General features: G+C 40.5%; 3 protein-coding genes across 4 annotated transcripts; all 3 read left to right on the top strand.

The window, feature by feature from the left end:
- Positions 1–771: 771 nt before the first annotated feature.
- LOC308079777 (uncharacterized protein) lies at positions 772–2,917 on the top strand. 2 transcript variants are annotated; one of them, XM_080421371.1, is made up of 3 exons: positions 772–1,512; positions 1,602–1,732; positions 1,980–2,917. In XM_080421371.1, the coding sequence occupies exons 1-2, from the start codon at positions 1,059–1,061 to the stop codon at positions 1,610–1,612; spliced, it is 465 nt and encodes a 154-aa protein (XP_080277497.1). In that variant the 5' UTR covers positions 772–1,058; the 3' UTR covers positions 1,613–1,732; positions 1,980–2,917. The 2 variants fall into 2 exon arrangements, with proteins under 2 accessions (XP_080277497.1, XP_080277496.1); XM_080421370.1 differs by having other exon boundaries at positions 772–1,732.
- Positions 2,918–7,647: 4,730 nt separating this feature from the next.
- cdpf1 (cysteine rich DPF motif domain containing 1) lies at positions 7,648–18,150 on the top strand. Its single transcript, XM_080421678.1, has 3 exons — positions 7,648–7,812; positions 10,739–10,850; positions 15,578–18,150. Exons 1-3 carry the CDS (start codon positions 7,700–7,702, stop codon positions 15,683–15,685), a joined length of 333 nt encoding a protein of 110 aa, XP_080277804.1. The 5' UTR covers positions 7,648–7,699; the 3' UTR covers positions 15,686–18,150.
- Positions 18,151–21,032: 2,882 nt separating this feature from the next.
- LOC308080020 (uncharacterized protein) lies at positions 21,033–27,385 on the top strand. Its single transcript, XM_080421712.1, has 3 exons — positions 21,033–22,100; positions 22,959–23,122; positions 24,520–27,385. Exons 1-2 carry the CDS (start codon positions 21,548–21,550, stop codon positions 23,114–23,116), a joined length of 711 nt encoding a protein of 236 aa, XP_080277838.1. The 5' UTR covers positions 21,033–21,547; the 3' UTR covers positions 23,117–23,122; positions 24,520–27,385.
- The last annotated feature ends 33,563 nt before the right edge of the window (positions 27,386–60,948 follow it).

The raw sequence follows: 60,948 nt of genomic DNA, 5'->3' as shown, positions 1-60,948 counted from the left end.
CACGCACGCGCGCGCGCAGTCCCTCCTCGCCGCTAGGGGCAGCAGAGTAGCACCCTGCACCCTCTCACCAGTGTTGCCATGTCCGCTTATTATAAGCGACGATGTGCTTCTTTTTCTGTAAAGTTGCTTGTAAATATTGGTAGTCGTGGGTTGCGTTTTTTTAAGCTTGTTTCCAAAGTGTACTTTGCTTTTTGGGGCTTGTTTCTAAAGTGTAGTTGCTTATTTCTAAAAAGTAGTTGCTTATTTGGGCTTGTTTGTAAAGTGTACTGTCTGTAGTTGCTTATTTGGGCTTGTTTCTAAAGTGTAGCTGCTTATTTGGTCTCGTTTCTAAAGTGTAGTTGTTGGGCTTGTTTCTAAAGTGTAGTTGCTTATTTGGGCTTGTTTCTAAAGTGTAGTTGCTATGGGCTTGTTTCTAAGGTGTAGTTGCTTGTTTGGGCTCCTAATGTAATTTAAACCAGTGGTTTTCCAGGACCCCCAATTTAATTTGTCTGCTGACCCACCATCTGAAAATATTTTATACCAGGGACCCCCATACAATATTTGTTATTATTATTTTTTTAATCCAATTTTTTTTTGAAAATATCAGATCTACAAGCTCACAATTTTATTTTCAAAAAGCCAATGTGAAGTGCTCATGTATGGCCCAGTTGCTTCTTTTGGACTTGTTTTCCTAGACCTGGCTGCTTATTTCTCTCGCAGAATCTGGCAACGCTGGACGCCGGACGCAGACAGACGCTCCACCGTTGAGTCATTCATAAAAGCTGACGCGCCTCAGACGTTGTGTTAAACTCTATTCAGGACCTAAGAGAAGCAGTTCGGTCACACGCGCTCCACCGTCGTCTTAAATAAGTCCCGTTTTAAAGAAAAAACTAGTAGGAAAACATATATACCCTACACCTATTCTTTTTGCGGGTCTTTTTTGTTTGTCAACTTGTTTATTTGAGAACATTTGTTCGAGTTTTCTTAACTTAAATTCGCTTTGAAGCGCAGCGTGAGTCATCCATTTTTTTCCTATTGGTTCTTAGCAGTAACCACTAACCAGCCAGGAACTATTGACTATGTGTTTTGACATGATCATGGAAAAGAACAACGTGAAACTGAACAGTAGCAGAAGAACGAAGTGCGTGTCCGCCGGTTTGAGGATGAGATCGAAGGACGAGGACTCGTCGACGGAGGCCTCGACCAAGGGGCCGCTGCGTCGCCGGGGCCTGCGAGCCACCGTGCGCAAAGCCCTCCGCTCCTCTAAAGCCACCGTCCGCAAACAACAACACCAGAAGAGACTGCAGCTCATGTGCCTGGTCGAGGTGGTCGATGCCGGACAGAAAACGACGGAGAAGAACGGCCACGACAACGTCGCTTTTACGCGTGTAGCGCACGGCAGCAGTCCGCCGCGAGTGCCGTCGTCCGCCATGACGATGGCGCCCGCCAACACCACGCAGTATCTGATGGCCGACGTGGACGACGACCAGTTCGACTTCCAGTCCACTACCACGTCTACGGTGTCCCCTCCAGGTCTTTATGGCGAAGACCTGTCCCCCAGCAGTGTGTATGTGTCGCTGGACAACATGGTTGATTATGAAACATGTCTTGCCTTTCAACAGAGAAGCTTTGAGGCCGAGCTGTGTGCGTACAGCTGCTGCTGAAACCCGACCCAGCTAGGCCTGAACCGGTCTCTACGTGGACTAGAGAAACTAGTCTGACCTCCCCCAAACTGGTCTGAAAGAAAGACGAGGTGTGAATATATAACTTGTAAATACTGTTTGATTCAGTGTGAGTAGAACTTGTAAATAGTTTGATTCAGTGTGAATAACTGGTAAATACTGCTTGGGTTATTTTTGAAATTACCGTGTGTTCTTTTTGAGGTTTATTTTTAAATAACATGCGCTATGTTAATGTAAACTATTATATTGTGTATCCCTGGTCGCAAATGGTAAAGCTCATGTCGCATGATTCATGGTTGGGCTTTCTTTGTCTCACAGCAAGCGACGCACCGGCCGCTCCGTCCCACAAGGCGGCGCTGCTCCTGCTCGCAGCCTCGGCCTGCCCAGAGCAAAAGGAGCCACAAAACGCACCGCACCTCTCTCGTCCTGGCGGCCACTTTGTGTACTCCAGGTAAAACAAAAACCCGTTTGGCCAGCGGGCAGATGGGGGCAGGTATCGGTTGGTTGTGTTTTACTACGTTGTGTAGTAGCCTAGGTGTCAGTTCTGTCCCTGTTGCCACAGTCACTGTTGTCTGAGCCCTTTTCCAGGTTCGACTCTCTAAACAAGGACCTCTCCTCCCCCGCGGCCTGGCTGTGGCTGTTCAGGTGCAAAAGGCGGAGAGAGACCATGAGGTCAGTCTTCACTCAGCGTGCTGGTGGAACAAAATGGGTGACTGGTATTCAATTCAAAGGAGCTTTTATTGGCATGAGAAAACATACGTTTACATTGCCTAAGCAATTTAAGGAAAAAAGGGTGGGATGTATGTACAGATGGAGGGGGTACCGCATTGTTAAACAATGTTTAGTGTATTCTTGCACTAGAAAACAATTTCACCCACTCCTCTTTACACCCGTAAAACTTGAAAATGTGAACTCATTCAGTCAGTTGTCTCTCATTGTAAAATGGTGCATAAATATAGTGCCTTTCTCCAAAGCGCTTTACAATGTACACCAAGGACACATCCAAGGACACATGGCTTGACAGGCAGCCAGAAGGACCAGGGAATCAAACCAAGAACCTCCCCTTTCCCCCCCGAGACGACCACTCTACCTCTCGAGCCCCGCTTCGAATGACTCGGTACAATTTTATTTGATTTATGATAAAATCAAACTGCATGCGAGACGTGATATTGTTCCATGAACTGACGTGAGTTATAAGATGATAAAATACTTGTGACGGGTAAGCATTTGTTGAATAAAAAGCTCTTTGTTGAATGGAAAAATTGTGTAATGTGTTTATTATAATCCAGATCATTTGGATACAGCACAAGGGAAATTCAAGGACTTCTCTGAGATGCTAAATTACACGAATTGATTAAAGGTAGGGTAAGTGATTTGCGTTGGTTAAAATAATTGTTAAATAGCTCTATATTCTGATAGTACTCATTGCTATAGAGTGTTTGTTCAGTATTAGGAGTCTCCTTGTCTCTCCAGCTCTTTATAAAACAGAAAATGCATTTTCGTTTCAGTTTCATTTCCAATTTTATCCAACCAGGACAGAACTCAATCAGGATACAGATTAAACAAGTGAAATTGGAAGTGATGACACTAAGAAATGAGCATGCAAAATTGGAACTGGAACACTATACAAATTAAGCTTAAAAATGGGTACTTTCTCCTGATTGGCTGAGATTTTGACACTTACCGAAAAATGTATTTTCTGTTTATTAAAGAGCTGGAGACTCAGGGAGACATCTGTTACTGAAAAAACACTCTATAGCGATGATTACTATCAGAATATAGTATTTTAACCTTTTTAACAAAATACTTTTTGTTTTAACCAAAAAATATCACTTACCCTACCTTTAACTTATTATGGGTTCCTGTTTAAACAGACAGAAATTGAATGAGTTCTTGCAGAGCTTTGCTGTCAAGTGGAAACCTCATGTCCAAAACGGTCACGTTTCAGGATTCAAAAGTAGCAGATCTACCAGCTCGAAACGCGTCGCTTCGTGCAGCGTTTCGGGCTTGCGCATCTGCTACTTTTAATGCCTTTGTGTGACGCTGTATGATAAAGTAGGGCATTCATTTACGAAACAGTTAGAATATGGAGATGGGAGGTTTCTTCCAGACAGCAACGAGATACTGCATGACATAAAATCTAGTGGCTGAACATTTTGCAATGTACAAAAGAAACTGTATCCAGAATTAAGACCAGAATGAGAGGGTATAACTGGCAGCTACCATTTCATCTAGATATGCAAGTAAGGTTTTCAGTGCAGGCTTGAAAGCATAAACTGACTTTGCTAATGTGTCAAGATGAATTATGTTGTCGGGCAGAAACCTCATATCCATATATTAACTTTGTTTTGACCTAAATTGATGGCCTACTTCAGCATACTCGCAAAAGTAGCAGATCCTCAAGTTTTGAGCTTGTAGATCTGCCACTATTTTTGAATCCTGAAATTTAACAGTTTTGGACATGAGGATTCCACCTGACAGACACTTTGTTATTGACCAAAAGCAGTACAATGTTTTTGGGGCTTATTCCACAGATTGTGCTTCGTACATATAAAGAATAAAATGACAATAATATAAACAGTTCATCAACCTGATGGCAGGACCATGGTCACTTATTTTTCATTGGAACAGCAAAATATTTAACATCTGAGGTAAGGCAGGAATTTCAGTAAACTGAAATAGGCTTGTAGGGCAATATTATGGAAGATTTACAAGCTCAGCTGGAAAGAAGGGGAGACCACCCCTGTTAGTGAACAAACATAAGGCTATACTATACTGTTGGCCTCGGATCACAAATATAGATATATTTTATAGAGTCTGACTTTTGCTTTGTATCTAAGCAAAACTAGATGAAATGCCTAATATCTATGATAGTCTTGATCCAAGGCTACTAGGCTATAGTGTTCAGTGATTACTAACAATCTAGAAATCTATAACTGTTTAAAACAAACGTTTTGCTTTAACCAGAAAATATCACTTTCACTTTGAAACATGATGAGAAGCAATAATTATGATTAGGGTGTTGAAATGTGATTTGCGTCTCATGTTAATTCATAAATGTGCATTGTCTTATCATTTTTGATTAGTAAATGTCAAGCGAGATGTTCCTCACAGTGAAAAATATCCCACTTGACATTTAAACTAAATTTGTATCATTATAGCTCACAGACACAACTGACCAGCAGCTTTTTGCAGCACAGTGTTGAAACCATAGACTGTAAAATATAGGTTGAAACCTTCAGTTTAAGTGGTGTAACGTTTGAAGCAGCCACTGGATGGCAGTAGTGACCAGCAGATGCATGCCCAAAGTGGGGGCACCAGGTTGAAAGTGGTTTAAGGGAACAATTTAGTTATGTTTGTGCTCTTAAGGTTCATCCGAGAGCACTGAGGTAAACACCTCGAGGGAAAACCAAGTGGATGATGTCCTGGGCCTCCACATCACCCTCATCTGCTGCTGAAAGAACACAACATGTTGAGCTCTATATCGATCACATTTTCCATCATGAAGGTAAGTCATAGCTTAATGGGCCATATGTGACTGACTGACTGACTGTCTGTTAGATCAGTTGTTCTCAAACTTTTTCATGTGAAGGACCCCCAAAATGATATGTATTTGGCTGCGGACCCCCATCCCAAAAATATTTTGTGCCAGGGATTCTTCAAAAATAGCAGATCTACAAGCTCATAGCACAGCACTCGGTGCCACGCTATGAGAAACACCAATTGGAATATCTTGTTTGGCCTCAAATATGTTATCTATCTGGTTTAAGTGCTTAAAGTGCCTCACTATAACCTTTTTTAATAAATAAAATGTAATTTTGTCCAATCTTTATGGTAGAGTATGTTAATACAATATATACCGTATATATATATATAATTGGGTTGGTTGTATTTTGTCTCTCTGCTCTTCTATTGAGACATTTAGATCGTGTCAAAGGTCATGTCTTACCTAGACACAGGATCTGACACGAATGAATTGTTCAATTCATTCAATTGAATGAAATGAATGAATTGAATCTTGACCTGATGGTCAAGATTCAATTCATTCCCCGAGAAACCAGGCCGGCTCTATTAAATTGCTCAATGGTAAAAATGTCAACACTTAAAGGGATATTTCACTTTCAAACCTCCTAATACGCGAGGGGGCCGTGTTTTTTCGATAACTTTTTTCATTTATTTTTAATATTTTTTTTGGAAAATGAAAAAAATTAAATACAATAAAAAAATTAAATTAAATAAATGAAAAAAGTTATCGAAAAAACACGGCCCCCTCACGTATTAGGAGGGCAGGTTGAGTCAGCAGAAACAAGGACGGGTGTTTTTGATGAATCTAACAGGTTAAAATGGAGTTTGAAGTTATAATGGGTTTGTATAGGAAGGGGGCGTGTCTGATAAAATGATTATCAAATATCTAAATAAAATCAAGCAACTTAAAAACGGTCTGGGGGGCTCACAAAAGCCTGAGTAGACGATAAAATGACCCAACGTTTTTTTGAAAGTGAAATATCCCTTTAAAGGAGTAGTTCACCCAAAACATTACTTATTTTGTTTCAATTACATTTATTGGCTTAGGAATGTTTTTGTTGCATTCCTAAGCCAATAATTTGATGACTGGGTCATCGGTCAATAGGAGACTCAGTAGGAGTCTCCGCCGGTCATCATCACACACATAAAGACTGGAAATAAACATAAAGACACACATATTTCTGCCAGGTTGTCTAGCCAGGGCTCATGGTACTGTAGCATTTAACATACAGTGCAACTTGGAGCGCATTTGTGGCACTGCCTATATGGCCAGTAGTGGCAGTGATTTTGGAGGTGTGCTATGTTGAAGCTCCTCAACATGCGATTCCAATTTTTTGGTTGACTGGATGTTGCATTCATAAGGCCTTATGGGACGCTTTTCAAATTCACCTGTTCTCCCCCTATATATCGGTGACGAAAAACATCTGCAGCACCTCAGGAACCAAATGGACCCATAAGGGACCAGTGGTTGTTTGGAGTTTAGATTTCAAATATGATTACGCACTATTAAAGAGATATATCTATCTATTTTGTTTGAAGTATATAGACCTTTGGTTTGGTTCTCAAACATTTTAATTTCAGTTCCATTTGTACACTCTCAGAGTTACAGACCTTTTTAAGTGTCCATTTGGAACTCCCTCAAAGAACCCAGAGGGTCCCTGTACCCCACTTTGCGAACTACTAATATAGACCTAAAGATACATTTTTGATTTATACAAAACTGAGAAAAAGTACTGGAAATTGAAAATACTCCAGTAAAGTAAGAAATACCTCAACATTTTGCTTAAGTGCAGTACTGGAGGAAATGTACTCAGTTACCTTAAATGTAGTTACTGGAGTTTGGCTTTTTTTTCTTCTTTTTTTTTCTTTTTACCTCACTCCATACCAGTAGGTGGCGGCAGAGCTCCGTGAATACGTCACCAAGGGAAGCAGGAAAAGTCTCAATCCCATAGTCTGGAAAGCTGACCACATTGTGATTGGCTATTTGGTTGTGAACGTTGTCTGGGATCATTGTTGCCATGCCTGCTTACTATAAGCGACGTTGGTCTTCTGTAAAGTTGCTTGTAAATATGAGTAGTTGCGGGTTGCGTTTTTTTGGTCTAGTTTCTAAAGTGTATTTGGGCTTGTTTCCTATTGTTGTTTAAACCAGTGGTTCTAAAACATTTTCAAGTCAAGGACCTCAAAATTAATATGTATTTGTCTGCAGACCCGCATCTGAGAATATTTTATACCAGGGACCCCCATACAAGATTTGTGTTGTTAAAATGTTTCAAAAAAATTATATATGTTGAAAATAGCAGATCTATTTTCAAATAGCCAATATATAATGTTTAACATGGGGAGAAGGGCTCGCTTTTTTTGGGCTTCATAGACCTGGTTGTCTTGTTTCTCTCGCGAAACCTGGCAACACTGGTCGTCCCTCCGTCCGGACCATGGGTTGAACACTATGACAACAGGTGGCTAGGCTAACAGGCTAACTGTCTCCCTGTAGTGTTTAAAGTACATGGTTTACAATGCTTCGCAGTGAGCCCCCTGCTCCAGAGCAGACCTTCGTGTGTCAGCTGTGTCAGTTAGCCTCTCCGTTCACTCACTACGGACAGAAACCTCCCAACACCAGAGCTATAGTGTAAGTGTTTCAACTAACAGAGAGGAATGACTGCTAGGTGTTGCTAAATGCTAGCACTGAAACATGACTGTCATATCATGATATGACAGTCATGGCACTACTTGTTCCTGGTTTTGGACATTTCTCCATTTACAACCCGTACATCTACATAAACATTCAGATTTCAAATATAAAGTGCTGACCCCACTGCCACGGATGTAACAAGTTAAAACGCCTGGGTCTAAGTACCCGTATCTTCCATATTATTCAATAAAAAAGCATTTTAATCCGATCGGCGGCCGTTTTCTCATAAAATTATAATGTATCAGAGTGCAATACCCCTCCCAACCGATAGGGTCGCGTAGTTGAAAGCAAGGATTTTTTTTAGAAAAATGGCCACTGATCGGATTAAATTTATTTGTATTGAACAAAACAGAATATATGGGTACTTAGACCAGGGCGTTTTAACGTGTTACATCCGTGGGGTCAGTACTTTATATTTGAAATGTGAACGTTTATGTAGATGTACGGGTTGTAAATGGAGAAAATAACAAAACCAGGAGCAAGTAGCGCCATGACACTTGTGACAGACGAGCGTCATGTGAACCATGGCTATGTGTGCTAAATTCTAACATTACATGGATGTTTATATCAGTGGTTGTCAAACCTGTCCATTTCAAGGACCCCTATAACTCTGTAGTGGTGTAAAGTAATTAAGAACATTTACTCAAGTACTGTACTTGAGTGCAATTTTGAGGTATTTTTCACTTCACTGGAGTTTTTCCAGTTTTCAGTACTTTTACTCCACTACATCTCAGAGGCAATTATTATACTTTTACTCCACTACGATTATATGAAAACTTGAGTTACTAGTTACTTTGTAGATTTTGATTATTATTACAAAACATATATTAACCACTTAAGCCCTATATACATTTTTGGCCGATCACAGAGCTTGTAGATCTACATTCAGAGCTATTTTCAATAGATCTTTATACATTTGAAAACTTGTGAAATGGGACATTGTCATTCTGCTTAAAGAGTACTTTCTACTTTTGGTACTTTAAGTACATTTAGATACCAATACTTTTGTACTTTTACTCAAGTTCATTTTTCTGACTTTTACTTGTAAGAGAGTATTTCTATATTGCAGTATTGATACTTTTACTTAAAGGCATATTTCACTTTCAAAAAAACTTTGTGTCATTTTATCGTCTACTCAGGCTTTTGTGAGCCCCCCAGACAGTTTTTAAGTTGCTTGATTCAGTATTTAGATATTTGATATTCATTTTTGTCAGACACGCCCCCTTCCCATACAAACCCATTATAACTTCAAACTCCATTTTTAACATGTTAGATTTATCAAAAACACCCGTCCTTGGTTCTGGTGACTCACCCTGCCCTCCTATTACGTGAGGGGGCCGTGTTTTTTCGATAACTTTTTTCATTTATTTTTAATATATTTTTTGGGAAATGAAAAAAATTAAATACAATGAAAAAATTAAATAAAATAAATGAAAAAAGTTATCAAAAAAACACGGCCCCCTCGCGTATTAGGAGGGCAGGGTGAGTCACCAGAACCAAGACGGGTGTTTTTGATGAATCTAACATGTTAAAAATGGAGTTTGAAGTTATAATGGGTTTGTATAGGAAGGGGGCGTGTCTGATAAAATGAATATCAAATATCTAAATAATGAATCAAGCAACTTTAAAAGCTGTCTGGGGGGCTCACAAAAGCCTGAGTAGATGATAAAATGACACAAAGTTTTTTTGAAAGTGAAATATCCCTTTAACTAAAAAACGTGTGTACGTTTTCCACCACTGCCACTCTCAGAGTTACAGACCTGGCTGTAAGGGTACATTTGGACCCCACTTTGAGGACCACTGGCTTTTTATAGACACTCAAAGTCATGTGGAGTTTATTTGAAGAAGAAAAACACATGTTAATGGAGGCTGTAACAGAGTTAAATGGTCCTGCATGTAACAAATGGAGCAAAAATACATTTGGTACAAATATGATTCAAAGTTCTTATTGTTACATCTAGTAGTAGACAGTGGTGGAAAAAGTACTAAAATGTTTTACTTAAGTAAAAGTAGCAATACTGCTACTGTTACAAGTAAAAGTCCGGAATTCCAAATTTACTTGAGTAAAAGTACAAAGGTATTGGTATCAAAATGTACCAAAAGTAAAAGTACTAAAATGTTTTGAAAATAGCAGATCTACAAGCTCACAACGCGATGCGACGTGTTGTGAGCTTGTAGATCTGCTATAAATTCCCCAAAAGTGTACTTAAGTACACTACTTAGTTACTTTACACCACTGCATCTAGAACACAAGATTATTTTGTGTGCTTTGCTTAGCTATAACAACGACAACAAAGACATAATAATGAAGAATAGCAGCAATATAGTATTTATGGTATGATACGAATAGAAATGGCAAGTAGCCTACAGCCTGTATGTACATTAGCTGTATCACCATTTGAGGTGCTGGAAGAGGCTGTGTGTGCATGTTCCTACTTCTAAATATTATCCATGTGTGTATGTGAACTGTGCAGCGTATATGAATATCTATTTACTTAAATTGTATTCTATTTATGTATGTGCATTTACTTAATAATCATGTTCGTGTGTGCACTGCACATTATACAGCCTCTTACCAGAGGCCTTGTGGCTGCATCTTTTACAGACCGAGCATTGTGTGTGTGTGTGTGCGTGCGTGGTTGCGTGTACGGTGTTCACGAATTGTCTAACCCTGTTATATTTGATTTCCTGTAGTTGTAATGTAATTTGTGGACTGTGTGTGTGTGTGTGTGTGTGTGTGTGTGTGTGTTAGGTGCTCATGAATTGTCTAACCCCGTTTGATTTGATTGCCTGCAGTTAATATAATTTTTGGACTCAAATAAAACACTCACTGTGTGTGTGTGTGTGTGTGTATGTCCACCAGGCTGCTGGAAGAGTGTTTTGTAACCAAGGATCCTTTCAGTCCAGACAAGGAGAAGTTTCTGGTTCTGGGCTCGAGCTGCAGTTTATGCAACATCCCTGTTTGTGTTGGAGCGGTGAGGTGGATTTGTTTTTTATACCGTCACGTCACCCATTAAGACCGGGAACGCATCTGTCTTTTTAGATTTTAACCATTATTTTATACTTTGGCTATTTAAAAATAGCAGATCTACAAGTTCTTTTTAGAGAAAATTGTAAAATTGATGTAAGCAATGTTTCTGTTCAAATGTTTGTCTGTGTCGGACCCCAGGAAGACTAGCTTTTGTCATGGCAAAAGCTAATGGGGATCCTAATAAAACAAAACAAAACAAAACAAGCTCATAGCGCGGTGAGCTTGTAGATCTGATATTTTTTGAACAATCTTGGAAATTTGTGCAAATCTTTTCATTTTTGCATTTTTTTACTCAAATCTTTTCTTCTGGGGGTCCCTGGAACTAAACATTTGAGATGGGGGTCCGCACCCAAATACATATATATAAATACACAAGTGTTTCAAAAAACTGTTAGGATTTAGAAGACATTTATAGAATCCCCCAGAAGCAAAGATTTGAGTTACAAATGTTTGCTTTAAATATATACAGTATATTTATTTAAAGATTTGCACATCATTTTAAGATTTTTCAAAAATAGCAGATCTACAAGCTCATAGCTCTCTGAACTTGTATATCTGCTATTTTTTGAATAGCCAAAGAAATCTAAAAATGACATTATTTCCTGGTTAAAACATGGTTTCATGACTTTCATGCCATGGACTGTATTTAGTACAGTGCCCCCCCCTCAACCCCCCTCAACCCCCTCAAGGACCAGGGGTCCTTGAGGGGGTTCCAGGGGGTCCCCAACTAAACAAGTTGATATAGCATAAAAATCAATTGAACCACTTCAACGATATATACATTGGTTATTTGAAAAAAGCAGATCTACAAGCTCACGACGCATCACCATGTGACGTGCCGTGAGCTTGTAGATCTGCTGTTTAAAAAAACAAAATCTTGGGGGGGGGGGGGGGAAGAAATTGAACGTTTTGAGTATTTTTATAACATTTTAACAACACAAATCTATTTAGCTATTTAAAAATAGCAGATCTACAAGCTCATAGTGCGGTGAGCTTGTAGATCTGATATTTTTTGACAAATCTTGAAAAGTTGTGCAAATAAATTAATTTTTGCATTTTTTTACTCAAATCTTTTCTTCTGGGGGTCCCTGGCACAAAATATCTTCAGATGGGGGGGGGTCCACAGCCAAATACATATACATTTGGGGGTCCTTGATGTAAGCAAAAGTTTGAGAAGCACTGTAGTAGAAGAATGAAACGCAGTGGTGTAAAGTAATTAAGTAAATTTTCTCAAGTACTGTACTTGAGTACAGTTTTGAGGTATTTTTTACTTTACTCGAGTATTCCCAATTTTCAGTACTTTAACTTTTACTCCACTACATCTCAAAGGCAAATATTGTACTTTTACTCCACTACAATTATTTGAAAACTTTAGTTACTTTGTAGATTTCGATTATTATTACAAAACATAAATTACCCACTTCAGTCCTATATACATTTCGGCCATTTGAAAATAGCTGATCTACAAGCTCATTATGAGCTCATTGTGAGCTTGTAGATCTGGTATTTGTATACATTTTATACATTTGAAAACTTGTGAAATGGGACATTCTGCATAATGAGTACTTCCGGAGTTTTACTTCTAACATACAGTAGTATTTCTACATTGCAGTATTGATACTTTTACTTTAAGAATGTGAGTACTTTTTCCACCATTGATGAAACACCCATCATGATGGTTAGTTGTAGTTGGTCACACAGTAGGATTCTGGATGGTAGGAAGTATGTTGTCATTCTACTCCTGGGGCTGATGACATCATTCTAGATTAGATAAGGTGTGTGTGTGTGTGTGTGGGGGTGGGTGTGTGTGTGACTGAGTGCGTGACTGCTTGCATGTGTCTATTCTAAGGTGCTGAGTCAACATCTTTTTTCCAAGAAATGCACAGTCTCCTGTATTGAGACATTGTAAAGGAGTATGACTGTGATCATTTTATTCTTACCTTGAATCTGAAGTTGCACACACACCCTTCTTCTAATTATTTTTCTTTAGCTCAAGTTTAAGTTTTACACTTAATACATACAGTATACTTACATTTTCCACTCTATCCAAGTTAGACCTTAGAGCAGTGCATCTCAAACCTTTTCATGCCAGGGACCCCCAAATTGATATATATTTGGCCGAGGACCCCCATCTGAAAATATGTTGTGCCAGGGACTCTCAGAAGCAAAGATTTGTGTTAAAATGTTCACTTTATAAATAGATAAAATAAATATCTTCAAAGATTTGCACGAATCTTCAAGATAAAAAAAAAAATAGCAGATCTACAAGCTCATAGCTCGGTGCCTTGCTATGAGCTTGTATATCTGCTATTTTTGAATAGCCAAAATATAAAAGGTTAAAATTAATGTGATGCTATATTCACACATTTTGCTGGGTACCCCCTGGAACCCCCTCAAGGACCCCTGGGGGTTCCCGGACCCCACTTTGAGAACCAATGCCTTAGAGGAGGGCTGGGTGACATGACTTCATATCAATTTCACGATTAATTTTAACTAATGCCTCGGTTACAATGAATGAACGATTATTAAAGGACTAAAAGAAAAAAGAAAACGCTGCGACTCGCGATGTGATGCATTGTGAGCTTGTAGATCGGGAATTTTCTATATTTTGCACACCATCACTGTACAACAAAGTATTATAATAATACAAGGTTAAGTGGTTAATTAAACAAATTGATTTAATTGATAAAAAAAACTATTAAAATGTTTTTTCTTGTCGATTGGTTGATATATAAGAGAACATTTTTAAAATGGAAAGAAATTATAAAAACTGGTTCTTGATTATTCAATTAATCTACATGAAAAGCCTTTTTTTATTACCTCTAGAGTTCGACACCGCGGGTTGAAGGGCTCGCTTCTTTTGGGCTTGTTTTCATAAACCTGGTTGCTTGTTTCTCGCACACACTTGTTTCTCTGGCAACACTGATCCCAAACGTCGGTGTAGAAGACCGCACGGACAAACCGCGAAAGTACGTAAGGCACAGTAACAAACACACACGCACAGGACGTATACACACGTGCACAACGTTGAAAGAAGGAAAAAGCAGCTATGATTACCTTATTGTGCGTGAGCGAAAGGGCAGTGATGTCCGGTTGAGGTGGAGACGGAGCCATTTCAATGGCCGGCGTTCGTTTTCGCTCGGCTCTAGTCGGCTGCACTCGGCTCGGTCCCTGATTGGCCAACGTGTGCTAAAGGACCCGTATGAGAGTAGACGGTGGACGACCGACCGACCGTACACCTACGACCGACCGTTGCGCATGTGCGGGACTCTCAATTGTATATTAGGATTCTGTTTAATTTTTTTTTTTTTTTTTTTTTGGTGACACTCGGGTGGCGCAGTGGTAAAGTCCATGCCCACCACCACAGAGGTTGTGGGTTCGAATCCACCGTAGTGCATCCGGCTTTGTCGAGCGTCTATATGAACACAATTGGCCCGTGTTGGGGGGAGGGAAGCCGGGCGGGGAGGGTGATATTTGTCATTGCACGTACTCCAACGGGCTGGGGCGGCATCTGTCAGCGGGGAGTGTTGGGCGGGAGGAGTAGGACGAAGGCTCTTCGTCCTTCCGGTGGGGGCTCCTCACTGGCACTGAGTCAGTAGGATACGACAGCAGTGACAACACATCAATGTGTGTGGGGAGAAATTAATTGGCATAACGACTAAATTGGGGAGAAAAAGGGGCAAACATTTATTTGTTACTCTAAATTTTGAGAATTTAGAGAGGAAAAAAAGTGTTTTTTTTTGTTTTTACTTTTTGAAAATGTTTTGAAACAATAATTTGAAAAATAAAAAACAGTGTTAAATAAACCCAGTGTTTGGGAACCATAGAGTCTGTAACTACACCTCTCAATAGCAGAGAAATGTAAAATATATTTTAAAACTCTAAACTACACTGTCCCAACACCAAAGACTGCCATATGTAAATTATTTCAGGGTTTGACCATTACGTAATGCTTTTTCCCAAAGTAGGTTTACACGTTTTTTCTTTTCATTTTGTTGGCCTTAAATATTGCTGCTGTTCCTCTATCTATGCAGAGCTGCAATTTTTGTTTATGATGGTTGTTTACGTCATTGGAAAGCCTTTTCTGGCCATGTTGAGATTATATATTGGGACAAATGTGTGCAACTGTAAAGACGAAACGGAAGCGGGGACATCCACTTTACCCACGGATCATTTTCAGAGCTTCCGTTGCTCCAGACTGTATGATGGAAGCGTTTGAAAAAGTTGGAGGTAACAGTCTGGCTCGTGAGACTAAATAAACGGAGGCTTTTACAGTGTAGACTGGGGTCTCAGAGATGAAAGAATGGGGGTCCGGGGCCAAATGCATATCAAACTAAGGGTTCCGGACATTTCCTTTTGAGAAACATTGTTCTAGAACAGTGGTTCTCAAACCTTTTCATGTCAAAGTCGAGTCGATGTATTTGGCCGCGGACCCCCATCTCAAAATATTTTGTTCCAGGGACCCCCCAGAAGCAAAGATTTGAGTTACAAATGTTCCCATTGAAAAAATATATATTCAAAGATTTGCACAAATTTTCACGATTTTTCAAAAATAGCAGATCTACAAGCTCATAGCGCGGCACTCGGGCACCCCCCTCAAGGACCCCACTTTGAGAACCAATGTTCTAGAACCCATGAGCTCTCTGACACTTGTTTTTTGTCTCCTCACAGGACTGCAGTCTCTTCTACACTAAGAGGTTCTGCTTGCCGTGCGTCAACAAGCACCTACAGCAGTTTCCTCAGCAGATCCAGACCGAGCTGGCCAAGAGGAAGCAGTAGCTCCAAGACTGCCGTCTCCTGACATGACCTGACCTTAAAGGAACTCTTTAGCTTTTAGCTGACATTGTCACCCAGACTGATCTTACAATGAGTCAGCAGGTAGGGGGGGGGGGGTTCAGCGTTCTTGCTCAAGGACACAGTGACACGACACTATCGCAAGGAATCAGACCTTTTGCACAGGACATGGTTATGTTTCCTGTCTGGGATGCGGTATTCATAAAACAGTGCTTCCATTTCACATTGCTTTGGTATCACTTAACCACAGTCCTAGCGCCCTATTCTGGGCACCAGTGTTGATTTCGTCGACTAAAACTATGACGAATTTTTTTTTGTCGACTTCCTTTTTTCACTGACAAAAATGAAATAAAAAACCCTAAATATATTGACAATTTCATGAGCAAATAAAGACGTTTAGTTGTTTGTGAGGGACTTGTGGAGAAGAGATCCAGTAGAACTAAGACTAGTGGAGAAGAGATCCAGTAGAACTAAGACAAGTCATTTTATGTTTGGTTGCGACGGGTGTTGCGCTCTGAAAATAGCAGATCTACAGCGTGACGCGTTGTGAGCTTGTAGATCTGCTGTTTTCAGCATGCAACCAAGTGTAAAATTAGCCATTACGACGCCGACGAAATACATTTTAGTTGACTAAATCAACTGTAGATTTAGTCGACTATAATCTAATACTATTTAGTCGACTAAAACTAGACAAAAACTAAAACATTTCAGATGACTAAAATATGACTAAAACTAAATCAAAATTTGCTGTCAAAATCAACACTGCTGGGCACGTCGTGACAGGCTAACATTTGGCGAAAATAGCAGATCTACAAGCGCACGATATGTCGCAAAGCGGCACGTTGTGAGCTTGTGTGTTGGCCCCTTTCGCGTACAACAAAGTGGTTAAAATCAAAGCACTGTTTTATGAATACTGTATCAAGGACTGGAAACATATACATATACAGTATATACATGTCCTGTAAAGTCTGATTCCTGCAACAGCCAGCGTGTTTAGATTCCCGAAACCCAGGAAACACGTTTTTATCACCCTGCATGAGACACTGTGCTGTTGGTGACAATGCACTGTTCTGGTTAAAACGCTGGAACAAAATTGCAGACGGTGAATTGTCATAGTGTCGTTTTTTAGTCCCCCGAGCAGCAAACTGGCAATGGCTACATAGTAACTCCATAACAATCTTAACAAACTTGCTTCATCCGTTAAGACCGGGAACGCATCTGTGTCATTTTAAGATTTCTTTGGCTATTCAAAAATAGCAGATATACAAGCTCATAGCACGGCACCGAGTGCCGTGCTATGAGCTTGTAGATCTGCTATTTTTGAACATTTGTGCAAATCTTTGAATATATATATTTTTTTAAAGCAAACATTTGTAAAATATTTTGTTCCGGGGACCCCCCAGAAGCAACGATATGAATGTTTGCTTTAAAAAGTATATATTGAAAGATGTGCACAGATCTTCAAGCTCATACAACTCGGTGCCGCACTATGAGCTTCTAGATCTGCTATTTTTGAAAAATCGTGAAGATTTGTGCAAATCTTATTTGTATATATGTATTTTTTTTTAAAGGGAACATTTGCAACTCAAATCTTTGCTTCTGGAAGTCCCTGGAAAAATATATTTTACAAATGTTTGCTTTTAAAAAATATATACGAGTGCCGCGCTATGAGCTTGTAGATATGCTATTTTTGAATAGCCAAAGAAATAAAAAAATTACAATGTCTAATTGGGTTATCTTATGCTTATGTTGAGTTAAAAAGTTCAAATGTGTGTTGGAAACAATGCATCCTTTTAAACAACGTATTTTCAAGTAATTTATGGTTGACAAGGTCTTGCAGATTGCATACCGACTCCCAAGGACTTCCAAGTCACGTGCATAAGAATCGTACCGTTCAGCTATATGTTGTTACTCCACTCAGGACTTTGACCTTTCTACATTGTTTTGTTATTGTTCCATTTAATCCAGCGCATGACCTCGCTGTGTTTATCACGAGATACCGCACTCGTCTCGGGGGTTAATTGGAACAGTATGGCTTTTAAAGGCAGGCTTAGTGATTTTGAATGGCCAGTGCAACAGCGGGTGCACACTCACTAGAGAGAGAGAGAGAGAAACTGAGAAAACTCTTAAGCTGATTTGTAAAGCTGATACTTTCACTATTTTTAAAACCGTAAAGAGAAAGGGTTATTGTACGATATTATCGTCACAATATCAATCCTAAAGTATTTAATCTGAAATTGTGATATTTGACAGTCATATTGCCTCACCCCCTGAACTGTAAACAATGTCTTCTATTTCAGTCATGAGATTATGGATTGGAGACTTTATGCAGTTTTCGTTAATGTAAAGTATAGTGAACATCAACAACAAAAGATACTGCGCTATGAGCTTGTAGATCTTCTATTTTTGGAAAATGTGTGCAATTCTTTAAATATAAATTTTTAAGCGAAAATGTGTAACTTATTGCTTTTGGGGATTCTACAAATGTCTTCTAAATCCTAACAGTTTTTTGAAAAGAAATTATGTTATATCAGTGGTTCTCAAACCTTTTCATGTCAAGGACCCCCAAAATTATATGTATTTGGCCGCGGACCCCCATCTGAAAATATTTTGTTCCAGGGACCCCCAGAAGCAAAGATTTGAGTCACAAATGTTCGCTTTAAAAGTATACTGTATATATATTCAAAGATTTGCACATTTTCACAATTTTTCAAAAATGGCAGATCTACAAGCTCATAGCGCGGCACTCGGTGCAGCGCTATGAGCTTGTATATCTGCTATTTTTGAATAGCCAAAGTATAAAATAATGGTTCAAGTGGTTACACAGATGCGTTCCCGGTTTGAATGGGTTGAAGTAGCAACGCTATTGCCTGAGGAAGGTCGTCTGTGACCGAAAAGTTGCTTCTTTAAATGAAGTTGTGCTCCTGTACCGTGCAGGTTGGGTAGTATATATTTTTATTCTTGACGTTCGCTGTATATTTTGCCTTCTCTCCTCCTGACGTTTTCAATACTTTTTGTTTTTTGTGCCAACGTTTTTTTAACAGTCTTTAATGTAAAATATAAAATTACCTGAATGTAAGCACAAACTAAATACATTTCTTATGTCATCAAATCACTGAGTCTGCCTTTAAGTGGCCCACTTGTGTGTGTGTGTGTGTGTGTGTGTGTGTGTGTGTGTGTGTGTGTGTGTGTGACTCCCAGATACACACAAGTAATTACTACCAACCAAGCAAGGAACCAACCCCCTGGCACCAGTGCCAAGGTTTGACAGCGATAGGCACGGTGCCAACCATGACGGAACAATGTTTTACTCTGGGGTGATGTCATCCTGTTTGCACTTTACACACAAGCAGTGGCAGTGGTGATGTACTCAAGTACTGTACTTAAGTACAATTTTGAGGTATTTGTACTTTACTTATTTAGTATTTGAAATTTGAAAAAAAAAAAATTTGTGAGATCTAACGCTGTTATGGACAGAAACCCCTTCACAATGTTTTTGTCTCCAATGGGCCGCCGTAGTGTTGACAAAGTGACGTGGATGATGTCACGGGTGAAATCTCGTCTTGCGAGACTCCCGGAGAGGCGCATCCAACACTTTAAAAAAAAAGGTATTAAGCGCAAGTCCCATAGGCTTGGGTTTTTAGCTGCGGTCGACTCGGGATGGAGTTATGAACTTTTTTCTACTGAACCACTCGTTCAATTTCAAAATGTGTTCGTGACCATCCATAAGACTTATAGATGGTCACAAACACCAGGGAATAGAGTTGACAAATCACATCAGACTGTGACGTCAGTGGAAGTTGATTAATTTGACGAAGTTGGTCTCATCAACATGAGGCCATACAGGCCACAGCAAGACTTTTATATTTGACCTGTGTGCAAAAATACACCAGCGCCTTCATTTTCTCCGTAGGCTTAGACTCTTTGGTGTATGTAGAAACATAATGCTGATCTTTTATAGAGCTAGTATAGAGTCTGTTGTCAGATATGGTATCACCAGTTGGTTCGGAAACCTGACGGTAAAGTATATATCTGAGATCCTTAGATTAGTCAAAATGGCAGGGAAGATTATGGGTATGTCCACACCCCCCATTACCCCCCAGGTCATTTTTGAGCAGTCCACCATTGGGCTGGCTAAAGAAGATTGTGTCTGACTCCTCATGTCCTACACACTGAGTATAGGTTACTGCCGTCAGGTAGGAGGTACGGGACCCATGCGTTCAACTACAATAGGTACAAGTACTCCTTTGTCCCTATGTCAATTACACTCCTCAATGATGTCCTTGCGGTGGGCAGACGGCGGGGCAGAAGGTTTTGAGGTGTGCTAAGGTGTTGGTCTTATTGCACTATATACTGAATGAGGTGGCTATTATTATTTATTATTATTATGGAGGGTGATGACTAGGAAAAACGGACTGTACATGTCACTGTGTGTTTATGTTTTTGTTTTTGTCTCTGTCCTGTACTGTATGGTATTGTGTATGCTGCTGGTCTGTGTGTCCAAGACAAATTTCTCCCTTGGGAGACAAAAATAAAGTAACCTTGAACCTTGAACCTTGACCTGCACTCATGGACATCGATGCAGGTAAGCTGGTGTGCTCATGAGCTTCGGGCAGTACTACTTGTCAACCAGTGTATGTATCCTACCTGCCTGGCACCAGGCAAAATAGAAGAGTAGGGAGACCACTTTCAGCCATAGGCTACAGATTGGTTTTATTCATTAACCACATAAGCCCTACTTGTTTATTTTAAATAGATCTACAAGCTCACTTGTTGTGAATGTGTAGATCTGCTATTTATTTTTTCTTGTTTTAAATCGTTCTTTAAAAAAGAGAAATGGAAAAAGAAAAACAAGTGCACCTTTTAAATGAACACTGGATTTCAAGTTCATGGTATTATGCATAATGAGGCTATCATTCAGTCATGTACTGTATAGCAGTGGTTCTCAAAGTGGGGCCTGGGGTCCTCCCCGGAAAAGCATAAAAATCATTTTAACCACTTTAACCCTATTTTATGCTGATACACATGTTGTGATCTTGTAGATCTGAAAGTTTGTAGATTTTTTTTGGTCAAATTTTTAACACAAATCTTCTCGTATAGGGGCCCAAATAGTTTCAGATGGGAGTCCACAGTCAAATGCATGTCAATTTGGGGGTCCTTGCCATGAAAAAGTGAAAAACTTTTACTCAAGTCAATTTTGAATACTTTTACTTGCAACAGAGTATTTCTACATTGGTGGTATTGGTGCTTTTACTTAAGTACAAAATGTGAGTACTTTTTTTACCACCACATAGAGTACATATGGGGTTAATGTTGTTGAGCTCAGCCACGTTCAACTGTTTAACTCTCTGCAGCAGCAGGGGGCGGGGCTCTGCAGCCCGCAGCACCAATGAAGCTCGTGTTCCCGTTTAAATAGTCAGTCTCTGCCCTCCTCTGCTCCAGTAGTAGTAGCTCTGTCTGCACATCTCTCTCTCTCTCTCTCCAGCGCCATGTTGGCCCTGACGATCCGACTTGTTTACGGAGTTTGACAGGAGCTGTTTGCCTTTTAAAACACACACACACACACACACCCACAGTACTGCGGAGGAGGAGGGAGGCGGTGGAGAGGACGACGATTATTTCTTTTGGAGGAGACAACATCATTTGCACGGGTTGCGTTTTGGATACGACGAGCTCAGAATAATAATAATGCACGCATTAATCCACCTGTGATCCGATCTGATCTGTGAGTTCTGAAGGATTATAAAACCGTTTTTTTGGGGGCAAAAAAACTGAGCTGATCTGTTGGACGGTTGTTTTTTTTCCCTTCGCTTTTGGTTGTTTTGTGTGTGTGTTTTTGTTCTATATATGTGCAACAAAATGTCAGACGTGCGTCTTTCGAATAACGCGAGTCCGACTTTGGAGCTCGGAGCGGGGGCTCGGGTCGCCATGGGCCTGGGGGCCCTGGTGGTGGACGGCCCGGGGTCCTCCAGACCCCCGGTGTGCAGGAACCTGTTCGGATCGTCGGACCGCCGGGACCTGGAGGACTTCCAGCGGGAGTGTCGCGCTCAGATGGCCGAGGAGCGGCGGCGCTTCGCCGAGCGCTGGAGCTACGACGTGGTGGCCGACAGGCCGCTGGAAGGGACCGGAGCGACGGGCGGGCTAGAGTGGGAGGAGGTGAGCGACGCGCCGGACTTCTACTCCCGGGCGCCGAGGGGGGAGAGGCGGCCAAGACCCAAGGACTGTACGAACGGGAACCATCACAACAACAACAACAACAACCGAGGAGGAGCTGGAGATGATAGAGGGCGATCGTCGTCATCATCCTCGCCCGGGGAGCGATCGCCGTGTCGCGGCGGCGGAGGCGACTCCTCGCCCCGCGACGGAGGCAGCCCCAGGAGGAGACGCCAAAGAGCTGCAGGTAGTCGGGACGGGCCCCCTAAAAACCACTGGTTCCCAAACGCTGGGTCGGGACCCGATTGTGGGCCGCGGACAATTTTTTTATGGGTCACGAGTAAAATATCCCTTTTATTTTTTTGTTTCCTACATTTTGATTTAATTATTATTTCAAAATATATTAAAAAAAATTATCCACCCCAAAAAAAATCATGAACTAAAAACAAATTCAATGGTTTTTGATTTTTTTTTTTTTTCATGAAGTAGAAAACAAATCTTAAATAAATAGTGAAAATAGCCAATCTACAAGCTCACAAGGCGTCGCATTGGGTCCCGGACAAACATCTGATTTCTCTTTTGGGTCTTGAGATAAAAAAGTTTGGGAAGCACTGCCTTAAACTGTAGCCTACTGTAAATAACTGTTGAGAGTGTGCGAATGGAACCAAATGGACCCTACGGGTCCAGTCTCAGAGTTTGGGTCCATTTGGCTGTGCAGACTAGAGATCGCACATACAGAATAAATTAAAACAATCTTTGAAAAGCAGTTCAATTTCCTCAAATCTGTTCTTATGGGGATGTGATGATGATCTGACAAGAAAACTTTTTTCCTTTTTCTTCAGCGATCTTATTGAGGGGCGATTGTGTGATTAGTTTTTTAATAAGTGTATACGTGCGACTGAACACGCAAACTGCTGCAAGCAGTGATATCATATTATGAATGTTTTACTTTTTGTTAATACTTTGAGTCAAAATATGTTAAGACAATACCTCATGAAGTTAAGTTTTTTTTCACATGTTTTATGTTCCTGTTAACAGACATTTTGATAATTTAAAAATATATATATCTTTATTATAACTACTTTCTTTCCCCTTCTCCTGGCAGGTCCTTGTTCAGGTGACTCTCCCAGAAAACGGCTGCGCTACGAGGATGATGAGGATGACGAAGATCAAGATGACCAGTCAAACTGCACAAGGAGTCAGACATTAACGTCTGTGGAAGAGACACCCAGCAAGGCGGACAGCAGGGAGCAACTGGGCTGAGCTGAGGTTAGAAACTCTTCTTTTTTTGGGGGACTTATTACCATTTTAAGCAGACATTCACAGTGAAAGGTGTGTGTGTAAAAAATATTGCATCATGGACATTCTAGAAAATGGATCTCGGCTGTTTATCCACTTTTCACTAACCCAGGGTACTTAAGGAGCACTTGTTTTCAAACACACCAGGGCCCCTAAGTCATACAATATTATACACCAAAAGATGTGCGTGTGTCTGTCTGTCTGTCTGCCTGCCTGTCTGCCTGTCTGCCTGTGCAGCGATGGCTAGTCTCCTCCAGTGGTGGAAAAAGTACTCAAATGTTTTACAAGTAAAAGTCCAGAATAAAAAAATTACTTGAGTAAAAGTGCAACAGTATTGGTATCAAAATGTACTTTAAAGTGGTAAAAGTACTGCAATGTTTCACGTTGTGAGCTTGTAGATCTGCTATTTTCAAATAGCCTGGATATAAAATAGACTCAAGTGGTTAATGTATGTTTTATAATGTAATAAGTTATATCTGCAAAGTAACTCGTAACTAATTTTCAAATAATTGTAGAGGAGTAAAAGCAAACAATATTTGCCTCTGAGATGTAGTGGAGTAGATGTAAAAGTACTGAAAATTGGAAATAATCCAGTAAAAGTACCTACAAATTTTACTTAAGTGCAGTACTTGAGTAAATGTACTTAGTTACTTTACACCACTGGTCTCCTCTGGGTGTTTATCTAAACACGCCTTGCACACAGCTCCCACCCCCCCCCCACCCCCCCAACGATAGTAACACGTCACCAGGCCTGTTGAAGTGGTTGCTTTGTTACACGCTGCGTTTGCAGCGCTGACAGTTTGCAAGCTCTGTGTGCACTGTGTCCGTCTCTCCGTCATAAAGTCTCTCTTTGTGTGAGTCCATGCACCCACGTTTCTCTGTCTGCACGGGAGACCTCGAGATGGAACAACTGTTTTGTTTGTGTGGGAGTTTTTTTTTCTCTTTTTTTCTCTTCTTCGTCTTCGCTCCCCCCCCTCTCTGCAAATGCACCACCATTAAGCAGTGGTTGAAGAGAGTACTCAGATTATTATTTGTTAACAAGTAAAAGGCCTGTATGCAGGCTTGAGTAAAGGTACAACGTTTCCAAAAAAAAAATAGCAGATCAGCCGTTTAAGTATAGAATAAGGCATGATTGGTTAATGCATGCAGGTTAATGCCATCTAAATCTACAAAGTAGCTGAAGCTTTCAAATAAATTGCAGTGGAGTAAAACCTATTTGCCTCTTGAGATGCTGTGGAGTAGAAGTATAAACGCATCGAAAAATGGAAATGATCAAGCAAGGCAAAAATACTCAAGTACTTTGAGTAAATGTACTTAGTTACTATCCACCACCGCTATTCAGCTTGTTTTTCCTCTGTGTCCCACAGAACCTGAGAGTCCGGTCGCTGGAGGGATTCTGTTGCCTTCCTCAGCACCCAGTAGAGAGGGAGAGAGAGACGGCCTTTTCTGAGATGGAGGTGCACTGTAAAAACCTTGGAGTTAGATTAACTCTGGGAGTGTACAAATGCGGGTCCATTCGGTTCCATGTTTGTACCCTGTCAGAGTTACACATCCGTAAAGGGGTCAATTTTTGTGCATTCTCAGTGTTGCATGTGGATAGGTTATCACTGAGGATTTTTGCGGTGTGGGGGTAGGGCTGGGCCATACGACTTCAAATCAATATCACCATCATTTAAAAAAATATGTATATCGTGAAAATAGCAGATCTGCAAGCTCACAATGCACCGCACTGTGACACGTTCTGTGCTTGTAGATCGGCTATTGTTATTGTCTTTGTACAACAAAGTATAACACGGTTATAATAACTAATCGATTTGGTCGATATTGTAAAAAATCTCTACAAAATTTCTGTGTCGATTTGTTGATATATGAGAAATTTAAAAAAGAATTCCCCTGAGACCCTGCTTGTCGATTTATGCGATTTACCTACATGAGCGAGATGAAGTCGGTTTTTGGTTCTAAATATCGGTTATTAATTGATTGATTGATTAATTGCCCAGCCCTAGTGTTGTGGGTGGGCGGGGAGATGTACAAGCACTGAATATGTACACTATAAAAGTTTTGGCACTCAATTCAATTGCCTCAAAAGCAGACAATGTAGCAGTGTGCAAATGGAGTCTTTTTTTCCTTTTTGCTCAGTTTATTATTATTTTTTTTTACTACCTATACATTTTGAGATGTAGCACATAAGAGAGAGAGAGAAAGCAAAATGTAATATGCTTTTCATACGTTTTGAGTGTGAATTTGACTTGGGAAATTGCAGCGCAGTTTTCAAAAAGAGAAATATTATTTTGTACACGTGGTCATGTTGTATCCATGTTCAGGTAATAATTTGATATATCGAAGTAAAAAGAAATGCAGATTAAAAAGAAAAAAAATCAGGGTTTTTTGTGGGGAAAAAAAAGTTTTTTTTTCATGGCTTTAAATGGCCCAGTGTTACTGTTTGAAGGCCCTTCATGTTGATAGATGGTCACACTGTAAGTTAAAGGTGCTGTAAGTATATATACTGTGTATGATATATATATATATATATATATATATATATATATATATATATATATATATATATATATATATATATACATATATACACACATCTTTGTGTGTTAAATAGCTCTATCTGTGATAGTAATCATTGCTATAGAGTGTTAGTTCAGTATCAGGAACACACTCTTTAGTAAACAGATTTTTTTTTTCATGTCTGGATGCCAATTTCATCCAATCAGGAGAGAGAACTCATACAGGATACAGGAGTGAAATTGGAAGTGATGAAGCAAAAAAAAGAAATGGCAGACAGAATTGGAACTGGAACGCTATAAAGTTGTAGCTGATAAATTATCTTGTTGGGGGTTCTCTCTCCTGATTAGATGAAATTGGTATCCTTACCTGAAAATGTATTTTTCTGTTCACTAAAGAGCTGGAGAGACTATGAGACCCCTGTTACTGAACAAACACACTATAGTAATGATTGCTAACCTTTAAACAAACAAACAAACAAATATCACTTACAGCACCTTTTTTAAAGGGCTCATTAGGGTCTATATCACTGGGTCTAGCCAGGTTAACGTTTACATGTAAATCTCCTATTTTCCCCTTTTTATTTTATGTTTTTATTATTATTTTACCCTTTTTCAGAGAGGGAAACAAATTTGCCAAAGGTGTGACTTTTATTTGTTTATTTTTAGTGGGGAGTTGAACTGCTGCGCACTACTCAACCAAATGATAGCAGTATTTGCTATAATGTATCCCCTTTTTTTGGCAGGAGAAGATTATGCATTTCCCCCTGACCTCCCTAATTTCCATAGTTTGTCGAAAAGATGGCAGATATACAAGCTACCAACATTGTGAGCGTGTAGATCTGATGATCTCGGCGCGGGATAGCGCCGTACGAGACGTGTAAATCATGCTTAAGGTATTGACAAGATAGCCCAGGTTAACATGGATATCGTTGCTGTCTGGTGGAAAAACCCTTCCTTTTTTTAAATTATTATTTAAAAAACATTTAAAAAAAAGTGAAGATAGCTGATATACAGGCTCATAATGTGTCGCAAACGCCACACGCTGTGAGCTTGTAGATCAGCTATTTTCACTACTTTAGTGCACACTCTTTTATGAATTAGAGCATTAATTTACAAAAACAAATTACAAAAAAACGTTGAAATATGAAAATGCAAGGTTTCTGCCTGACATCAACGACGTGATACATGTGTTGTTGCAATCACTGGGCTACATATTATGCAAACACACACACACACACACACACACACACACACACACACACACACACACACACACACCACACTATGTGAATCAATCATTTGCCTCCTGTGGCCTCACATTGGAAAATGTAATTGCACTATTAGGATTATTATTTTTATTTTATTTTTTAGGGCAAAGAAAGACAAAGTTACACTGCATTATGAATCTGTGTAAAGCTTTGAAGTGTACCCGTGTGTGTGTGTATATATATTTTCTTGTAAAAAAAAAAAGAAAAGAAAAGAAAACACTGAGAAATGTATACTAACTTATTTATGTTGAGCTTTTTGTGGGTGTGTATGGCTTTCCAAAGTGGCATTTCTGTAAATATATATTTTCATTATTTTTCTTGTTTTTCAAGGTAAATACAAGGTTGCAAAGCTGAGCCCAATAATCAATCTTACGTCATGTATGTTTTATATTGTTTCTTTAAATCTGCAATAATTTGATTAAAAATAAATTCTGGTATGTAGATGATTTCTTGGCTTATTTTTATCCCCCCCCCCCCCCCAAACACACACACCTGTAATCTTTTTGTATTACCTCACCCTAGAAGTCTTTCCTGATAGTACAACAGTATTGGGTCTAAATTAACACCCAGAATTCGGTGCGCTCTGAGTTAATTTAACACATGATTTTTTACAGGGTACACTGGCTCCAGAGATTTGTCCCGGCTGTAACTAGGTCATGATTTGGACGGGCTAATGCTTTGGTGAGGCTGAGGAATGTATTGACTGACAACAGTGACAAGTTGAACTCCCTAGACCAGTCGTTCTCAAAGTGGGGGGGGCTGTCCCCAGCGAAATTTAAATAAGTTTAACCACTTTAACCCTATATACAGGTACATCGGCTATTTGGCTATAAAAGTTTTTTATATATTTGAAACAGTTTAAAATCACAAAGCTTTTATGGGGGTCCCTGGCACAAAAGTATTTACAGATGTGGCCCTTAATACAGGCCCCCATAGATAATTTGGGGTGATTTTCCTTGACATGAAAATGTTTGAGAACCATTTGGCCATGGTACGACAGAGTAGCAGAAGGCTCATGTCTATTTATTTTTGCATCAGTTACTTAAATAAGTTCTCACATCAAAAATGATTTTCCAATTAGTCTTATTATTTTTTATCCCAGGGAGTGATGTGAATGCACAGTAGGAGAGTGTGTACAAATGGAAGGGGTCCATTTGGTTCCATTTGTATACCCTCAGAGTTAATTGGACTAAGGATATTTTCAGTGCAAGCTCTCCCACTACGGTTGTATATCTTGAGGGCAGAACTTACACACAGCTCTGCTCGTCTGTGCGTTATGTGCACTGCTGACTGACTGGCTGGCTGGCTCTCTCTCTCTCTCTCTCTCTCTCTCTCTCTCTCTCTCTCTCTCTCTCTCCACCGGCTCCATTCTCCTCTAAAGTTGAAAACAACAAGGGCACGTCCTGAGAGAGAGAGGGGGGGGAGGGGGCTTAAGTTATTGGCTTTCCCTTTCTCCAATCACAGCGGGAATAGGAAAAGCAGGCCACTTACGACAGCCACTCAGCTGGTAGAAGGCAGCCGGAGTTGAACTCGGGACAGTACAGGGTGTTCTTTTCATAAAGCACACACCTCCGAATTAGTCTCATTGGCCGCGTCCCCCCCCCCTTTCCTGTTGATACGAGCTAGTGTAGGAGTCTGCTTCAGTGACACATTTGGCCTGCCTGTTTTGTTTGCAGAGAGAGAGAGAGAGAGAGAGAGAGAGAGGATTAATGTGTGTATTCAAAAGCTGAAATAGGTAGAATTGTTGCAAAGGAGATGAGCAGATATTTACTACTTAAGGACATTCAGTGTTGCTTTACAAAGTCCAAGGAAAATGGGTATAGTCGACAGAGATATTTGGTCCTTTTTTTTTACCTCCCTTGTTTTTTTAAAAGCTCTTATCTTTTCAGTAGGCTATGTGACTACTGACTGCATATTTAGGTCAAAACACCAACAGATATACTGAATATAGTTTTCTTTTGCGTACTTGCACATCATACTACAGTTTACAGCCGAATAGAGACCTCCATAAATGCATGGGCCTATGCACTAATATGAACTACACATTTTAGCAACACAATACGTTACATAACTGCAGGGCTATAAGGAGCAAGACGGCCTGTAGGGGCAGGGCTTTTCCAGTTTTTTCGGGCGTGGCATTTGAGATTGCTTTCAACAAAATCAAAAATCTTGTTAATTGTGTTGATTAATTACTTCAGACATGTCCAAAGTCTGTCCCGGGGGCCCAACAGTATAGTCATGTGAATTTCATTGAAGTTTCTGAGTGTTTTGGAATGAACCTGGGCAGAATTGTAAAGGATTCCTACGTATAACTGCTTGTTCCTTATGTTGTCTCATTCTCAATTTAAGAAAGAAAGTCTATTTCTTTCTTTCTCTCTCTCTCTCTCTTTCTTTCTCTATTTTTAAATCTTTCACTTTCAGACCTGGTTACATTTGGCTACACTGTCATAGTGCCATTTAAACAAAAGACAATGTATTGGACTGTACATATAATAGCATGCGGTGCATGCATGATTATAAAAAACAATGTAAAAAAGAAAGAAAAAAAAGTTATGTTCCAAAGGTACAGTATGACAGGAGATGTAATCGGCACTAATGTATTTTCATATTTTCAAATAATTGGCCCCCTTTGAAAAAAAAGTGTGAACTTGAATGACTTGGTCCAGCAGCAGGACAGGACGGGGGAACAGAAAGATCACCTGAAAGAAACTCGCATTTGATTGGCTGCCTTCACATGACACTCGTTGTGTTGGTGACATCACAGTACTAACAGACTAAACATAACATGTTTTAACAGACGACGTCACACTGATAAGAACCAGTAAGCAACCAGTGTGCGCGCAATGAAACCCATTCTGTCAGGTCTCGCTAGGAGCGCACCCCAAAACAACATGTTGGGAATTGATTGCGTGAAACAATCACCTGTGCGTCCAGTCTCAATGTTAGTAAACAAATAATTGGTCTATAGGCTCTATGCACAGCAGCCATATTGGCCAGAAATTGTGCCCCAGCCTTACTTCCCTCACAGGTATTAACGATGAAACTAATGAGGGTTCTGTTCCATTGAGAGTAGCACAGTGATTCTCATTTGAAGGAGTCTCATTTTGAGAGTGTACAAATGGAACCAAATGGTCCATTAGGTTCCATTTGTACAGTCTCAAGAGTTACACACCTGTAAGGGGCCATTTGGAACCCCCTTAAGGAACCATGAGGGTCCCAGGACCACACTTTGAGACCCACTGGTGTAGCAGAGTGTTTCCAGTGAGTCAACACCCTGACTCTGTTTGACCAGAATGGAACAGAGCCTTCATTAGTTATCATTGGTAACACCTGTGAAGGAAGTAAGGAAGAGGCCCAATTTCTGTCCAATATGGCTGCTGTGCATAGAGCGATTGCCACACTATGAGCTTGTAGATCTTAATGGGTTAAGAAATCTTATATTTGGTGTTATTTCAATTACTTGTCATGAACAATATTGCTCGTTGTGATTCAAATAGATACTGTGCGGAGTGCGGGGACAGTATCGGGCGTTTGGGGATGTTTTGTAGCCATGCAGAAACTCATGTCATGATTCTCACTTCAATGCAGCCTTTCTAAGAAGTCAGCCTTGTACACAGTGGTCAGTGGTCTTAACTGGTAAAACGTTATTTTCTACCTCCGAAAGGAATTCTTGTTTTCCTCTATGTTTTCCTCATGTCAATAAAGTCACCGGCTGCTCAAAGGAATGAAAGTTGGCTGGGGTTTTCCATAACTGACAATAGGTCCAGGCCATTGAAACGCCTATTTCCTCTACATTTCCTCAATTAACCTTCTCTGTGAAAAGCCAGTTACTGACCAAGAATTACGAGTTGGGGGGGACCATTCATGTGGATTTTTCGTACTCTTATGTCGGAAACGTCCCAGTTCCCACTTGGCATGAAGGCACCCTTAACACCCTAAACACAGAGTGCGCTACGAGTTCATGATTTTTTTTTTTTTACTGGCCAATGTGGCAAAAAGGCAGCTCGGAAGGAAGCGAAGAAAGCGTTCGGCCCAAAAGGCTGCTGTGTTAAGAGGTCAGTCAGATGCATGGGCTGTCTGCATTTTCAGAGCATATTCATTTTAATGTTCAATCAATCAGTGTTGTGACTTAATGGAACATAGGCCTACTTTAAGTTCCTATTTATCCGTATGACAATGAAAACATATTTTTCGAGGTTTAAAACAAAGAAATACCATGAATTTGTATTTTATTTTATATTAATCTCTTTGATTGCCATGGACGTGCTGAAGCGTCCGTAATTGGCACTTGTTACAACACAACTAATAGGCTCTATGCACAGCAGCCATATTGGCCACTGCCTTACTTCCCTCACAGGTGTTAACAATGAAACTAATGAAGGCTCTGTTCCATTTGTGTCCACAGTGCCATGTGGCACTGTGGACAACAAATTCGGCTGGTTTACTTCCTGTTTATTTCCTGAGGGGAAATCAAAACAAGGCAATTATAACAGGCCACAGCTCTCCAATGGATTATCGCGTGCGGCTACTTCTTTTTTTTCCTTGACTCCCGAGATCCACGTGCGTGTAATGCGGCCATGCGGTACAGCGATCACGGAAAATATTCCATGAAAGGTAGGTAAAAACACTAGTTTTTTTGCTGGCACTGGGGTGAAACTATTACACTTTACTCTGGCAGTTAAAGAGTTAATGTTATAGCATTACAATCTTAGTGTTTTGCCAATTCTTGAGAATATCTGCTCAAAACACCATATGATTGGTCAGGGGAGGTGTCTATCACCTTAGTGTCACTTGTATTGTGGAAGATAAACATTTGGCTTGGCATTTCAGAGGTCGGAAGAATATAATATTACAGAAGCTGAAAAGGCCTTGGATTCTTAGAATTATCTGAAGCAATATTAGGTTGAGGAAAGACAAACAAATAACAACGGCTGGTATTGTGCCAAAATAAAGATGTGTAAGCATTAGACAAACACCAGCAAGATGGTAGATGTGTTTGTAATACTGAGAAATTCAGTTCAGTTTCATATTTACTGTGATTTTGTGTTCTTTTGCATTGGTATATTAAGTGACATGAAAAATGTGTGTGAGTATGTGCGATTGTGTGTGTAGCTGCCTACACAAACAGGCTGTCTCTACACACAGGCAGACAGGCAGTCATGGGGATTAGCCTTTCGGAAGCTTATCATTGTTCTTATGGTTCTGTTTGTTCATAAACCTGATTGTCTTGGAGAAGTAGTTATTTTGCAGCTTACTGCCTGTGGCCTTGTGGCTGCAAAGCCACTTGCCAAGGGCCTTAATCTGAAACGGTTCATGGTTGGGTCTGCTAGGGTCTTTGATAAGCCTGCATGCGAACTTTGCTGACACAGCATACATCTTACACTACTATCTGCATGATCCTCTGCAATGCTTTGCGGTTGAGGTCACTACATATCCCGTATCAGACAGCGATACAACCCGGTCAAGGTGCTCTCGGTGGTGCCCCTGTAGAAGGCCCGTAGGAGGACCTTGGGCCCCATGCCAAACTTCTCCAGTCGCCTGAGGTGAAAGAAACGTTGCTGTGCCTTCACCACAGTGAAGAACATGAAGTCGTTGACCCTCTCTACTGTGTGGCGCCATGCATCAACATGTCATGTCTGGCTTCCTGGGGTCCATGATCAGCTCTTTGATCTTGTTGACGTTGAGAGAAATGGTTGTTCTCCTCATAGAAAGTGCAGGTCATTGGAGCGACCTGTAGCACGGGCGCCATTTTGGAGAAGGCAAGCTTTCTGACTACTGGTCAATCAAAGCGCGTCTTTTCCGGGACTTGTCAGAATCTAGTTGTATAAAAATATTTTTATACAACTAGATTCTGACAAGTCCCGGAAAAGACGCGTCTTTTCCAGAACTTGTCAGAATGTGCTGTGATTGGCCAGTCAGGAAGCTTGCCTTCTCCAAAATGGCGCCCGAGATACAGACGCCTCAGAGCCAGAGGAGGCGTCTACCTTTATATGTCTATGGTTCTCCTGGCACCGTTGTTGGCCGTCTCATCGTCATCACTGAGCAGGCCTTAGAGGCGTAGATCACTGTGGTGTCGTCAGTGAACTTGACCACTAGGTTGGAGCTGTGCATGGCCATGCAGGGATGTACAGTATACAGAGACTAGAGAAGGAATTCAGAACGCAGCCCTGGGGGTTCCTGTGTTGAGGGGCAGAGAAGATTGGATTGGTGTGCAGGGAGGGGTGAATCTTTTTATAGTAATAATATTACTAACTACTAGAAAAATGCGCTCCTGAGAGTGCAGATCTCCGCCAGGACGGGTTCACTGCACACTGATTTAGTAAGAAATGTTACGCATAGATACTGTATATACACGTAAATACCTCATTGGCTGCTGCTGTTCATTGGAGTGACTATAAAAAGCCCCCTTCTGAGTGGGCAGCCAAACGTGGGCACCACAAAGTGAAATTGGCAGATTGTTTTGCAAAATGTAAAAGAATTAAGTGTAAATGTAGAAATGTGTAGCATTTGTAAAAATATTGAACTTTAAATGTGATTTTATTTCAAATGTAAATGTAAAATAAATGTACATATAAAATTGCCCCAAATCTGTGTTACTACTGTAATATCAATGCATCTCTCTCTCTCTCTCTCTCTCTCTCTCTCTCTCTCTCTATCTCTCTCTCTCTCTCTCTCGCCCCCTCCTACATCAACACACATTTACAGTACACTGAGGCACGGGAAGACCCCTTGATGCCTGGCTTTTCTTCTTCTGATTGATTGAATACTTTATTAGAAGTTTGCAGAAAAAAGCACATGCAGGTACAGTTCAATACAAGGTCAGCTAATAGGAATGAATAAACCCAAGAAAGCCTTTGGCTTGTTTTCATTGGGGTCCTTGTACTCAATTCATAGTGATTTTTTTTTTACTAAGCTACATTTGAAGGACAAACTCATAATCTTTATTTTATGAAATCTATATCTGTTTAATATTGCTTGTTGTCGACACTGATGAAGCCAAAATGTCTGTTACCGTGTCAATTTGAGGCATGGAACCATAAAAAATATGGATTTTAATTTCTATGTGTGACCCTCCAGGGGATGATATATTGCTTGTTGTGAAATATAGCTTGTTGTCAAATAGATACTGTATTAGGGAAGTTTTGTAGCCAGAAACTGTCATAAATCTCTCACACGTCCACGCAGTCTTTCCAAGAAGTCAGGCTCGCAAACAATCCTGGCAAAGGGTTATTTTCTACCTCTGAAAGGAATTCTTCTTCTTATCCATCTTGAAGTGACTCATGCCAATAAAAACCATTGGCTGCTGAAAGGAATGACATTTGCCTGGGGTTTTCCATAACTGCCAATAGGTAATTTCCTCTACATTTACACAATTAACCTCCTCCTATATTATGAGGACCCCCGCCCACTGCGGTGAGACTCATATGGAGGTGAAGGCCGGACAAAATGGTGGGAAAATCCAACTATTTCAGAGGATGGCAAAATGTCTGCACTTTCCCCACCTGGCCTGCGGAGGGTGTGGTCGATATCGTCCAATATGCAGTCACTAATTGCTTCTTTTCACCTGGCAGCTGGGTGTTTAATCCATTAAGACCGGAAACGCATCTGTGTCATTTTAAGATTTATTTGGCTATTCAAAAATACAGATATACAAGCTCGTAGCGCCGCACGAGTGCCGCCTTACAAGCTTGTAGATCTGCTATTTTTTTTTTAATCGTGAAAATGTGTGCAAATCTTTCAATATATATTCACCTGTTTCCTATATATATATATATATATATATATATATATATATATTTTTTTTTAAAGCGAACATTTGTAACTCAAATCTTTGCTTCTGGGGGATTCTACAAATGTCTTCTACAGTTTCTTCAAAAGAATATGTTGCTATAATCAGTCGTTCTCAAACAAGGGCCACCCAAAATGATATGTATTTGGCCACGGACCACCATCTCAAAACATTTTGTTCCAGGGATCCCCCCAGAAGTAAAGATTTGAGTAAAATATGCTTGCTGGAAAAAAATTATGTATATCAAAGATTCGCATACACTTTCAAGATTTTTCAAAAATAGCAGATCTACGAGCTCATAGCTATGAGCTTGTATATCTTTTTGAATAGCCAAAGTATAAAATAATGGTTTATGTGGTTACATAGATGTGTTCCCGGTCTTACAGGGTTAACGAGAATAACGAGAACTATCTCTCCAGAAGCTGGAAAAGACACTTCAGTTGGGACGCAAACCAATAGGCCTCTGTGGTGGTGGTCGAGTGTCGCCCACTCCCTCTCAGCCTTCAAAGGTAGGGTAAGTGTCAAAATAAGTGTTACATATCTCTATATTCTGATAGTACTCGTTGCTATAGAGTGCAATGATTTGCACAGAATTGTAATTCTGTCTTCTAAAATAAAGCGTAGTATCTGTCTAGCAGCTGGCGTCTAAGATTAGAATCAGGTGCTTGTTGCTGTTATGTCTATTCAGTGTCCTTGCAAAGACGCACGACCTGGCCAGCCATCCCAGCAGATGTTTGGAGTTCACATCAGATTGGCCTGATATGAATTGATTCATTTTTGTTGTTTGGAGGGGAGAAGGTTTTTGAAAAGTCCCATGGTTTTTGTTGTTGTTGTTTAGTGTGGTGGTTCTCAAAGAGGGGTCCATGGCCAAATACATATCAAATTGTGGGTCTTTGACATGAAAAAGCGGGAGAGGTGGTGGTGGGGGGGAACGGGGGGAGGGGAGGGGTGTTTGCTGGCATAAAATGCTCTTTAAATGGAAGTGCAGGGGGGCGCGAGGGGGGGTCAAGGTGCTTCAGGAAGAAGCAGCGTTGCTGTGATGATCGGAGGAGGAGGTGACATCACCACAAGTGCTCTGCCAGCCATGACTTCAAAACCAGGCTAGGTAATGTGTGTGTGTGTGTGTGTGTGTGTGTGTGTGTGTGTGTGTGTGTGTGTGTGTGTGTGTGTGTGTGTGTGTGTGTGTGTGTGTGTGTGTGTGTGTGTGTGTGTGTGTGTGTGTGTGTGTGTGTGTGTGTGTGTGTGTGTGTGTTGGGGTGCGATCATGTTTGTTGATATAACTTGGCCCATAATTTGGCTCAATAATATAGTGCTGCAGCACATGAAACACACACACACACACACACACACACACACACACACACACACACACACACACACACACACACACACACACACACACACACACACACACACGCTCGGCCTTGACTCTCCTCCTCCTGACCTCTCCTCCATTGCTTCCTAATGTGAAGTGAGGGGGTTTTAATCAGTCCCTGCACACACACACACACACACACACACACACACACACACACACACACACACACACACACACACACACACACACACACACACACACACACACACACAGCCCGTACGGAGCCGTCAGGAGTTTGGTTTCCAACTCAGGAAAACACTTCCATACTCCCCGGGCCGAATTAGCAGGCCCCTAATTGTTGCAGCAGATAAGTTATAACGAGAGGACAAACGGCTCATAAAGAAACAGAGAAGAGGGAGAAAAAAGAAATCACGGAAATGTTGAAGCCGCTGGCCTCGTGAATTACATGTTCAGCTGAGCAGGGGTGGAAGAAGTACTTTTTGTATTTAAGTAAAAGCAGCACCACCACAATGTAGAAATACTGTTACAAGTAAAAGTCCTGTATTCAAAATGTTACTTTTCAAAATGTTACTTTATAAAAATTGGTATCAAAGAAAAAGTACTGAATACATATTAATATAATATGAATAACCCATTAAGACCGGGAACGCATCTGTGTCATTTTTAGATTTCTTCGGCTATTAAAAAATAGCAGATCTAAGTAAAGTACTTGTATTCAGTGGTGTAAAGTAACTAAGAACATTTACTCAAGTACAATTTTGAGGTACTTTTACTTTACTGGAATATTTCCAATTTTCAGTAGTTTTACTTATACTCCACTACATCTCACAGGCAAATATTGTACTTTTACTCCACTACATTTTTTTGTTTTTTTGTTTGTTTCTGTAACAGAGTATTTTTATATTGTGGTATTGCTACTTTTACTCAAATAAAATATCTGAGTACTTCTTCCACCATTGCTTGTACTTAGTGAATGTACTTAGTTACTTTCCACAACTTGTGAGTAGATGTTCAGCTGAGCGCCCAGCATGAGCGTGAGCTCACAGTCTGGCAGGTCCGCCAGGGAAAGAAGAGAGCTTTTTTAACCAATGTCTCATTTTATTTTGGAAATGCAACTTCCCGCGCCCCATCTGTTTTGTGTTGTTATTAATTCAGCTGACTTTTTTTTTGCTCCCTCTGACTTTTTTTCTTTTCTTTTTACGAGGGCTGGTTACGCTTTTGTTTTTCCACCTCCTTCTCTCTTGTTCTTTCTCTCTCTCTTTCCCTTTCTCTTTCTCTCTCTCTTTCCCTTTTTCTTTCTCTCTCTCTGTGTGTCTGTCTGTCTCTCTTTCTCAACACGATGGTCATGTGCTCTTGGCAGTGAGCTGTTTCTCTCATCTTCTGTGTGTGTGTGTGTGTGTGTGTGTGTGTGTGTGTGTGTGTGTGTGTGTGTGTGTGTGTGTGTGTGTGTGTGTGTGTGTGTGTGTGTGTGTGTGTGTGTGTGTGTGTGTGTGTGTGTGTGTGTGTGTGTGTGTGTGTGTGTGTGTGTGTGTGTGTGTGTGTGTGTGTGTGTGTGTGTGTGTGTATTCAGGAGAGAGTAGGCAAAGAGGCAACAGGGAGAGGAGGAAAGGTGAGGAAAGAGAATATTATGCATAGAGTAAGTGAGGAAGGGACGAGGATTAAGAGGCAAGAATGGGAAAGATATTTATAGAAAAGGTTTTAGAGAGAGAGAGGGAGAGAGAGAGAGAGGCTGATCCGATGCATAAAGGAGAGGGACATTGTGCATGTGTTGTAAGCCACGCCGGGCCAAAATGCGTTCGGTACTGATTGTAAACAAATAGACTCCTGAGGGACACCATTTTATCCCCCAAGGGTTTTGCCCATATTATGCCTATATCCCTAACCTTAACCCTAACCATGAACTCACAGTAACTATGTAATATGCCTATATCCCTAACCTTAACCCTAACCATGACCTCACAGTAACTATGTAATATGCCTATATCCCTAACCTTAACCCTAACCATGACCTCACAGTAACTATGTAATATGCCTATATCCCTAACCTTAACCCTAACCATGACCTCACAGTAACTATGCCCAGCAATATAGAGAGAGTTACGTCACTAGCAATAGACTCCCGCTGTAAGAATGGAATGCGGAACTCTCTCTATCTCAATGAGGAAGTTCCAATGTTTGGAACTACAGGAGGCAACATCCCTAGACTATGCCTAAACTAAACCTAACCTCAAAACCACGCCCAACCGAGGTCAGTGGTGGAAAGTAACAAAGTGCATGTGCTCAAGTACTGTACTTAAGTATAATTTTGAGGTATTTGTACTTTACTTGAGTATTTCCAATTTCCAATACTTTGACTTCTACTCCACTACATCTCAGAGGTAAATATTGTACTTTTACTCCACTACAATTATTTGAAAACTTTAGTTACTTTGTAGATTTTGATTATTATTACAAAACATACATTAATTACTTCAGCCCTATATATTTCGGCAATTTGAAAATAGCCGATCTACAAGCTCACAATACAATGTGTCGCAATGCGACGCACTGTGAGCTTGTAGATCTGCTATTTTCAAAAGAGTTGTATACATTTTATACATTTGAAAACTTGTGAAATGGGACATTCTGCATTATTAATACTTTCTACTTTTGGTACTCAAAGTACATTTTGATGCCAATACTGTACTTTTACTCAAGTCAATTTTGAATTCCGGACTTTTCACTTGTAACTGAGTATTTCCACCTTGCAGTATTGATACTTTTACTTAAAGTCAAACATTTGAGTACTTCTTTTCCACCACTGCCCGAGGCGAAACCTTTGGAAAAGATGGAGACTCGTGACTCTTGGCCGCCTGATTTGAGTGAATTCAGAGATGCATTGGAATTGTGCGCAAGCGCGTGCGCGTGCCTGTATGTGCGTGCGTTGGGTTTGCTCTGTGGAACAGCAGGGTACTACTCTGCCATGGTCCTTATTGGCACCCATATCCCCCCAAGCCACATGCAGCACCGTCCACCACCCACCCACACCCTGAACTTTTTCTCTTACAGTTACAGTTATCTGCAGTTGAGTATGTATGCCAAACCCATGTGGAACCAAGGGTTTGAAACCCCCCAAAAAGCACGTTTCTTTCATTTCGTGCTGTAGTCGTCAATCATCTCAAATGTATTTGAATTGTTAAGACATTTAATTTTAAGTCTCAGCCAGGGCCCATGTTGGAATGGATCTGGTCTGTCTGTCTGTCTGTCTGTCTGTCTGTCTGTCTGTCTGTCTGTCTGTCTGTCTGTCTGTCTGTCTGTCTGTCTGTCTGTCTGTCTGTCTGTCTGCTCTCTCTCTCTCTCTCTCTGTCTCTCTCTCTCTGTGTCTAGCATGCGATGGTTTGGCAACATAGGAGCAAGTGGAAAATACCTCACTGCTCACGGCTGCTGAGACTTGCGGGCCCGGCTCTCATTTACAAGAGTGGGGGGGGGGAGCCTTGTACAAATAATTTTCTTACTTACAAGGGATCACCCACTTGTACACACGCACGCACGCACGCACACGCACGCACGTGCACTTTTTCAATGAGAACGTGTGGATTCATGGTCTTGCGCATCTTTAGGGTCAGACTCAGGAAGCGACATGGAGCTGGTCTGTCTGTCAGACCAGAGCTTGCGATAGAGCAACTGGTTGTAGCTGTTGCATGGGAGGGTCCTGAAAGTGAGTGACAGCTGGGTCACTCCGTGTTTTAGAATGCGCTGGCTGCAGAAAACTGTCGGCGGCGCACAACCTGAGTTTAACAACCGCCAGCCATGTTTTGGTGAGACCGCGCCCTTAGTTTGTATTTAGTTTGCGTCAGTGAAAAAAGGTATGTTTTTCAACATAGTTTTAGTTGACGAAATTAACATTTAACCAAGATCTGTCATATACAACCCACACACGCACTGTCTTCATAGAATGCATATGTGCAAAAAAGATACTTTATATTATTAATCCCATTTTAAATCATGGAGGTACATTTTTTTGAGGCCTTTTAGAGTCTCAGAGGCAAATAATGTAGGCTACGTTTTACTCCACTTCAATTAGTTGACAGCTTTAGTTACTAGTTACTTTGCAGATTTAGATGATTAATACAAAACCCGTATATTTCATGTGTTTATGAATTGAATGCAAGGACCTCAATGGAAACAAGACCGCAAGGACTTTTTTGGACGGACCTTTTAGACAAAGTGTTTTAACTGTACTTGTGCTGTTTCTGCCTAATAAAATACTCAATCAAAGACTAAAAGTAATCAACCCCCTTTGTAGAAAACAGCATAACAAAATGGAACTGAATTCCGGATTCTTTTGTTCAAACCATGAGCTTCCATCGAGTTCAGTGAAAGATTCAATAAGACTCCCTCTGTAGTAATAGTTTCCTAATCTGCCACAACACTAATTACCACACAACTCTCTACTTAGCCAATTAGACCTTGTGCTGGGTGATTTATAGACATAGATGTGACCACAGAGTCTGTAATGTTCCTTCCTCTTTTAAAACCAAATCAAGTGATCCTCCTCACTTGATTTGGTTTTAAAAGAGGAAGAAACGTTTCAGTATCTTCCAGCGCGTGCAAATGAATGGCTTGTGATGAGGTGTTGTACTCTGAAACAAAAGTAACTCTAGAAGAATCTCTCTCCCCTTGTACACTTTTAGTCACTTTACTAGCTGCATACATGTACGCAGTGGTGTAAAGTAACTAAGTACATTTACTCAAGTACTGTACTTAAGTACAATTTCGAGGTGTTTTTTACTTTACTGGAGTATTTCCAATTTTCAATACTTTTACTGCTAGGCCTACTCCACTACGTCTCAGAGGCAAATATTATACTTTTACTCCACTACAATTATTTGAAAACTTTAGTTAGTTACTTACTTTTGATTATTATCACAAATAGCTACAGTAACCACTTAAGCCCTGTATACATTTCGGCCGATCTACAAGCTCACAATGCGTCGCATCGCGACGCATTATGAGCTTGTAGATCGGCTATTTTCAAAAGAGTTTTTATACAATTGAATTTACACATTTGAAAACTTGTGAAATGGGACATTCTGCATAATGAGTACTTTCTACTTTTAAGTACATTTTGATACCAATACCTTTGTACTTTTACTCAAGTAAATTTTGAATTCCGGACTTTTACCTCACTGCAGTATTAATACTTTAAATGTGAATGCTTTTTCCACCACTGCATATACAGGCTAGCACAATCAGTGCTTTGTTTTAAATCTCCTCTGAAAACACACCTGTATGTTAAGTGTTTTTCTATCTGCCTCTAATTGGCATTTCTACTGCTGTATTTTGTTTATGCTGTTGATAACGTGTTGTTTTTATTGCTTGGTTGTCTGCTGTTTTTAACATGTCTGTAAAGCACTTTGTAACATTGTTTGGAAAAGCGCTATACAAATACATTCTTTACATTCTTTATCATATCGTTTCTGTCAGGCAGAAACCTTGTATCTCCATAATTGTCTCCGCCAGGCCGAAAGGCATGGCGAGAGAGTATGTTTTACCCCCTGTCCGTCCGTCCGTCCGTCCGTCCGTCCGTCCGTCCGTCCGTCCGTCCGTCCGTCCGTGTGTGTGTCCGTCCGTGTGTGTGTCCGTCTGTGAACAGCTAATCTCCCGCACCGTTGGCTTGATCGCAGCGAAACTGTGCACACACACTCCCTGGATGCCAATTCAGAACCTCTGCCCCAATTTTTTCATATGGGCCTATTATAGCGCCACCAGGAGGCCGCTTTTTGCAAAACACATTTCTTCACAATACTCCTACAGATTTTGTCCAAACATCACGCAAATCGGTACACAGTATCTCTATAGTCATGAAACGTCTTTCAGATTTTTCATATTCCATGCTGATTGGCTAAAAATGGCTTCCAAAGTTTGCAGGACTGCTTCGTTTTGAACAAAATGCCTCAAATTATGAACGCAGCATGCATTTTCCGTGAAACTTTGCACGCACATTCCCACTAGGCCGAGGAAGAAATGCCACTTGAACATTTTCTAATCAGCCTCATGGTGGCGCTATAACAGGCCGATTCGTGTTTTTACCTATAACTGCACCGATCTGTGTAAAACTTGGTATGTACACTCCCTAGAGGTCAAGGAAAAAACGCTATAAAAGCCTTTTATAGCGCCACCAGGAGGCCGACTTATGTAAAACATATTTCTTTATATTACTCCTTCCGATTTTATCAAAATTTCACGCAAATCAGTACACATGATCTCTATAGTCATGTGATCAAGCCGGATCTGTTTCATTTTTCATATTCCATCCTGATTGGCTAAGATTCACATCTAAAGTTTGCAGTAGTGGCTTGTTTTGAACAGAATGCCACAAATCATGAACGCAGCGTCCGATTGCGGTAAACATTTGCACGCACATTCACAATTTGTTGAGGAACAAATGCCACCCTTTTAACATTGGCCTGTTATAGCGCCACCAGCAGGTCTAATTCAACAAAACATTTTTTTGGATCAAAATGCCTCAAATCATGAATGCAGTGTCCTATTGCCATGCAAGGCCTAAGAAGAAATGGCACCCTTTTCATATTGGCCTATTATAGCGCCACCAGGAGGCCACAATAACCTACCTGACCTGGCGGAGCTCCGAGGAGCACTTTTTCGAGTTCACTTTCTTTCTTTTTCTTTCTCCCACGATTTTGTAACCCTTATTTTTCACCCAGTGCCAATGCCTAAGCTGTTATCATGGGCGCTACTCTACCTCTACCAGCCTGGGGAGAGCTCCGAACTGAGCTCATGCTTCCTTCAACGCATGAGGAGTTAGTAGGCTGCTTCTTATCACCTGACAGGGGGGAGTTCCCGGTAGGACGTAGCGCGTGGAAGGAACACGTTATCCCAACCAGTTCCTTTCCCCTCCATCAGGCGCCCCGGCTGACCAGGGGGAGGCTGTATAGAGACCAGGATTACTGCATATTTTTTGTGAGGGTACACGGGCCAATCCCACCTAGGGTATGGTATATTTCACCTTGTAACCCCCCCCCCCCCCCCCCGCCCTCACAACGTATTGCATCACAACACAATTGTGAGCTAGTATTTTCACTACTTTGTTTTTTATTTTTTATGTTGAAAAACGGGACACCCGGTTGAAAGTGGTTAAGTCAGTCTGTGGGTTGAAAGGTGTTAACTAGAAATTGTTACAAAAAAAAATAAACTACATTGGATCAATTTGAACACATGGCTCTTTTATCCATTTGGTTAAAAGTAATGGTTTTGGACATACAAGGTTTCTGCCTGACAGTGACAATATAGAAGATTCTGGACAACACCTCTGTTATGAATCTATTATGCGTTTGGTCAGCCTTCACCTCAAATTCAGTTGGGTTCTCTACAAATGCTCTTGAGGCGTAAAAAACTGTGCATAAGGAATGTTCTTAACTGTGTGTGTGTGTGTGTGTGTGTGTGTGTGTGTGTGTGTGTGTGTGTGTGTGTGTGTGTGTGTGTGTGTGTGTGTGTGTGTGTGTGTGTGTGTGTGTGTGTGTGTGTGTGTGTGTGTGTGTGTGTGTGTGTGTGTGTGTGTGTGTGTGTGTGTGCGGTGGTGGCTACATTCCCACAAGACACTATTCCTATCAGTGGGTTTTCCATAAATGGAAGTGTTGCGGTATCCATCATCCCCTGAAATATGCAAGTCTTAAGGGTATGTTCACACACTAACACCTTTTATAAAGTAAGTAAAGCCTGTCAGCTCTACTGCCCGGCCATGGCTGCTTGCTTTGAGTCACCTGGAAGCTCGTATTAATTGAGATATATTAATAAGCCTGCCTTTAAAAACCCATTAAAACCGGGAAAGCGTCTGTGTCATTTTACATTTTTGCGTTGGCTATTCAAAAATAGCAGATGTACAAGCTCGGAGCGAGCGTCACTTCGTGCCGCGCTGCGAGCTTGTACATCTGCTATTTTTGAACATGTATGAAAAATCTTGAAAGTGTTTGAAGAATCTTGAATGATTTTGAACTACGAAAAAGTGTGAGAACTAGGGATTTAGAAGGCATTTGTAGAATTGGTCTCTGGGTCTTAATGGGTTAAGAAAATACGACTCCATGATGAATATAGAGAGTACAACGTAATAATATTAGGTAATTATATAGTGTTTTTCTTTTAGGCAGAAGAGGAGGAGGGATGCTGGTGGTAGTGGGGTGTGGGTGCCTCCGTAGCCGATAGTGGAGCGTATAGTGAGACCGGCAGGTTGGACGAGCAGCGCTGCATTTTGTGTAGTGTCGTGATTGGACAGCTGATAAAAAGCGGTCCACGTCATAATATAAGCACATTTCTGATCAACTTTTCAAAGCACTCGGTTCGGCCAGAAAGGGCACTCTGATCAGCGCCTTCTAAAAGCAGCCGCTACAGTATATGCGGTCGCATTTAGTGCTTAGTGTGAATTCTACCTCAGAGGTCAATCTGTTTATTACTGTATTCCATGCAATATCTGGGAGTGGGATGTGTGCACCATTAATGTAGCCTATAGTCTCGCTCCTAACCCTATAACATTTTTGAAATGTTAGGTTTTTATTTTTGTACATTCCTCTCAAAAGGAGGGGAATGTACAAATATGGTCGTGTATGCATTGATCAATCAATCAGACAAACAATCTATCAATCAATCAGTGGTTCTCAAAGTGGGGTCCGGGGACCCCCAGGGGTCCTTAAGGAGTTCACTTCACTCACTTCACTCATCCCATGGCCTAGGGGGCCGTAGGGGTACATGGTGGATGCCTGGGCAGTCAAGGATCTCCAGCGCTCTCCATCTTCTGCTGTGCGTAGCAGGGTTTGGAAGCTGCAGCCAGTCCATTCCTTGATGTTGTCCATCCAGGACTTTCTCTGCCTGCCTCTTCTTCGCTTTCCCTCTACTGTCCCCTGTAGGATGGTCTTTGACAGGGAGGTATGTCTTGTGACATGACCATACCAGGCCAGTTTACAACGTTTTACTGTTGAGAGTAGAGTATCAGTCAGTATCATGTCAGTATCATGACAGTATCATGACAGTATCATGTCAGTATCATGGTCAGTATCATGTCAGGATCATGTCAGTATCATGGTCAGTATCATGTCAGTATCATGGTCACTGCACCTTGAGATTTTGACTTTCCCATTGGTGTGCCTTGGGCACAAAAAGTTTGAAAACCACTGAAGGAACTCCTTGAAGTTGGTACCAGTCTTTGGTACCGAGGAAGAATGACATAGCAGCCAGGCCATCGGCATGGGGTATATATTACAATAGAAATAAAAATAATTCCTAAATATCATCTTTCAAATCAAATTAAAAAAACTTATGCTAAATTCAAATAAAACTTAAAATAAATGAGTCTATCTATTTTTGCTCAACACTGTCACACCACAAACTTCAAAATAGGGCATTCATTTATGAAAAAAAAACATACTATGGACAACAAATATGGACATACAAGGTTTCTGCCTGACAGCCATGATATGCATTATCATACAGATAAGTGTACGTAGACATAGACATAATCTAGATAAAACATGAATAGGACTATATGCTTGTGTGTGAGCGTGCATCACGGCAAACATCCGTGCAAATGCAAGGGCACATTTTCCGTTGTGCACACACACCGTGCCAAATATCCATGCAGTTAAGCAGTCTTTCATGCATGCCTCACTGTGTGCATGCAAGTCTACTCAATCCTCCTCCTGCCCACACAGTAAAGTCCTCAGTGATCATGTAACAAATCCTTCAGTTGACCGGGGTCCCCCAGGGGTCATTACTTGGCCACCTCGTTTTTTTTTACCATCTATGTTCACTCTAAGGAATATAGGTGTTTCCTTCTAAAATGGAGGCGTGTCATTCATCTCATATATAACCACCGGGAAAGGGGTGTGGCTTTAAAAAAGGCTAAACAAGGCCTTTTGCGAAGTGTGGGCGTGAGCTTTGATGATTGACAGCCCAGATGGTGTCTCCAAGCCTTTTTTACCCACCCTTTTCTGCAAAGTGTGTGGATCTTTGATGTGGGTGTTGCGTCATCCCTGCACTGAGTGACTTCCCAACAAAGCCCTGGACAGATTGCAGTACGTGCAAAACTCAGCTGCCAGAGTGCTGACCCGTACCAAGCCCTGGCAGCACATCACATCACCCCCCACCCTCACACACCTACACTGCGCTTCTGCTTAAGTTCCGCATCACCTAGAAACTGCTCCTCCTCACCTATAAAGCTCTCCATGCCCTAGCCCCACGGTAGCTGTCAGACCTCCTTCATGATTACACCCCAGTGCGGAACCTGAGGTCTTCTGACTTGGGGCTCCGATCACCATCCCTCACACCAATAAGCAGACCCTTGATGATAGAGCTTTCAGTGTGGCAGCCAGACGCCAACATTGGACTCTTTCAAGTCTGCACTGAAGAGACACTTCAGGCTTTTGTCAAATAGTTTGTTTATTTTTGTAATTGTAAAGCGTCCTTGGGTTTTTGAAAGGGGCTATATCAATTCAAATTATTATTATTATTAATGTTTAGTAAGAGTCATGAGTTGACAGTACTTTTCAAGGGGTTTAGCTTGCTGCAAGCTGGTACAAATTATGACACCAAATCTCTTCGCCAAACATGTTCACAACATGCAGTGGTGGAAAGTAACTACGTACATGTACTCAAGTACTAACTTTTACTTATGAGTATTTACACATTTCTATACTTTTACTTCTACTATACATCCCAGAGACAAATATTGTACTTTTTACTCGACTACAATTATTTGAAAACGTTAGTTATTAGCTACTTTGTAGATTTGTATTATTTTTAAAGAACATACATTAGCCACTTCAGCCCTATTTAAACTTTGGCTGTTTGAAAATAGCAGGTCTACAAGCTCACAACATGTCGTGTTGTGTACATCTGCTATTTTCAAAAATGTTACACATATGATACATTTTGAAATGGGACATAATGAGTACTTTTACTTTTGGTACACAAGTATACGTATTTTGATGCCAATACTTTTGTACTTTTACTCAAGTAAATTTAGATTTTTTTTTACCAGACTTTTACTTGTAACGAGTCCTTGTAATGAGTTCTTCGTTGCAGTATTGATACTTTTACTTAAGTAAAACATTTGAGTACTTTTTCCACCACTGACACTATGCTTGTCGAATGTTATTAAGACTTATGACATGCCCAGAATAGCCAGAATAGGGACACGAGGGTTCATGTGGTTCACTCTGAGTGTAAAAATGGCACCATTTGTACACAGTTGTACACTTTCAGCATTCAATTCAAACTCAGAATGTTATACTGTCTAGTTGAGCCATCTCTCATAAGCCTGTCTGTACTGATGTAGGTCATACCATGACCGGCTTCACTTATGTGTGTCTATCTTCAATTATGGATATTAGTACCAAGAACACACAGGCTATCTTCTCCTTTGATGTGTTGATTCTTAACTTGATATGTATGTGAGTGTTATGTGTGTATACTGTACACATGTGCACGTGTGTATTCAGGCATGCATAACCCCCATGACCTTCCCTGAAACCCTGTGACCTGCCACATACTGTATGAAGAATACATCTCCATTGCAGCCTGACTGTGAGTCGCGGGTTCGATTCCACCTGTCAAGTGCAGGTGCAGACTTCTAAAAAAGCTGTGCATTCTTGTTACCTGATTTATTAGGCCTACGATGTACATGGTTCAAACAACTTAAATGTGATATTTATTTTACTTCAACATTTTCAAACTTTCTTATTTTTTGTACACAGACACTTTTTTATGGGTCGTGACTTGTGAGTAAATATCACTTTTTTTTGGTCTTCCATCAATAACCTATATATATTATTTCAAAATATTTTTTTTCCCACAACTTTTCAACAACATATTTCTAAAGTATTAAAAAAATCAAAATATTTTGAGATGGTGGTCTGCGGCCAAATACATATCATTTTGGGGGTCCTTGACATGAAAAAGTTTGAGAACCACTGAGCTAAACAGTTTGTGAACCAGTGTTCTAGGTACAGACTTAGTTGAAAGCTTCCCCACAAAACACTGTGTGAATCTGCAGCCTTCAATCATCACAAAAGGCTTTTTTATGGAGTTACATTTGTGTCTTTATTAACCAAACAAAAGAAAAACATTTGAGAGAAAAAATATAAACAGAGCAAAGAATAGTTTTGAAAGAAAACGAATTAAAACAGCAAGCAAAAAATAATAATTTGTAAGCAAAGGAAATTATATAAACAGAACAAAAAATATTTTTAATTAAAACAAATTAAAAACGCAATCAAAAAAATATATTTGCAAGCAAAAAAATATAAGATTTGAAAGAAAATAAAAAATAATTGAGAACAAAACTTTTAAAATTCAAGAGTAAAAAAATAAGGAAAAACGGTTTAAACTACATAAAACAAAATACTTAGTAAAATGTTTGGGTAATAAAATGTGTTGTGCTAAATAAAATGTTTTTAATGTTTTCTTTCCTCATTTGCGAATGAAAGTTGTTTTTTCTGATTGCAAAATGCCTTCTCTCTCAAAACCTATGTCTTTGGTCTCGATTTTTTTTTTCTCTCTCTTGGATTTGTTTGTGTGAGGGGTTAAAGTTCAGAAGGCGGGTCCTACGCTGATAGATGTAAGACACCTCTCCATTGGTCACTTGGAGTCTGAGTGACAGCTCCCCCTTCCTTATGTAGCTTGTTGAATGCAGGGATGGAGGTGTGTTACGGCCAGCATGGTTTTTTGATTATTATTATTATTAGCAGTTTGCAAAAAAAAACAAAAAAACATGAAAGTATAATGCAAGGTCAGCTAAGAGTATTTAAAACCTAAGAAAGATGACTTGTTTCCATTGGGGTCCTTTGTACTCAATTCATAGAGACATTTAATGACAGACAGATATACACTACTATGCAAAACATCATAAAAACAAAAACAAAAAAAATATGTACAGTAAACAGTTTGAGTAAACAGATTGATGGAATACTTTATTAACAGTAGGATACAGAGGTACAATTGTACAATGATTGTTATAAGGATAACACAAAAAGGCTTGTTTCCATTGTGGTCCTCTGGGACTGAGGTCAGAGCTCCATTCCAGCTCTGGACGCTACACTATTCGTTACAATATTGAGCATTTTAGGCTATTAGCAATTCAGATGATTCCCTAATGTTAGGTTTCTGTTCTACTTACAGTTTGTGATCTGTATTTAAAATTGTTGTATTGTTGTTACTGTTATAGTTGGCCAGTGGTTCCCAAACTTGGGATCGGGACCCTCAGAGGGGGTCCCCAGATTAGCTTAATGGGCAACATTGTTTTCTCTCTCAACAGTAAACAAACCAACCTATACAGTATAAGTGTATACAGGGTAACACATTTCTAAAGTGACAATTTAATGACTTTTAAGACCTTTTTAAGGCATTGTGCGCTTGTAGTTCGGCTATTTTCACAATATTTATCTGTGGAACCGAGTCAAACTAAATCTAATGCCTGGGTCAGGGTGGGTGGTCCCCACTTCAAGGATGATTATTTTGGGGGGTCCCCAGTTCAAATATGATTATTTTAGGGATTCACAGCCTCGGAACCCTTTGAAATGATAAAATAAAGCTACATTATTTTATGTTATATTCGTTATTCTAATTAAAGGGTCTACACCATGAAAATCACTTTTTTCTTGTTTTTTTGTATTTTTTGGGGTCCCCAGTGTCTCTTATACCCCAAAAAATGTTTTTTTTTAAATTTAGTCATTCCTTCTCATTTCATGGATTTCCAGAATGGGCGTGTCTGAACAGGCGATCTCAGAATGGAAATGTTTATGATGTCATAAACATTAATGATGGCAAACCCAATGTTAAATGAAAAGTGCCCGAATTGCTCCGAAACTTTTTCTACCCCCCCTAAGTGGCGGTCTACGAACAAATACTTCGGGCTCGGATTTTGGCTCCGCCCCCCGGAAGTGGGTGAAACAGGCACCTCAAACACTTGGTGGAATTGTTCAAAAATGTTCAAAGTGTTTTTTTTTCGATTTTGTATTTTTCTTAGATGCTTCTTTTTATGCAGAATTTTTCCATTTTTCTTTTTTTTTTAAATATTTTTTTTAAATATTTATTTTTATTAACAGACAGAATTGCTCAGTAGCCCCCCCCTGCACAAGAGGACGTTTAGGTATTGCAGCTGAAAGTGCTGTATAAGCCAGAGACAATTGACTTGGGATGAGTATATCTGAGTGATGATTTAGGCTCAAACCTTTTGAAAAAGGTTTGAGGGACATACACCATATGATATTAAATATCAATATTTTTTTTTAAATTCATGGTGTAGCTCCTTTAAGGCAAGGCTGAAGTGACTGGCCTATTGGCCAGGCCCATTCCAGATAGACTGCTTTGGAAACGTTTCGTCTGATAGTGTGCTTCAGGCTGTGAATCCCTAAAATAATCATATTTGAACTGGGGACCCCCCAAAATAATCATACTTGAACTGGGGACCACCCACCCTGACAAGCGGCATTAGATTTAGTTTGACTCGGTTCCACAGATAAATATTGTGAAAATAGCCGAACTACAAGCGCACAATGCCTTAAAAAGGTCTTAAAAGTCATTAAATTGTCACTTTAGAAATGTGTTACCCTGTATACACTTATACTGTATAGGTTGGTTTGTTTACTGTTGAGAGAGAAAACAATGTTGCCCATTAAGCTAATCTGGGGACCCCCTCTGAGGGTCCCGATCCCAAGTTTGGGAACCACTGGCCTACTATAACAGTAACAACAATACAACAATTTTAAATACAGATCACAAACTGTAAGTAGAACAGAAACCTAACATTAGGGAATCATCTGAATTGTAGCCTAAAATGCTCAATATTGTAACGAATCGTGTAGCGTCCAGAGCTGGAATGGAGCTCTGACCTCAGTCCCAGAGGACCACAATGGAAACAAGCCTTTTTGTGTTATCCTTATAACAATCATTGTACAATTGTACCTCTGTATCCTACTGTTAATAAAGTATTCCATCAATCTGTTTACTCAAACTGTTTACTGTACATATTTTTTTTGTTTTTGTTTTTATGATGTTTTGCATAGTAGTGTATATCTGTCTGTCATTAAATGTCTCTATGAATTGAGTACAAAGGACCCCAATGGAAACAAGTCATCTTTCTTAGGTTTTAAATACTCTTAGCTGACCTTGCATTATACTTTCATGTTTTTTTGTTTTTTTTGCAAACTGCTAATAATAATAATAATCAAAAAACCATGCTGGCCGTAACACACCTCCATCCCTGCATTCAACAAGCTACATAAGGAAGGGGGAGCTGTCACTCAGACTCCAAGTGACCAATGGAGAGGTGTCTTACATCTATCAGCGTAGGACCCGCCTTCTGAACTTTAACCCCTCACACAAACAAATCCAAGAGAGAGAAAAAAAAAATCGAGACCAAAGACATAGGTTTTGAGAGAGAAGGCATTTTGCAATCAGAAAAAAACAACTTTCATTCGCAAATGAGGAAAAAAAACATTAAAAACATTTTGTTTAGCACAACACATTTTATTACCCAAACATTTTACTAAGTATTTTGTTTTATGTAGTTTAAACCGTTTTTCCTTATTTTTTTACTCTTGAATTTTAAAAGTTTTGTTCTCAATTATTTTTTATTTTCTTTCAAATCTTATATTTTTTTGCTTGCAAATATATTTTTTTGATTGCGTTTTTAATTTGTTTTAATTAAAAATATTTTTTGTTCTGTTTATATAATTTCCTTTGCTTACAAATTATAATTTTTTGCTTGCTGTTTTAATTCGTTTTCTTTCAAAACTATTCTTTGCTCTGTTTATATTTTTTCTCTCTCAAATGTTTTTCTTTTGTTTGGTTAATAAAGACACAAATGTAACTCCATACTTTTTGAGCTTCACATTCTAACTTAAATATTAGAAACTAAAACTTGAGCTTCAGCCCTATATACATTTCGGCTTTTTGAAAATAGCGATCTACAAGCTCACAACGCGTCGCGATGTGATGCATTGTGAGCTTGTAGATCTGCTATTTTCAACAGATTTGTAAACATTAAGATACATTTGAAAACTTGTGAAATGGGACATTCTGCATAATGAGTAATTTCTACTTTTGGTACTTTAAGTACACCTTGATACCAATACTTTTGTACTTTTAATCAAGTCAATTTTGAATGCCATACTTTTACTTGTAACAGAGTATTTCTACATTAACAGTATTGATACTTTTACTTAAGTACTTTTTGGCTGCGTGGAGAGTTTGACCTAAAGGACAGACATGTGGTTACAGGAAGTGTTGGGGTTGTTGGGAGGTTCAAACCAAGGTCAAACCCAACTGCTGTAATGGGTGTTGACATGGTGCTGTGATTGGAGGGCTTTGACCCCTCTCTCGAGGTCAAGTGTCAGAGGTCAAAGTGAATGTTGTCTTACCCCTCCATGATAGAGTAGGTCGAGAGAGGGTCACAGAGTGTGGGGGGGAGGGGGGGGTCATTCAAGGTGATAGGGTTTCACTGCTCAACATTTGAGCTTGGCTATTGATTCTGTCTGGGACCCCCAAGGGGGGGAGGGGGGGGTTACCAGGGGGTCCCCAGAAAAGTAGTTAATATAGCGTCACAATCATTTTAACCACTTTAAGTCTATTTTTTCTGTTGTTTTTAAACTTTGTCTTTTAATCGCTCTCTGTGAGAAGTGCTATATAAATACAATATACTTACTTACTTACATTTTTATTGAAGAGCCTAAATTGGCAAAGTGACAAATTGCAGTGGTGGAAAAAGTATAATATTTGCCTCTGAGGTGTACTGGAATAGAAATATAAAAAAAATATATATATTCGAGTAAAAGTATCTAAAAATTATACTTAAGTACATTCCTTGAGTAAATGTACTTAGTTTCTTCTCACCACTGTATATCAATCTTACTGTATATCTCTGTAATCTTGCTTATCTTTTCATAGTCGTTTTTGTCACGTTCTCCTTTTCGGAGGTGTGTATGTGGCGTTACGCATCCTGAGCATGTGAAGGAAATAGAGCCGAGGAGAGCGCTGTGGCGCGTGGAAGGAACGTGTGATGGCAGGCCTGCAGGGAAGTGAGACTTCTCTGTGTTTGGTCATGTTATGACCATGTGACACGCTGGCCACGGGAAGATGCACTCTGGCCAACCACCCTGGCACCACCAAGGCATAGTGGTGCAGCACAGGGCTGAATGTGAGTGTCAGTCACCACCGATGGTGTAAAGTAACTAAGTACATTTACTCAAGTACTTTACTTAAGTACAATTTTGAGGTACTTTTACTTTACTGGAGTATTTCCAATTTTCGGTACTTTTACTTCCACCCCAGAGGCAAATACTGTACTTATAATACTCCACTACAATTATTTGAAAACCTTAGTTGCTAGTTACTTTGCAGATATAAATGATTACATTATAAAACATACATTAACCACGTTAGCCCTATTTTATACCTAGGCTATTTGAAAATAGCAGATCTACAAGCTAGCAGATCTTGTAAGCTTGTAGATCTACTAGTTTGAAGTTTTTGGGCTGAATTTGGGCGGAACTAATGTTTGGTGCACCGTGTTACCGCCCGGAGGTTTTGTAACGTCGCACGCTCAGTCTTGCCATGTCCGTCTGCTTATTATAAGCGACTTTGGGTTAGTTTTTCTCTAAAGTCGCTTGTAAATATTGGTGGTTGCGTTTTTTGGGGCTTTTTTCTTAAAGTGCAGTTGCTTATCGCAACGCGTTGTGAGCTTGTAGATCGGCTATTTTCAAATAGCCAATGTATGTGTTTAAAGGGCGAAGGGCTCGCTTCTTTTGGGCTTAATTTCATAGACCTGGTTGCTTGCGTCTCTTGCAAAACCTGGCAACTCTGTAGAAAGAAAAACATCTTGTCTGTTTTCTTTCTTGTCACGCAGAACTGTTGTTTATAAAGACGATAACGTGGTTAATAATGTTTTCTTTGGGATGTACATGACACGAAAATTATGGAAATATTAACGTGACTGGGGTGGGAATACGGACATTACCGCGAGTGACTGCAAAGACATAGTAAGTGGCAAATGTTTGATTACTATTAGCCAACTCTTGCTAATGGCGTTCCCTTCCGGTGTGGTTCGCTGCTGAGCCAAAATATCGATGAAAGAAAATAAATATGCTCCAAAGAGCCAAATGTATAGTGAACAATTAAAAGTAGACAAAACAAAGCCTAAACAAACAAAGGATGTTGTGGCAAACTTTGTACTGAAATTCTACATGTTCTTGTTGTATAACATAGCTAAACAATGAAAAGAAGACGACAGTGATAACAGGACACGAGAGGAAGGGCTGAATTCTTTGCTTTGTATTATAAAAAAAGATGGAAGATTGATGGTCTGACTCTCATACTCTCTCTCTCTCTCTCTCTCTCTCTTTCTCTACTCGTATTGACAGACAAACTAGAAATTTCACACACTTAAACACATATTGGACATATATTTCGAGGCGGTAGACTGTTACCTGGGCTGTGGTATTAGTGTGTGTGTGTGTGTGTGTCTGTGTGTGTGTGTGTGTGTTTCCAAAACTATCTGTGAAGCCATCGATGACACCAGAGAGTTGACCTCTGACATGGGAGGTCACCTTTACCCTGTAAATGACCCTGTGTGTGTGCGTGTGTGCGTGTGTGCGTGTGCATGTGCGTGTGTGCGTTGACTCTGGGACATAATACATAAGCCTATGTGACAGAGAGGGAAGGCAATGAACTCTGTGTTTAATAACTCTGAATAAGTGTTAGGTTTGTACTCTCTGTCTGTGTCTGTCTGTCTGTCTGTCTGTCTGTCTGTCTGTCTGTCTGTCTGTCTGTCTATCTGTGTCTCTCTCCTAGCCTGGTAAACCCTCCCTCCGGAAATCTCATTTCCATTTGATTTCAGGAGTGAGTCTGGCCTGATCCGCCTTTCTGCAATATTGGCTGTGCTGGAGTTGGGCGGGAGTAATACCGTTGACTGACAACCCCTTCAGCCAATGATAATTTTTCCCCTTCAGCCAATCAGCAGTTCACCAGTCTTAATGTGACGCAACGGCACTTTTGAGACAGCCATACCCAAAATGGGTTGCCTTTTTCGGATACAATGGTGTCACTGCCCGCCCCTACCGGTTCTCTAAATTTTTATTTTTAAATAGGCTTTGTCATGATTAATTGACCACATATATGAAGTTAAACAACTAAATTCTATCCAAACGATATCTTATAAGTAAATTCCGTGCCTCAAAATAGAAGTTAGAGAGCTTTTTGAAGTAAAAAAATAGCGGAGAATTGGCCGCACAAGAAAAAGATGGCTGCCGTTCGTGTTTTGGGCTCACTCGAACTCGCCACCTGATTGGCCAACGTAAGCTGTCAATCACAGAACAATGAGCGACGACGCTGATAGGCTCGGCCGTTTGGCATACACAGCCAATATTGCAGAAAGGCGGATCAGGCCAGACTCACTCCAGGAATCAAATAGAAATGAGATTTCCGGAGGGAGGGTTTACCAGGCTATCTCTCTCCCTCTCCCTCTCCCTCTCTCTCTCTGTCTCTCTCTCTCTCTCTCTCTCTCTCTCTCTCTGTGTGTCTCTCTCTCTGTCTCTGTGTCTCTCTCTCTCTGTGTATCTCTCTCTCTCTCTGTCTGTCTGTCTGTCTGTCTGTCTGTCTGTCTGTCTGTCTGTCTGTCTGTCTGTCTGTCTGTCTGTCTGTCTGTCTGTCTGTCTGTCTGTCTCTCTCTCTGTCTCTCGCTCTGTCTCTCTCTGCCTCTCTCTCTCTCTCTCTTTGTTGTAACGCTGGTTAATTTTGTGTATGGGACTGTTAAGTTGGCCATCTGGAAGACCAGGAGGAACCAGGTTCAGGGGCTGGGATCAGTTGATCCCTTGTTGATGGCAAAGGGGATAATGGCAGCTCGCATCAAAATAGAGAACGCCTACTACAGCCTGGTGGGGGACATTGGGGGGTTTGTACAGGTGGAGTGTAGGCGAGGCACTGTGTACAGTCACTAGTGATGGCACCTTACAGCTTGATTGATGGTTGGATAGAATCATTTGATCGTCATGATTACTTTCTTGTACTGCAAAAAGTGGCTTTGGAAAGGTTTTAATAAAGTGGTCTTAAAAATCTCTCTCTCTCTCTCTCTCTCTCTCTCTCTCTCTCTCTCTCTCTCTCTCTCTCTCTGGTTTCCACACCCAACAGCCATAACCTTGTTTCTGCTATCTGTCCACTAATCAGAACCACATACATCTCTAAAGCTGGTTGACCACACTTGTGCCGCTTCACTAGCATTTATTAAATGTCATGCCACTGACCCATTGAAAATACATTATCATAAAAATAGCGTGGCGGATGATGAGAACCTTCTTCTGGATTCCACTTTGAAGCGATTTGCACGGTAGGCTATGCTTAGACGCCAGGTGCCATTTTTAAACCGCTTCAAACTGACCATCAGTGGTAAAGTAACTAAGTGGCAGTGCATGTACTCAAGTACTTTTGAGGTATTTGTACTTTACTTGAGTATTTTCAATTTCCAATACTTTTACTTCTACTCCACTACATCTCAGAGGCAAATATGGTACTTTTACTCCACTACAATTATTTGAAAACTTTAGTTACTAGTTACTTTGTAGATTTTGATTATTATTACAAAACTTACATTAACCACTTTAGCCCTATATACATTTCGGCCATTTCAAAATAGCCGATCCACAAGCTCACAATGCGTCACATCGCGACGCATTGTGAGCTTGTAGATCTGCTATTTTCAAAATATTTTTTAGACATTTGAAAACTTGTGAAATGGGACATTCTGCATAATGAGTACTTTCTACTTTTGGTAAACTTTAAGTACATTTTGACACCGACACGTTTGTACTTTTACTCAAGTAAATTTTGAATTCCGGACTTTTACTTGTAACAGTTTTTTTTTACCTGTAAAGTGCTTCTACATTGCAGTATTGATACTATTACATAAGTTTAAAAGAATGGAGTACTTTTTCCACCACTGGCAATAACAATGTGAAAGGGCGTAATCCTACACAGTACACATGCGTTATAGATGCAGGTGCAAGGTGCAGTGTCACGCGCTGCCGTGTAAAAACGCTGAGCAATCAGACAGCCTTTTCACTGAACAGAATGTGCCATGCGATCCTGTTCACTCGCCATCTGATAAAGGCAGACACAGATGTAGGTTACTGTCGGTGTGTGTATGCGTCTACTGTGCGGCGAGGCGCAGCCAGCCAAAGGCCATGCATGTCCAACCCACCGCTGATTAGTATCGCATTATTGTTCCTTATCGCTGCATGCCACAGCCATTCTGGAGAGAGATGGACCTATAGATAGCAGTGGTGGAAAGTAACTAAGTACATTTACTCACTACTGTACAATTTTGAGGCTTTTTTTTTTTTTTACTTTACTGGAGTATTTCCAGTTTTCGGTACTTTTACTTCTACTCCACTACATCTCAGGAGGCACATTTTGTATGTTTACTCCACTACAATTATTTGAAAACTTTAGTTACTAGTTACTTTGCAGATTTTGATTATTATTACAAAACATTCACTAACCACTTTAGCCCTAAATACATTTTGGCCATTTGAAAATAGCCGATCTACAAGCTCACAATGCGTCGCGATGCGACACATTGTGAGCTTGTAGATCTGCTATTTTCAAAAGATTTTTAGACATTTGAAATGTACTTTCTACTTTTGGTGCTTCAAGTATATTTTGATACCAATACTTTTGTACTTTTACTCAAGTACATTTTTAATTCCGGGCTTTCACTTGTAACAGAATATTTCTACATTGCAGTATTGATGCTTTTACTTAAGTAAAACATTTGAGTACTTTTTTCATCACTGATAGATAGCGAGACGGAATCTTTTTTCTTTTTGTGCGCGTGTTTCTGAACTAATGTTGTTCATTGTACGTGTCAGTGTGGGTCAGTGTTCCCCCTGTACATTCCTCAGTGTTAATTTATCCATTTCTAACTCTGAGAGGGTACACATGGAAACAAATGGACCCGTTAGGGTCTGAGAGTGTTCGTACACTCACTCTGAGTTAAATAACACTGAGGATTCGTAGATGTGGGTTAACAGGCCTACCCTGAACCCAACCTTCATTTACACCTTGCACTGGGACCTATAAATCCTCGATGTGTCCCTCGTGCAAAGCGACATGCCAAATGTCCTTGTTTTGACGGAGTGTCTTGAAAGGCGCCTTTCATTCTCCGAACAGACAGGCAAATTCTGCAGGGCTCCCACACACACTTTCACTGCTGAACGCAGCCCTTTCATCTGGTTTCTGGTTTAGTCATGAAGCCAGCAACGCATGTATGCATGCAGCACAAAGGACATCCTGTGTGTTTGAGCATCTCTCACATCAAACAGGCCCTCACACCTACGTATGCTGGGGAACTCTGTGTGTGTGTGTGTGTGTGTGTGTGTGTGTGTGTGTGTGTGTGTGTGTGTGTGTGTGTGTGTGTGTGTGTGTGTGTGTGTGTGTGTGTGTGTGTGTGTGTGTGTGTGTGTGTGTGTGTGTGTGTGTGTGTGTGTGTGTGTGTGTGTGTGTGTGTGTGTGTGTGTGTGTGTGTGTGTTCGTTTTATTATACTTGTGAGGGCCAGCTTCTACAAGAAATTGAGAAGTAAACATTGTGAGGATACATTTACTGGTCCTCACGAGAGAAATGGTTACTTAGTTTTAGAATTAGGCCTAGAATATAGTAAAAGATCCAGGGTTGGGTTATAGGATTAGGCATTTAGATGTTTAGGGGTTGATGTGACAGGGGTTCACTCATTGTAAAAAATATTGGTGATTGTTTTTGTTCTTTGAAAATAGCTGCGACGCGCTGTGAGCTTGTAGGTCGGCTATTTTATTTGTATTTAGGTTTAAAGTACTCATGTGGCCTAGTCGCTTTTGTTGGGCTTGTTTTCACAGACCTGGTTGCTTATTTCTCTCGCAAAATCTGGCATTACTGTCACACACACACACACACACACACACACACACACACACACACACACACACACACACACACACACACACACACACACACACACACACACACACACACACACACACACACACACACACACATGTCAGCGATAGCATTTATGGGGGTGGATTTTCTAGGTGTACCTTACACACTGCGCGATCAACACCTCGGCGAGAAACGCCCGATCTTGACTGAGATCGGTGGTTTTGTCGGCGAACACCCAAAAAGCTCCCCGACAGACAAATCGGGTCAAATATCGTACAGTGTGTAGGGGTCTTGTGTGTGTGTGTGTGCTTGTGTTAGCGTGTGAGACAGGAGCCAGTAGAGAGGAAACACCTACATCTCACAGAACAACAACATAGCCTGCCGTCTTCCAAACCACAAAGACAAATGTCAGATTCATCACATCACTGCAGAGGAAAGCCAAGCCCCCAGTTCTCAAGAAAACAACACACTCTTAACATTCTGCACTGGAAGGAGTGGTGCATGGAGAGTAACATCATGTTAACCACTTAAACCTCATTAAGACCGGGAACGCATCTGTGTCATTTTAGATTTCTTTGGCTATTAAAAAATAGCAGATATACAAGCTCATAAAGTGCCGTGCTATGAGCTTGTAGATCTGCTATTTTAGAAAAATCGTGAACAATTGTGCAAATTGAATATATATATTTTTAAAGTGAACATTTGTAACTCAAATCTTTGCTTCTGGGGGGTCTCTAGAACAAAACATTTTGAGATGGGGGTCCGTGGCCAAATGCATAATCTAAAGATCTTAACAGTATGTTGCTATACCAACTTTTTCATATCAAGGACCCCCAAAATGATATGTATTTGGCCGCGGACCCCCATCTCAAAAATATGATGTTCCAGGGACCCCCAGAAGCACAGATCGGAGTTATAAATGTTTGCTTTAAACCACACATTTTCACAATTTTCACAAATAATAGCAGATCTACAAGCTCATAGTGTGGCACTCTGTGCTATTTTTGTAATAGCCTAAAAATCTAAAATGACACAAGATGCTTTCCCGGTCTAAATGGGTTAAACCCCATATGGTTGAGCGGAGTCCCTCAGGGTTCTGTGCCAGTGTCTTTTCTGTTTTCAGTTATTGTGTGGGGAAAGCTTTCGCAGAAAACAGCAGATCGACAAGCTCACAATGCGTTGCAGAATACAGATTCAAGTGGTTAATTTACTCAAATACTGCACTTGACAATTTTCAAATACTTTTGCTTTACTTGAGTATTTCCATTTCTTGATACTTTATACTACTCCACTACAATTATTTGGCAGCTTTAGTTACGAGTTGCTTTGCAGATTTAGAGGATTCATACTTAATACATTATTCTTTTCCCTCAAAAATAGCAGATCTATAAGTTCACATTGGTGTGTGTGTGTGTGTGTGTGTGTGTGTGTGTGTGTGTGTGTGTGTGTGTGTGTGTGTGTGTGTGTGTGTGTGTGTGTGTGTGTGTGTGTGTGTGTGTGTGTGTGTGTGTGTGTGTGTGTGTGTGTGTGTGTGTGTGTGTGTGTGTGTGTGTGTGTGTGTGTGTGTGTGTGTGTGCGCGCGCGCGTGCGCATGTGTAAACTGTAGACGTCTTTTGTCTCTTATTCATTGGTTGTTTAAGATCAGTAGTCGGAAAACGGGGTAATCAGCTCGGTCAACACGCTTATCTCTGCTATGGCCATTTACCATCTGTTCCACACACACACACACACACACACACACACACACACACACACACACACACACACACACACACACACACACACACAGTAACAGCCACTGCAGGCCAGTGTGCGTGTGCGTGTGCGTGTGCGTGTGCGTGTGCGTGTGCGTGTGCGTGTGCGTGTGTGTGTGTGTGTGTGTGTGTGTGCGTGCATGCTGCTTACCCACAGGCAAGTCAGCAGCACACCT

Source organism: Gymnoscopelus braueri, assembly GCF_963280865.1.
Source record: "Gymnoscopelus braueri genome assembly, chromosome: 23".
Taxonomy (NCBI): domain Eukaryota; kingdom Metazoa; phylum Chordata; class Actinopteri; order Myctophiformes; family Myctophidae; genus Gymnoscopelus; species Gymnoscopelus braueri.
The sequence above is the reverse complement of the archived record's forward strand: the minus strand, read 5'-3'. Positions and strand labels throughout refer to the sequence as shown.

What these genes read in the sequence shown, in the direction of transcription:
- LOC308079777 (XM_080421370.1), top strand. Translation starts at nt 1,059, where the DNA reads ATGTGTTTTGACATGATCATGGAAAAGAACAACGTGAAACTGAACAGT.
- cdpf1 (XM_080421678.1), top strand. Translation starts at nt 7,700, where the DNA reads ATGCTTCGCAGTGAGCCCCCTGCTCCAGAGCAGACCTTCGTGTGTCAG. An exon ending in CCCAACACCAGAGCTATAGT is followed by an intron (nt 7,813 to 10,738) that starts GTAAGTGTTTCA and finishes TATGTCCACCAG; the next exon opens with GCTGCTGGAAGAGTGTTTTG. An exon ending in TCCCTGTTTGTGTTGGAGCG is followed by an intron (nt 10,851 to 15,577) that starts GTGAGGTGGATT and finishes GTCTCCTCACAG; the next exon opens with GACTGCAGTCTCTTCTACAC.
- LOC308080020 (XM_080421712.1), top strand. Translation starts at nt 21,548, where the DNA reads ATGTGCAACAAAATGTCAGACGTGCGTCTTTCGAATAACGCGAGTCCG. An exon ending in GAGACGCCAAAGAGCTGCAG is followed by an intron (nt 22,101 to 22,958) that starts GTAGTCGGGACG and finishes TTCTCCTGGCAG; the next exon opens with GTCCTTGTTCAGGTGACTCT.